This window comes from Lissotriton vulgaris, chromosome 9 (genome assembly GCF_964263255.1).
Source record: "Lissotriton vulgaris chromosome 9, aLisVul1.2, whole genome shotgun sequence".
In the NCBI taxonomy this organism is placed as follows: Eukaryota; Metazoa; Chordata; class Amphibia; order Caudata; family Salamandridae; genus Lissotriton; species Lissotriton vulgaris.
Genome location: NC_141697.1, coordinates 207,974,932 through 208,047,020, shown reverse-complemented (window position 1 = coordinate 208,047,020; position 72,089 = coordinate 207,974,932).

The window sequence follows — 72,089 nt, the reverse complement described above, 5'->3', positions numbered from 1 at the left end:
CTTGTGGGACCCCCTGAGCAGGCCTTGGGGGTCAGGGTTATTCAACCCTGCCCCCTTTGCGCCTTTTGCGCACTTGTTTTTCAATTTACTTGTGCCTCAGTTCTACCGAGGCACAAGATGGCTGCCAACAATTCCTGGTTTGGAGTGTTAACAGACAGTTTACAGCCAATTAGCATACAGCTTGTGCTCGTATTGGTACGCGTATAATACTCAGACGGTACGCGTACAGTACAACTTCGCAAATATATCTATGATTTTACTTTTGATTTTCTCAGGAACTACTGAACGGATTTACACAATTTAACAAAAAGCACAATCTATGAATCAAATCCTACCTTTTTGCCAAATTTGGTGTAATTCCGTTCAGCAGTTCAGGCTGTAGCCATGTCTAATAGTCCCTATGGCAAAATGCATGGGGAAAACACATTTTGGGACCCCCCTTTTTTTCCGTCCCCCACTTCACGAATCACCCCAAAACTTTCAGGGAAGGAGCGGAGGGCCCCATCTTCTTTGATAATTTTGCGAAGATTCGTCAACTGGCACCAAAGTTATTCCAAATAGAATGTTGTGGATTTCCTATGGAAACTAGGTCCTAACTATAACTACCTACTGGCGACCGCCCGTAGGTAATATATATACATATATATATATCTCCTCCAGTTTGCACCAAATCACACGCACTCTCGGGACGGGTACTTCCGCGGGCGGTGCCTCCCACAATGTATTAATGCTCCCTCTCACCTCGTTTTCTGAAGTAAGGAAAGCACTCAAGAGTGCGAGTTCAAAGATTTATTACGAACTCACAGTTACCAGTTACCAGACGCGTTTCGGCGTTTTGCCTTCTTCGATGGTACATAAACGGACATTTTAATTTTCATCACAATTCGGCCGACATACAACATATAGAGAGGACTGCGTTTTTTTCATGGGTGCCATCTTAACATGTGCTTGTCTTATTACAAATAATGTTTTTACACATTCCCCACTTATATCGGGTTAGCGCATCAAATTTTGTCAGATCGACATGGAAGATACCACTACTACATTTATGGCACTTTTACAAACTCTCATAACGCCCTGGATGGGCATAGTCTCTCTCATTATGTAAGGTATAAACATTCAATACAATCCTGTATGAATACTTTCTAATATACCATTGCTCAGTTCCATAGTTCAATAATAACAATCACAGCACATAATTCATACTTAGTTAATGTACAACATTTTTTCACATGTAGCACATCGTACACAGTATACTGCCTGATCGGTCTATGTGGACTGCAATACATTGGGAGTACCATTCACGAAACTAAAAAGAGTATATGTCTGTATCAGTCTGTCAGTTGGTGTGTAAGCAGCTGCATGGGTTGGTGAGCAGCTACATGAGTGTCTATATGGGTTATTGATTTGTTGTCTGAGTTTCTGTATGAGTGCATGTGTATCTGTGTGGGTGGTGGGGGGTATGACTCTGTTCATAGATGTGTGAGTGGGTAATTTACTGTGTGTATGGGTTCATGAGTGCATCTGTGAAGGGCTGTATGGGTGGGTGAGTGTGTGTATAGGTATGTTGGTGAGTGAATGGATATCTCAGTGGTACATGTGTGAGTAACTACATATGTGAAAGGCAGTATATGTGAGTGATGGAGTATATAAATCACTATATGTGAGAGTGAGTAATTGTGAGAGTGGCTGTATGGATGAGTGTGTGCTCATATCAGAGATTTTACATTGTAAAACAGAGTAAGTATGTGTTAGTATCTATATGAATAAGTGAGCTGGTGTGTGTATAAATGTATAGGTGAGGAAATGGGATTGTGACTGATTCTTTGCATGATTGACTAGGTGTGTGAGTAATTGTTTTTTTTTACAGAGTTTTATAAAGAGCGAACTTGACCCGAATCAGGGATCAGAGCGCCTTATATAGCACCAGTTTCATTACATGGGGACACATTCATTTTTGTTTGGCATGGGGAGATTAAGTGATTGCCCAGAATCACAGGATGTTCAGGGGAGATTAAGTGATTTGCCCAGAATCACAGGATGTTAAGCATCATTGCCGAGACTCAAAATTCAGATCCCCAGATTTGAGGTAGACCAACCTAGCCATTAGGCCAACTCCTGCCCCCGTCCTCTATGAATGAATGGCAATGTGTTAGTGTCTTTATAGGTGTATGAGTGCAAATAATAGTGCTGTATTGATAAGTGACTGCATGTATGAATGACTGTATGGGGGCCACAGAAGCACTCACCACGCCTGCCGTGACGGGAACGGCTCAGGGAGAGTGAAACCCTACCTTGGCAGCACTTGAATTGCGCCGTGAGAGAAACGGCTAGCTCCTTCACCGCCATCCACCGGATGCAGCTGCAGCTGGAAAACTACATCACCCAGCTGCCCCGGGGGTGGACGTGGCGGTTGTGACGCCTGACACGCACCCAGAGGCGCCTTATTAGCAGGGAGCGCTGAAGCGCTCTGGGGGCCACAGAAGCGCTCACCACGCCTGCCGTGACGGGAACGGCTCAGGGAGAGTGAAACCCTACCTTGGGAGCACCTGAATCGCGCCGTGAGGGAAACGGCTATCTCCTTCACCGCCATCCACCCGGGGCAGCTGCAGCTGGGAAACTACATCACCCAGCTGCCCCGGGGTGGACGCGGCGGTTGTGACGCCTGACACACGCACGGAGGCGCCTTATTAGCAGAGAACGCCTCTCCCCCGTGAGTCGTGCGCGGAGGCGCCTGGGAGAAGCCCGGGCAAAGGGCGGGCCGTCTGTGGCCGTCCGGGGATGACAAGGGACAGGATGGGCAACCCCCCTTGACTGGTGCCACACTACCCCCGAGTAAGCTATTTTAACTATATATTTTTAACGTTTAAGACACCAGGGTGATGTACGCCTTGTGCTGAGATTAATTAACGAGCCTTGAGTCTATCGCTTGTACCTTTTCTCTGTTATCAATCGGAGAACTTTAACAATGTCCAAAAAGAAATCCACTATGGACAATTATCTTGTCAAAGTTGTAAGTAAAATTAACAATGATTGAAAGAAGTCGTTGGGCCTGGAAAGCCCGCCGGCACTAACCCTTATGCCCCCTGTTGCTAGTACTGTACCGTCTCTGGACACCCCTTGCTTAACTGATGTTAAGCAGAGGATTTAATGGTAGTACTGGCCCCAGTCCAGGATGTACCAACCGAGGATCTGCCTGATGTCCCTTCTGATACTTCAGCACAGAGTTCTCCAGTTAAGAGAGCTGTAAGGACCTGCAGAAATTTACAGACCAAGCGTGGGGGAACTTTCCATAAGAAAAGACATGAAATTGTACCTAAGAGTTTGGCTCGACATAAGGAGACTATGACTACGGCTAGTAATACTGGAGCTAATATAAACTCAGAACAATTTGATTTATTAACTAACATGATAGAGGCTAAGTTCGAAATGGTTGTTAACGCCTCTAGTAGATAAGATAGAACTACTGACAGTTGAAGTGTCCAGATTAGGTGGCCTATTGGGTACCCTTACCGGCAATAATGAGAGCCTTAGGTTGATAGAGAGGGGTGTATCATCTGGCAGCGTTGTACAGAAGCAGTCCGAGGGAGGGTCTAGTATTCGCGAATCTGGTGGATCGGACTCACTGGGTGGACAGCCAAGGCCAAAGTGGTCCCAGCAGCTACGGTGGTGGGGGGACAGCTCCACCCCCACCCCCAGTCCCAGCCCCTGGTTCAGTTCTACCACCCAGAAGAACTTGTTCTACTAACCTCCCACCAGACGGTGTACCTTATGCTGTTGTCCTCTCTAAAGTCCCGCCTCTGGACCCTAACTCTATCTATTCCCCCCAGGAATCACACGATTCTCTTAAAAATAAAACGGTCTCTTAGTTGAACAGGAATTGCGGGTTCCCTACAACCTACTCCGACCAAATACTTACAACCAGAAGGGTACCCTGGATAGGAAATGCCAGGAAAACTTGTAGGGGTGATTGCGTCATTGTTAATTTTAAGCACCCTCAACATGTCGCAACCGTGTTACTCAGAGCAGCCTCTTTAACACCAGGGGATAATGGTGTACGTGTGCACCCTTTGGGTTATTTTTATAACCATCTTAGTAAGGGGCCTCATTCTATGAACCAAAGTGGGGTCTCCAATACCAATAACTGTACACCGCTTGAAATCCCAAGTCAGAATAGATACCAGGTCCTGGGTACATCAAGTATTCCAACTTTTGAAATCCCAACCCAGAATAGATATCAGGTTTTGGGTACACCAAGTATACTGGATCTAAATGACTGACTGCCAAAGGGTGGTAGGCCTTGTCTGTGTTTAACGGTAAATATCCAGGCTGGTAACTTAACCGGAACAAGTTTAGAACCTGAGCAGCCACGAACAGCGAATTGTGACCTGCATTTTTGCAACGGGGTTGAGCCTGTATTTGTTGTAAAGAGTATGGCAAATGTTCAATCATTAGAATGTATTGAGGTTACTAATGTTGGACCAGCTGTGGCTGTACCCCATCCAGATGCTGATAATCATGGTAATGTTCTGGATCAACCCATAAGTTGTTATATTGAGGGTACATCTATCATTAGCTGGAACATAGCCGGTTGGGTCTCTAAAGGTGAAAGGTTGGGTTGGCTGGACTCGATCAGGTCATATGATATATTATGCTTCCAAGAGACCTGGTGCACCACTAAACCTAGCTTAGATGGCTATGTGTGTTATAGCTTAGAGGCTTTGGAGTCACGGTATGGTCGGGCAAAGGGTGGTTTGCTCCTACTATTATCTGTGGACTTATTGTTGACTGTCGTTAAACACATAACCGTAGGAAGCCATTCTCAAATTTTATGGGTACATCAAAAATAAGGCTTAGATCTGCTTTTTATTAATTTTTACAACAACATTTTTGATAACTCACGGCACAAGGTCATCGAGGAACTGGGTAATACCCTCATGAAGCTTGTAAATTAAGCCAAATGCATTTTTACCTACATCTGGTTAGGTGATTTTTAATTCACCGACCAGCCCACTATCGTTCACCAGGGCTTGTGGGATGCTAAATAATAGTGGTGAAAATACATATCACTTCCCACACAATATCTATGGGGCGGCCATTAACAATATTATGGCGACCTTTGATTTAGAGCTACTAGAGCCAGTGTTGAACAATAGTGGCCACATCATACCTACCTTTAGAAGGAATTCTAATTCTAATATAGACCATGTCATGGTCTCTCAAATCTTATACCACATTGTAGTACCCTGGTGATTGAGGATTCTAGTTTAAGTGACCATAATTGCATTGTATTGAGAGTTGAATCTTTTCAGAGCAGAAGACAGGATGCACAAAGAACCCTAGCTAGCATTGAGCCGTGCAGATCAAATGGGATAAGGTTGAGATGGAGAGATCGGCAGGGGAAATTGGGTGGGTTTTGGAACGAGGTCAGATGCAAGGGTTGGGTCAGGTGGTGGAGTAGGAGCAGATGTTCAGGAAGCACTGTTGTCAGAGGATCCACTACCAGAGACAGTACAGTACCTCTCTGTGTGGCATAAAGGACACAGCACATGTTCACTAGGATGCCGGTGATTTGAGCCAGTTGCTGACTGATCCGCTGGATAACACACTCCAATGTTGTCTGCCCTACGCTGTGTGTAGGGCCTTACAACTGCATTAAACAAATTCTGCTCTGAGAAATTTGCATCTGGAATAATGAATATTATGGGTAAGTGTCCAAATATTCCGTAACGTGATAAAACTGTTTTCCTGTTTGTCTGATGGGACATTCTTAGTCTGTCCAGGCCATCATGCATGCCGACCTGGTGCACAGGATGGACCACACCACCCTTTGCATATGTGTTACTTTCACAGATAAATGCACTGCTACTCTATAACTAAATTATGATAATGAGCTTATGTTAGAGCTGGCATCTTTTGGCGTGTTTCCCCTGTCTTTTTTCTTTCCGACCTCCTGTTTTTAATGGTATGCTGGATTTTGCTGTGCTGGTTTAGTACCTCTGCCCACTTTTTCACTGCTATTCAGTGCTAAAGTGCAAGGGCTCCAACTGTAAATGATGTTATACTTGGTTTTTCATGATTGGTATAATTGATTTACTGGTAAGTCCCTAGTACAGTGCACTGCGTGTGCTTAGCTCCTGTAAATCAAATGCTACTAGTGGGTCTGCAGTACTGGTTTTGCCATTCACACAGCCTTTTGAAGATGTTTCAAACCTGCCACTGCAGTGTCTTTGTGCAGTTTTCACTGCCAAGACAACCTGTCAAATGCACCCACTTGCTTACATGTAAGTCATCCCTAAGGTAGGCCCAAGGTAGTCCCCTGGGCAGAGTGCAGTGTATTTGAAAGATAGGACTTGCAGTAGTGTGTCCTGATAGTGAAATACTGTGCATTTCATTTTTCAGTATTGAAACGCCGTCTGTCTGGTCTGATAGGTTAACATTGCAGTTGCTTTGTAACATCTTATAAGTGTAACTCTTCACTGGCACAAGATAGTTTATACTCCCTGAGCTCTGAATTTAATAACACATTGTTTAGTAAAGGTGTTTTTTAAATTGTTTGTTTGAAAATGTCACTTTTAGTAAGTAGGCATTTTCTTGCTTAACAATCCTGTGTGCCTCAGCTTGTTGGAGTATTCATCATCTGGTTTTGCAGAGACAGGAGCTGGGATACTATAGACATTCAAAAGGGGGGGTTGAGGTGTGTCCTGCCTTTCTTGGTTGACTCATAGCCAGGCTGAATAGACCATTCTGCATTTAGAGTGGTGGGAGGAGTTTTCACCAGCACCAGAATGAGCTGTGTCAGCACTGCACAATGCTGTCTCCACCTCCTGTAGTGAAGCTGGACTAGAGAGGGCAGAACTGGTTTCCACTGAGCTCAGAGACTGTCTTCCTAAAACTTCAAAGGTAAAAGTACCCCAGAACCTTACAACTCGTTTGGACTAAGGGAACTGTCAAGCGCTGGAGAAGCTGTGAGGAGGAACTACTACTTTGCTATGTGCGTTGGTGTATTGGCCTGCAGTGACTGCTTCTGTCTTGGGCAGTGAAAGGACTGGACAATCTGCAACTTATTTTCCTTAGCTTGGGATAGAGCTTGCCTCCTGTTCAAGAAGTCTCAGGAACAACAAAGACTTCAAGTTAATCTGCTACTCGTATTGGAAACAGTGTGTTTTGTGCTGCAACAGAAGAAAAAGCAACCACACTCCGTCAATGATGACACTGCCTGCTCCATGACCTATTGGCCCCGCTTCACACTGCAACCCGTGTCTCTCTGCCGACGGCCACTGCCACCGAGCTGCTGCTTGCACTATGACTTGAGGGCACTGCACATAGCACCGCCTCACTTCACATTGCCGCCCTGGTATTCCCCATGATGACACTCCACACTGACATTGGCACCGTTGCCTGCACCATGACCTTGGGGCACTGCTGGTAAGTTACTTGATGCACCGCCCCATCCCCATCCCACACGCAGCCTTGGCCCACCATCACTGGTACCATCGATTCCAGATCATCTATTGATGGCAGCAATTCAAGACAATGACACTGCTGCTGGCACCGTAACCTGCAAGCACCAAAACGAGCACCGCCGCACATTGCATCGCAGCCCTGGTCACACCAGCACCCCTGAATGCCCCCACCAAACTGATGCCTGCACCGCGACCTAAGGGCACAGCACACAGCACCACTGCACTTCGCACCACAGCCATGATACTTGCTGGCACCAGCGCTCCTGACTTCAGCCTCACTGAGTTCGATCTGCACTGCATTTGACTTCACAGGCCCAACAACTCCTGCACTGACCTCCGCACTGAAACCTACCGATGCCGCCTCTGCAGAGCTCATTGCAAGGTCCACAATGCCCTGCATTTCCAAGGTACTGTCTGTGGGTCTACCCTACATCGTAGATGGCCCGGGACTCCTCTGTCGTCCTAGTCTGTTGGATTTGTTTGTTGACAGCACTGTGATAGCCCAGAATGGAGCTCGCGACTTCAAGGAACTGTATATAAAGTCTATTTTTGCAATATTCATATTTTGATTACTGTATGTTGGATTTATATAATTTTCGTCTTGTTTTACACAGATAGATGGCTATTTTTCTAAAACTGGTGTGGTGTCCTTTTGCAGTGTTTTTACTGTATTGCTGTGTGTTACGCGCAAATGTTTCACACTTTGTCTCTGAGATAAACCTGACTGCTCATGCCAACTTACCTAGGGGGTGAGCAGGGGTTGATAGAAGTGTAATCCCTACACTGACTAGAGGCAAGGGTCCCAACTTTGACGAGGTGCATACCTCTGCCAACTAGAGACCCCAATGTCTAACAGCTTAATTTTCAAATATTTTCAAATAGGTTAGCTTTAAGGAGGGTCCAAAAATACTGCACAGTCAGATTGCTAGGTGAGGATATTTGCGTGTGAGCACCGTAAGAGTTTGGGGGCGAAGTGAAATACTTAAGAAACAACAATTTATATAATATCGCCAACCAGTATTTTTTGAAGCATGACAAGTGTTGGATGGTTCACCAAGACTTGTAACAATAAGTGCAAACAAAATTGTAAGCTTTATATACCCACCCTCGACTTTTGAAATAGCTAGCACATGGAACTCAAGATGCCGGTTTAGAAAAGCATGACAGAGAGCATTAACTCGTACAACTGACGGGATTCATTAATTGTAAAGGAATGCCTGTACCTAAGAGTACAACATGGCACTCGGCGGAGTGAAGGGGGACACCTTTAATTTACACATTCAACAATATTTAATAAAATAGATAATGTTATATTTGAAATTTTACCAAAAATCAAACACAAAAGAACAATTTTCAAATTTAAATCTTTTAAATGCTAACTGTAATGTTTCCTTTATTGTTTTTAAACCTGTACTACATCACAACGGTCATGTCTATCTTTCTCAAATTCATTTTGTTCTCTCACTGTAATTCATTCATATTTGCAGATTTTCAGAGGCATTCCTTCTTTCAGACATGCCCGATAAACTAAGACCTGGAGCTTTTCCAAACTCAAAGAACATGTAAGACCTAGGGGGAGTGTAGCATGTATACCCATACAGACACTACTGGCAAATGAACTAAAACCCATTTTTTATAACCTAATCAATGAAAGGTAACCCTACATTGATATTACGCACATGTGAAACTTTTTAACAGATTACTACGTACATTGTTTACTATACCTTATATCACTAAGGGACTATTAGCGACAAGGTATGCACTAGTACGAAGGTGTTAACAACAGAGCAAATGTGTGGGATGCTATATTAGATAAGCGATACATATTGAACCATTCATTATTTCCCTCAGCCTACAGGGGCTGCCCTATAAGATCCACAGGGAATCACTGAGTAGTTTGAATTGTCTGCTCTCTTTCAATGGTTGAGGACTTCCTTTGCTAGAGAGTTCATTCTTTTTGTGGTATTGAATTCCACTTGGGAAAAAAAGCAATAACCTATTAATTTAATATTATCCTAACAGTGAGCTTTTTATTTTCATTCGGATTTAAACTGAGCTGAATTCTGATTAGAATAGTCAAACGTGCAGGGTGAAAAGAGGCCATCTTCAAAACCATCTCTCCACTGTTTTGGCATATTTCACAGGATATAAATCATGTTTGATGTGTATTCTGCCATTTAGTCAATGGCGGACAAAATGGATTACACCTCATGTACCTGAAATATAAAAATGCAGTTTAATGGATGCATTATAGCACACTTTAAGCTGACCCCTGAAAGATATCTCAGGAAGTTCAGGTTTAAACCTGAAAAGACTCGAGGGTCACGGAAAGATGTTGTGGTTGTCTCATTAATCTCCCTGGAGGGTTGGTGAAGAATAGCAAAGTATCAATTTATGATGTGATTTATCAATTGATTATGATATAAATGATATAAATGTTGAGTCATTTATTTAGACAGTTCCACAAATATCTATAGGACTCCCAATTCACTGACACCAAAAAGCTCCGTACCAGGATATTTAGGAAGACCCGAGTGGATGCACTCGTGAAGATAGTGTTGGGTCATTAACAAAGAAAGAAAGGGGGAGCAAAAAAGCAATTATTGAAAGGTCAAAGAAAGGACTGAGAAAGAGTGGAGACAGACGTTTCTCCAAGTAAGAAAAGATTGCTACAAGGAGAAGTGTTCTTTGATGTCAATAAGAAGGGACCCTTCTTTAACAATCACCTGCCATGATAAGAGACCTAACAAAGAACTGGAAGAAGAGATCATGGCTGATGTGTGCCTAATCATATGGGTGAAATCCCCACTTCTAATGTCAACAGAGAATCAAAAAATATTTGGCATGTATTCTGTATGGCTAACATTAGGCTGCGCTCTAAGTAAGATATAGAAAACATACTGACAACTGTCACCACACCAGACCATATAAATCCATTGTAAGAGAATGCAAAATTTGTATACATTTTTTTCTAGTAATTAGGCAAAACATAGTTCAAAAAAGCAAAGGCTCCACATACCACAGCCACTTGAGTCCTATTGTTACGGTGCCTTTGCAGTAATTGTTTACTAGCACTTGCACGTAATTATACAAAAGGGCATACTTTGGGGAATGTCTTGTAACAAGCATAATACAAAATTCCTGGGGCCTCATTTATGAAGAGTGACGCATCGATGCGTGAAAACAGCGATGCGTCACTGTTCACTGCGCACTCCTTGCGACACCAATGATGCATCATATTTAATGTATGACGCATCATGTCGCAAGGACTTCAGTATTTCTGATGCATCTGTAAGCGCAAAAGTAACGCATTGCTGGAGTGTGTCACAAAAGTGACGCAACCCCAGCAATGGGTCCTTTCACATGGGGAAAGCCCCATGTGAAAGGGCTTGCGTCAGTCTTACGCCTGCTGTGAGGCAGGCGCAAGATTTTGACACAACAGCATCCTTAAAGTGACGCAGTGAAATCTCATAGATTTCACTGCGTCACTATTAAGAGGCTTTTTGCGGGGGAACGCCCCCTCTGCATACATTATACCTGATGTGGTATTAATGTGGCGCAGGGGTTTAAAAAGTGATGCATCTACCTAGATGTGTCACTTTTTAAATATGGCGCAACAAGGTGCATTTTGTACGCCGCTGGTGCGTCACAAAAAGTGACGCACCGGCGGCGCAAAACTGACGCAAGGCCTCATAAATAAGGGCCCAGAATTTATGTTAATTTCTCAAGCCAAATTTAAATTTTGCCTTGGCCTACCCAAATCTTCTTTTCAGTAAACTCAGCAAAAACCATAAGGGTAAGATTCTCCACTGTCTAGAAAAAATATGAAAAAAGAAAATTATTGGTGTTACAAATTAGCATTGGTTTTGCTCAAATGCCTCCCTTGCTTCTTAAACAGCAAACCAGTCAGCTAACCTATTCATGGTGGCTCTTCATCTTAGAGACTATAAATTGATCTGTAAAATTCATCACCATTGTTACCTCCTTGCAATTATTATGGTATACTTGAGTATTTCTGCGATCTTCTTCTATGTGTTATTTATGCACTTCATGGAAGTAGAATTGGTCTGGTGCCTGAAGTGTAACTTAAACGTATATAGATTAAACTATTTTCTAACGCACATGATTGTAGCACATCTTTTCTATATGCCTTCTATTTCTTTTCTCTGTTGTTCTGTTAGAAGGTCTCAATGCACACTGATGAAAGAAACTGAGAGGGTAATTTAGACCCTCTGGGGCTTCATGCTGACCCTTAAGATCATTTGAACTGGAGTTTCGTCGGACAGTAATTGACCATATTTGGGGTTCGCCCCAGACAGGTGGAGATCTCTGTGTCTTCAGAAGAGCTGCTAGTAACCCTGTTGCTTTCCAGGGTATGCCATTTGACCAATACTCACCATGCCTGTTGTGCCCACTTGGCAATTTAATATGTAATCTAGAAAGTACCCCATCCTCCAAACCCCCCAGCCTCAAACATCGATATTTGTTGATGGAAAACAAAACACGAAGGGGCTTTATCTCCGCTTTTCAGGCTTTGAAAGCCAAAGAAGTGGAGATAAAAATATTGCCCTTTCAACAACAGGGTGCTAACATGCAAAATCGCATGTTAGCACCCTTTTTCACTATGCTTCCCTTTGCATCTCTGATGAGATGCAAAGTGGGCATTCCAAAGCAAAATAATAGGAGAAATGACGCTAAGCGACATTTCTCCTATTATCAAGCTTCACGCCAACCCTGTTAGAGTAAAAAAAAGCAGGTCGTACACTGTCTCCATTTAAAAGCGAACACTACCCCCACCCAACACCAGACAAGAGGCCTCATACAGCGCTATCCACCCGGAGGTCCGAGCCTCCCTGTTCCAACCAATTTACAAATGGTCCCCAAATATCCAGAGATCTCGATCTGCAAAAAGTCCCAATAAGTGGACAATTGGTCTTTGCAATAAATAACTCCATGTATCCACCCTGCAATAGTTGACGGGTGAGATTTTTTCCAGTGTGTTGCTATCTGACATTTTTAGAGCAAAAGCAGCATAGATTTTAGTTCACGAGAACCTTTCGGAACCTTTAATGAGAAATCCAGGAGTGCTCCCAGTGGGGTAGTCTGAGGTTGACTGCCGGTAATGCTGCCGATGTGCTCAAGGATCGTCGACCAGTAGTGTGTAATTGGGCTGCAAAACCATGCTCAGTGTACAAATGTTGCGTCCTGGGCCCCACATCTACAGCATTCGTGTCAGATTCTATGCCCATGCGATGTAACTGTAGTGTTGTACGATAAACTCTGTGCAAAAAATTAAAATGTATGAGACTTAACCTATAGCTAGGTGAGAGGTGCTCTAACTGTGAACAGCAAAAAAAACATTTTTTTTCCGTAATGGAGAGACCAGATTCTAGTTCCTGGCCTGCTTTAGATGCACTGTCACTTATAAGGGATGTCTCCTGAGTAATGGTGTAGATTTTCCAATGCTGGTAATAGGGAGGGTTCAAAAGGGGGTGGTGATGGACGGAGCATCTGAACTAATCAAACACTCACACCCAGTACACAGATCTGGGTTTAATCCATCACAGTTCTTTAGCCCACTCTGCCACCCCAGTTCAGACATTGCCATATGTAAATCAGTCTGACCCTGTGCCTCATGGGAACAGTCCAGCCCGAACTGCCAAGTCATGCTTTCCCTGGACCGGAAACAAGCTTTCGAGGACCGGTATCTGGCATTTCAGCTGTCTTCAGCCCGGCTTGCTTGAACCCAGTGGCAAAGTGAGCAAGGGACTCACGTCTGAGCATACCCTGCCAACTTATGGCGAACAAAGTGGTAAAAAAGGGGTTGGTGATGGACGGAGCATCTGAACCAATCAAACACTCACACCCAGTCAACAGATCTGGGTTTAATCGATCACCGTTCTTTAGCCCACTCTGCCACACCAGTTCAGACATGGACATATGCAAATCAGTCTGACCCTGTGCCTCATGGGAATAGTCCATCCCGAACTGCCAAGCCATGCCTTCATTGGACCGGAAACAAGCTTCTGATGACCGGTTTCTGGCATTTCAGCCGTCTTCAGCCCGGCTTGCTTGAATCCAGTGGCAAAGTGAGCAAGGGACTCACGTCTGAGGATACCCTGCCACCTTATGGCGAACAAAGTGGTACAAAAGGGGGTGGTGATGGACGGAGCATCTGAACCAATCAAACACTCACATCCAGTCAACAGATCTGGGTTTAATCCATCACCGTTCTTTAGCCCACTCTGCCACCCAGTTCAGACATGGCCATATGCAAATCAGTCTGACCCTGTGCCTCATGGGAACAGTCCAGCCCGAACTGCCAAGCCATGCCTTCACTGGACCGGAAACAAGCTTCCGAGGACCGGTTTCAGGCATTTCAGCCGTCTTCAGCCCGGCTTGCTTGAATCCAGTGGCAAAGTGAGCAAGGGACTCACGTCTGAGTATACCCTGCCAACTTATGGCGAACAAAGTGGTACAAAAAGGGGTGGTGATGGACAGAGCATCTGAACCAATCAAACACTCAAACCCAGTCAAGAGATCAGGGTTTAATCCATCACCGTTCTTTAGCCCACTCTGCCACCCCAGTTCAGACATGGCCATATGCAAATCAGTCTGAACCTGCGCCTCATGAGAACAGTCCACCCCGAACTGCCAAGCCATGCCTTCCTTGAACCGGAAACAAGCTTCTGAGGACCGGTATCTGGCATTTCAAACGTCTTCAGCTCTGCTTGCTTGAATCCAGTGGCAAAGTGAGCAAGGGACTCACGTCTGAGCATACCATGCCAACTTATGGCGAACAAAGTGGTACAAAAGGGTGTGCTGATGGACAGAGCATCTGAACTAATCAAACACTGACGCCCAGTCAACAGATCTGGGTTTAATCCACCACAGTTCTTTAGCTCACTTTGCCAATAAAGTTCAGACATAGCCATATGCAAATCAGTCTGACCCTGTGCCTCATGGGAACAGTCCAGCCTGAACGGCCAAGCCATGCCTTTCCTGGACCGGAAACAAGCTTCCGAGGACCGGTTTCTGGCATTTCAGCCATCTTCAGCCCGGCCTGCTTGAATCCAGTGGCAAAGTGAGCAAGGGAATCACGTCTGAGCATACCCTACCAACTAATGGCGAACAAAGTGGTACAAAAAGGGGTGGTGATGGACGGAGCATCTGAACCAATCAAACACTCACACCCAGTCTACAGATCTGGGTTTAATCCATCACTGTTCTTTAGCCCACTCTGCCACCCCATTTCAGACATGGCCATATGCAAATCAGTCTGACCCTGTGCCTCATGGGAACAGTCCAGCCCGAACTGCCAAGCCATGCTTTCCCTGGACTGAAAACAAGCTTCTGAGGACCGGTTCCTGGCATTTCTGCCGTCTTCAGCCCGGCTTGCTTGAATCCAGTGGCAAAGTGAGCAAGGGACTCACGTCTGAGCATACCCTGCCAACTAATGGCGAACAAAGTGGTACAAAAAGGGGTGGTGATGGACGGAGCATCTGAACCAATCAAACACTCACACCCAGTCAACAGATCTGGGTTTAATCCATCACTGTTCTTTAGCCCACTCTGCCACCCCATTTCAGACATGGACATATGCAAATCAGTCTGACCCTGTGCCTCATGGGAACAGTCCAGCCCGAACTGCCAAGCCATGCTTTCCCTGGACCAGAAACAAGCTTCCGAGGACCGGTTCCTGGCATTTCTGCCGTCTTCAGCCCGGCTTGCTTGAATCCAGTGGCCAAGTGAGCAAGGGACTCACGTCTGAGCATACCCTGCCAACTTATGGTGAACAAAGTGGTACAAAAGGGGGTGGTGGTGGACGGAGCATCTGAACCAATCAAACACTCACACCCAGTCAACAGATCTGGGTTTAATTCACCACCATAATAGGGAGGGAGCACTCGGGAATTCAGTGTACCTTGCCTTGCATGCCGCCCTCAATTGGTAATATAAAAGCAAATCTGAGGCTGTTAGTGGCTGCAAGTCACATAGTTGCTGAAGGGATAGGAAAGTGTTATCAGGATATAGATCCTTACCAATTATAAGATTATGATCTCACGCCTGCTTTGCCGTAGCCTTATCCATAAAGGGGCCTATAAGAGCGTTTCCTCCCAATGGCATAGATTGTGCGAACAATTCTTTGTGACCCACCCTCTTCGTTTTATTCCTCCATGCCCATGGTGTTGCTTCTACAGTGTTTATTTCCAAGTGGGACCGTTTATAGGGATGGTACACCATCGCATTAAGCGGGGTAGGTGCAGCTATATCTGTCTCAATCGATGCATGGAGTTGGCATCGGGTGTTGCCGAAAAATTGTACCTGTGCCCTGTAAGCATAAAGCTCAAAGTCAGGAGCGCCCAGGCCCCCCGGGAGAACAGAAGGGCCAGGAGCTTCCATTCTACAGGTGGGTGTTTACCTGCCCAAATTAATTCAAGGAAGCTTTTGCGGATATGTTTAAAGAAATGTGTTTTAAGTGGCATAGGAATATTCACAAATAGATATATAAATTTCAGAAGTATTACCATTTTCGTTATTGCGATACGTCCTGTCAGGGAAAGTGGGGATTGGTTCCACCTTTGAACCTTGCTTTCAATCCAGCCTACCACTTTCCCATAGTTGGCCAGCCTTAATTCCTGTATGGACCTGCTTATCCAAATACCTGAAGACCGTGACTCTCCAGACACCCACTGAATGTGGAATTCCATTTTGCAGTGAGCGGTCTCGTCAGTGAGGGGGAGTATCACAGATTTATTCCAGTTGATCTGCACGCCTGTCAGACCCCCGTATCTAATCAATTCTCTCATTACTACGTCAAAGTTATCCTTAGGATTTACTAAATATATCGTCATATCGTCAGCATACACCGATATTAGGAGCCCACTGGATGTAAACCCAATGCTAGTTGCGTATGATGTTGCTGAAACCTTGCTTGCAATGGTTCTGTAGCAATCGCAAATAATAACAGCAACAGAGGACTCCCTGTCTCGTTCCCCTTGTAATGGGAAATGATTCCGAGATCTGCCCCTTTACTTTTACTCTGGCCAGCGGGTTGGTGTATATTACTTAAATTTGTTTTTCGAACATGGGGCTGAGTCCCATCGGGTCAGCAGGGCAAAAATAAATTTCTACTCCAGAGAGTCAAATGCTTTTGTAGCATCTAACAGTGCTGCAACCACCTGGACATGCAATAGACCCAATAACACTCTGAGATTGTGTGCAGTAGATCTGCCTGGAATGAACCCAGATTGATCCGGTAGCGTGATTTGTGGACGCATGGGCTGTAATCTATTAGCCAAAAGTTAAGCATATATTTTAGCGTCCAAATTAATCAATGACAGTGGTCTATAAGAATCTGGTTCGGTGGGGTCTTTACCAGGTTTCAATAAAGTTATTATTGTGGCTTCTCTAAGAGGAGTACATCTGTTTCCATCGCCTCTATAAACACATGTAGGAGCTGGAGTCACCCCTGTCTATGTATTCTTTGTAAAATGCCGCTGTGAGGTGAGCCTATCCGCTCCAGGAGCTTTGTCAGCTGGCATGCTACTTATCACTTGTCTAATGTCATCCACTGTGATAGTCAGTTCAATATATTCTCTGGCACCATTGTTGAACCATGCCAGCGCCACAGTGTCTAAGTAGTCTGCAAAGTCCAATTGCATAGGGTTAATGTGAGAGGTGTACAGTGTTTGATAAAACTGAGCCATAGTATGGCCTATGTCCTGCGGTGTTTTCGCTACCTCCCCAGTATCCATGTGTAGCTCTGTGATGTATTCAGAACCCCTCGGAGATTGGAGCAGGCCCGCTAGCGTTTTCACCACCCTGTCTCCCTCCCCATAGTGCCTGGCTTGTGCGTATTAATGCAAGTACGCTGTTTCTCTCTCCGCCTCTTCCTGAAATGCTGTCAATTTGGTCCGGAGTTGAGCAGTAGCTGCTGGAGAAGGGGTGTCTCGGATTTCCTTTTCTGAACGCTGGATGTCATGTTCTAATTGTTGTAATGTGTTGCGTATGGCCCTTAGAACACCTGTTTTCAGCGCCATGCAATGACCATTCGTGACCACTTTGAATGCCTCCCAAAGCGTCCTTGGCAAATCTACTGTGTTTTCATTGAACATGAAATACTCAACTAATTTTCCCCTCACAGAAAAACTGATCCAACAATGCTGCAGACGGGAAGCAACAGCTAAATGGCACTCTGTATGGCAGTGGAGTTTGTAGTTTTATCTGAGTCAGCGCATGGTCAGAAAAAGTATGCGGTGGTGTGTCGCCTCTGTAACCCAAGTATGTATATCCCTAGAGACCAACCAGTAGTCCAACCTAGACCAGGCACTTCGAGGCTGCGTGACACATGTACCCTCCCTAGCCATTGGGGGAAGAGTCCTCCAGGTGTCTATTAATTGTAGGTCTTCTACTATACCCAATAACATTTCTGCCACCCTTGAGTTGTGTTCACGCGACGCTCCCCGTCTATCCACTGCAGGTGACATAACAACATTAAAATCTCCCCCCCACAATATGGCCACTTCACCCAAAGCCTGGATTTTCTGCCAAATAAGGTGAAAGAAGGACGGGCTGTCCGTGTTGGGACCATATGTATTAACTATGACCGCCGGGGAGTTGTATAATGTACCCTGAAGTAGGATATATCTACCATTGCTGTCTATCATCGAGTGGTGTGTTTTCCATTGCAAACCCCTGCATATAAGTATCGCCACACCCCTTGAATAATTTGAGTAGTTCGCTTCTACCACCTCCCCACATCTATTATGTCTAAGTGCGTTAATGGACGTAGGCGCTAGGTGTGTCTCCTGTTGCAAACATATATCTACCCCGTGCCTGACTAAATATGAGTGGATCAGCCTAGTCTTCTTCCTATTGTTGAGCCGCCGTACATTTCAGGAAAGACATGTGATGCTTGACATCAACGGTGTACGTGGTAGACGCATCGTGCCAGCGGCAGTGTGCCATATGGGTATATACTGTTTCCTATGACAATGATAGTGTTTAGTGTAACATCGAACGGCAGACATGCACAAAAACAATTCGAGAATATTAGACAATCAAAACCTGAAATGTGACATGGCAGGCGAGTTGAACAAAAAACATTCTCCCCCCAACACCAACACCAACACCCCAAATAGGTTGTGAATCACCCTCCCTCTCCCTCCCAAACTGCAAACTAATGGTCCACAGTCTTGAATGCAAGGGAATCATCCTGTGGGGGTATGTGAGGTCACCGGCAATACATCCCTGCACGCTTGGTAGAGTGGCCGAGCAAACAAAACATTACCATAGGCCATGACAGTTACCCCGTTGTGAAGACCTGTAACAACCATTGGAGCCCCCCCCATTTAACCACTTTTTTGGCGGAGCATTCAATCATGATCTGCAATGTGACCCTAGGTACCGCGAACCGACAACTAACTAGCTGGCATTTCACTCATAACAGTCAGTACACGTCCTGTCCTATCAATCGTTATCACTCAAAATCCTTTCAGTTTGCCAGTCGCTCGCCATTGCATGTTATTTCTGATCTTTTGCCATCTGCTTGGCGTTTGCAATCTTAGCATCTGTAAAGAAGGTAGGCTTCCCATGGCCTTGAACCCTCAGTTTGGCTGGGTAGATCAGAGCATATTTGGTCCCAATCTGTTGAAATATTTTCTTTGAGGGATGAATTCTCGCCGGGCCGCCTGCACCTGTAATGGGAAATCTGGAAATCTGGATATAGGGCTATGTTATTGCCCTTGTATTGAATATTGCCTTTTTCACGTGCGAGTCGAAGAATCGTGTCTCTATCCCTATATTTAAGTACTCTGGCTAGAATTGGTCTTGCCAGCACTCCTAGTCTCGGTCACGGTCCCAACGTACAGTGTGCTTGTTCAATGAGGAACATGGTGGACAGTTCCGGCCCAAAAAGATCCCTCATCATCGACTCAATGTATTTCTCCATATTTTGGATGTACGTTGTCTCCGCTATTCCTGTAATTTGTATGTTATTCCTTTGTGATCTGGCTTCCAAATCCTCATTCTTTTGTTTTATTAGCAGTAGTACTCCATCCATCCCTCAAAATTTCTTGTCCGTTGACCTTCCTCCGTTTCTGTCACCCTCGTCTCCAGGACACTCTATCAACCCTCCTGTTTCTCCATGCGTTGCGTTATTCTCTCTATCCTCTCAGCCAAGTAGTCCATATTTGAGTCTATGCCCTGAAGACTGGATTTCAGGTCTTTGAACATCTCCCGGATATCATCTTCAGGTGGGAAGGCCCCTGAAATGTCCCCGGGCTGATCCTGTTATCCAGCATCACTGTCCGCTGCTTTAATGACTTTCTTGTTAAAGGTTATTTTCGGCTGGAGCGTTTCTGGTTTCCCCATGATGACACTTTTGCCTGTTGGTCAGCCTGTATGAGAACAATGTCCCAGCCACAAACATCGTATGCACTCTTCCTACAGCCGGTATCTTCCTACAGCCCGTCAATCCTACAGCCGGTATCGCCTCTCCTCCATCAAAATGCTGCAATGGCAATTAAAGTTGCTACCCGGGACCACACTGCACCGGCATTTGTCATCTGCGATACCATCGATCCCACTTATAATTTCGGTCTGCAAGACTCGGCTCAGAAAGGTCAAAAAGAGGCCGACACATCGTCGACAGGAAAATTAGTGCAGCATCAGCTACACCTGTGCTCACATCTCGGGCCCAGTGCACTGCCCAAAGTTTTTGGGCATCTCCATGTTCGATGATTAGCGACTATAAACTCCTCACCACATAGTCAATGCTTGGCACCGTCTGCTGCCTGCACTACTGATTCCTTTAAAGGGCACAATGACGCCCCTGCCGCCAAACTATTTCCTCCAGTGCACAGAGAGAGTGTACAGCACTTGAAGCCCTGTAGTCCACACTGTGTGTACCCTCTAGCCAGCTCAGTGTTTCTCTGTGTCAACTAGTGGTGTGTCTCTCCTCGTCAGTTTCAGACACTTGAAGTCGGAATCAATTTAACCTTTGCAAATCGAGTCATCCACAACGTCGCAATCTGGCTTTTCCCGATATCACCATGCACTTGCGCTGTATTTATCAATCAGGCCAATGCAAGTTAGAAACTTCATAACCTCATTTCAGCATGCAGCATCCTCGCCTCTGCTCTTACCCCTGAGCAGACCGCCGCATGGTTAATCTCCTGGCCTCCTCTACATAGAACTTTCGACAGCCCTGCTCAAAATGGCGGCCACCCGTGTGAAGGCTGACTCATGTGCCAATACCTAGTAAGGGGAACAGTGGCACAATATGTTTTCCACGCTGCACAGGGCAGGAAAAAGTCAGGGCCGTCGGCAATGGTATGCACCAGCTCTTATCCCGGGTCCACCAGCTCCCACGCATATCCCCCTGCGATCTGATTACCGCGGTCGAGGCTCGCCCCGTCATCCCTCAGCCCCGCCATTATTAAATTACTGCAGCCGTGAGGGAATAATGGCTCATTCTACGACTTGCTACATGCAGTGTGAATCCAGGGCCCAGGCGTCCACCGACCCGTGTACCTTTGTTACGCTGGTGGTTCCACAGATCACCATCCGGCTCCACAGCACCGCCCGCCGGGGCCAAGCTGCACTTTAGTCCCCAGCTCCTCACTATAGGCCTCCACCTCGCGAGGCCACCCAACTCGCCCACGCCGCGTCTCTGCCATCATCAGAAGGCTCTCTAGGCAGGGGCTCTACCTGTACACGCTGTCCTGTTGCTGAACCTAGGTCTGTCGTCCCATTTACAGATTTATTACATATTTTGCTGCCTCATCCGTTGGAGCCGCTCTAGCAAGTGGCCATTCCACAGCTCAGCCATGCCCCCTCCAGGCCTAGACATTTTAGTTGTAATAAGGTGCATGACTTAAGTAAATTATTCTTAATTAGAACCAAAAGACCCCCAATTCCCCTCCCAAAGTACTCAGGGGTTTAGTTTCTACACTATATGTTGGGAACCCATTGATAAAAACTTTTTTCAGTGGCCTAGGTCTCTTGGAACATACAGACACTGTGTTCACCAATATACAATAACCAATCGGGGACATCCAATTAGATGGAATTCCTGCAAGTTTACAAAATTAAAGACTGATGCCAGCTTGTGTATGATTGACCACAGGATCAGCAGCTAATGGAGAATATATAAAGTAGCAACTACTGGTGTAAAAGTTGTGTCATCAACCATTCTACCGCGATCAGATCTATGACTGTCGGAGATTTGGTTTGGACAACTTAAACTTGAAAAGACATCTGGTGACATTTTTCCCCAACCTCTAGCCCCTTTTAACTTAGGAATCGCACACTTTCTAGTTACCTCCATCCCTGAATTTCTACTCCCAGCATTAAGGGGATCAATAAAATCACCAATTGGGTCAGTTATCATGATTTATGATACTTCAGCGGACCAATAATTTGACACTGTGTCTCACCAAAGTCCTGGAATGGATGACCTCTTCTTTTTTAAAGTTAAATGGGGCCAAAACGGACATTATGCTTTTGGGCTACAAAGCCCCAATCAACTTGGACCCCTGGTGGCCGCATTGTCTGGGACCCCCCCCCCCAGTGCCTAAGACCCAAATAAAAAGCTTGGGGGTCTGGCTGGACTCCTCTTTAGGATTCCAATACCAGGCCAAGAAGGTGGCCGCAACTTGTTACGGATTGCTGAGAGTCCTTAAGAAAGTCCTAGATCTTCTTCCATTCGAAGGCAGACGCATGCTGGTCCAGTCGTTGATTCTTTCGCGGCTGAACTATGCAAATGCTGTCTATATGGGGGCCCCAGCAGGTCCCATAAAAACTCTGCAATCTGTGCAGAACTGTGCAGCTCGTCTGCTCATGAAAGTCCCTAAACGATGTTCGGCTAAGGCCTCACTTCAGTCGCTTTTTTGGCTACCAGTTCAGGAAAGGATTATGTTTAAAACCTTGTGTTTGGCGCATAAGTCCATCCATAATGTTGGGCCTACCATTCTCGATCCCCTGTTTCGCCGCCATCAATCGGTGAGGTCTCTTAGATCTAACCAGCGAAATTTGCTGGTAGTACCCAGGGTGAAGCTGGCTCTGATGGGCCGCCGCCAGCTTTCTTTCCAAGCAGCCAAAGGATGGGACAAACTCCCAGATAACTTCAGGCATGAAACCAACCACCTGGCTTTCAGGAAGCGACTAAAGACATTCTTGTTTCAATAATGTCTTCCTCACGTCCTCTGGTCTTACAGCGCTGGGATGCTCGAGGGTAGCCATGCCCATTACAAGAAAGTATTCATTCATTCATTCATTCACCAGGAAATTTACAGGTAGTCAGTACAGGCTGAGTACTCAGTCAATCGATTGCATTCAACTTTGAGACAAGAGCTGTGGGGATAGTCTGTGCAGTTAGAAAGAAAGATTGCACATTTAAACCTTAAGAAATTCTGTTAGTTGGAGGAGATAATTTCAACCTAATTCTCAGTGCGTTGTTTCCCAAGAGATGGCAAGTGCGAAGTTCAAAATTAATAAGATTCTTGACCAACTGATTGGCACATGATGTAACTTGAATGTATTCAAAGACTGGAGTGTCAGAAGAGCACCGCCTAGCACACAGAATCAAAGAAAGACTCTTGCGTTTTTTTCTTAGCCAAAAGATTACTTTGTTGATTAGTGAGTCAGTGTCTTCATAGGCTCTGTGCTTTAATTTGGGCACTCCTGTCACATAGATTAAGTGGCTAGAATATCAATGTGGTCTTCATTGAGCATGCACAAATGGAGTTTTCAGGGAATTATCCTGATGAGAATAAAGAGTAGTTCTATTTGGGATACACGGATGAGAAGGGAAAATTGCATTGATACTGTCCACTGTTCCCTTATCCGACTCAACATAATATGGTCGTGTAGCGGTACTATTGGATGTAAATTGATTTGAGGTCCTTGGAGGTTGTGCAGGGAACTTTATAGAGGGGGCCCCTGAAAATAGAATGCTTGCAGATACCTTTTTAACCATTTGATCAGAGCTTGAATTTGCAGTAAGACTTAAGGTCCGCTTTGTTCATTTAGGTCCACTGGTGCAATAAACAAATTCCGGTCTGCTTGAGGATTCAAGGGTGGTCCAGCTGGGGCTGCCAGTCATCCTTGGTTGCACCTGCAGGAAGAGCTTTTTTGTTGTAGCATGGAGACTCAGTCCGATAAGGAGACAATCAAACTACTAAGTCCAGTTTTGAAATTGGTGTCAATAGAGTCACTATCTCTTTGGACCCCCCTGTGTCTTGATGTAGCCCTTCATCAGTTTGATCGACACAGTTTTTCCCAGTTTGTTCCTGTAGTTCGTGTGTCCCCCCGGCACCCTCAGGGGATTGTGGGGGGACAAATCGATTCAGTCAGGGAACGTTAGAAGCAACAATGATTTCAGGCAGTAAAGGGCATGGAATTGGAATGAATGGTTTCATAAATGCTGCTTCCTTGGGCTTAGAAGATAAGGGGCCCATACCCACAGTGGGCTTTGCAGGTACAGAGGTCTCACACAAATAGTCCAGGGCAGCAGGACTTGTTAGTCGTTCGGTAGCCGGCTGCTGCAATTTTTTGCGTTTTGCATTTTTAAATATGTCAGGGACACTTGGGGCATTGCCCTTCTCTTTCTGGGAATGTCATGGTTTAAATAGAGGATCTACCTCTTCGATTAGTAAATTGACATCAGCCAGTGTATTAGCATTAGAGTGCAAGTCAGTTACATGCTTTTTGTGACCTGGTTTCAGTGTTTTTTAGCATTAGTTTCAGGCCTGATAAAATCACCAGATTTTCTTTTACCCATAACGAAGTACGGTATTCGACTGCACATAACGCAGTCCAGAAACTGAGAAAGAAAAAAGAGATGCAACTCACTCAGGCTCAGATGAAAGGTAATTTGAGGTCCGACTTGCTACTTCAGGATCTTTTCTAGGAGCAGACAGCTCCTGTCACAGCATCTTCACGGCACGATTGGTACCTTTATAGATGGAGAACAAATGTGAGTCTCTGTAGGGTATTACTGAGGATGTTAGAGCGGGGGCCCAGCCCGGTCTCCTCTGGTCAGAGGCCTGACAATTCCCTATATGTTCTTCTGGGCACCGGGGATGGCGGAAAGAGTAGTGGAGGAGCCTGGGGGCTTTAATCCGTGCCCCGGCTTGGTTCAGGATCGCAAAAATTATCATTTTGCTCAAAAAATCTACTCTAATTGTGATTTGACTGTAGTCCTTTGTGCATGGAGTCCTATTTTTAAGTGGAAGGAAGTGCACCTGAGTCTCCAACTTCCTGTTACTGTCCAGCAGGCTCCTCCCAGTGCTTTGTCCATGTGCTGTTCGCTTTCATTTGGATTTGGAGCTGGAAGGATCAGTTTTTGTGCCTGTCTGCTGCATCATATCATTGGATTGTATTTCAGGTATTTTGGATTTGAGATTTTACAAGTAAGTTGGAGAATTGTTGTACTTGTTTGTTTGATTGGAGCTTGTTTCTAGTGTACCTGGTACCTACATTGTTTTGGGATTTTCATTGTTTTTGGGTGGCCTGTAGTTTCAGTCGGGACCTAGTTGTTTTTATTTGACATTTCAACCAGTAGGTCCAGATGTACCCATGGGTGCATGTTACTGTGGTGTCTGTTGAACCTATACATCATGCAGGGCATGGATGGCATCAGATTGTATTGCTAAATGTGGTTTTGGGGTGTATTTCACTTTTTGGGTGTGTGTGTTAATAAATAGTTACCTTTTTGGATGTGTGTGCTTGCTGTGTAACTAACTTTCCAACTTTTTGGTAGCCCTGTTGATTTTCATTTTTGCATTTTTGTTTTAAAGCTGTGTTGTTTAGCAGGCCTCCTTTCTCTGGTCCTATTTATATATAGGGCTCATGGGCCTGCTTGAGATCAGTGTTTTCCATGTCCCGTTGTGACTGTGAGTGACCATGTGGCTTAGGGCCATTTTGTGGTGGTAGTTTAGTAGTGTGCTGCTTTTTCCATATAGGCCTGCATGTCTTTTCTTTGTTCCCCTTGGCTTATGTTTTTTGTTGTTTTAGCCTGGCCATGTGGGTGGCGCCCATTTTGTGAAGACAGGCAGTGTGCTTTTGCCATAGGCTTACATTGTCTATTTTCCATTTCTTTTTGTTGTGGGTGGCTAGCGGCCATTTTGTGGAGCCATCCAGACAAGTTCCTTTTGCCATAGGCCTGCATTGTCTGTCTTCTCTGTCTTGTTATTGTGTGTGGCCTGGTCATGTGGGTGGCGGCCATTTTGTGAAGCAAGGCAGTGTGCTTTCTTTTGCCATAGCCTTCCAAGCTTGTGGCCTAGTCTGCGAGTAGGCATAGAAGTAGTCATTCATGGCCAGGGTGCATGAAACAACTGTTTCTGCGTTGTCTGTTGAATTTTAACATAATGGAAGGCTTTGGATTGAATTGCAAAATGTGGTTTTTGGGGTGGTTTTTTTGTGTTTTGGTGTGTGTTAAATAAATAGGCCTTTTCAGCCAGTAGATAACCCTGGGCGTTCATCTTGCCGTGTTTTGGCAACTCCGCACTGCGCTACAACGCAGACTTACACGTTTTTTCTTCCTTGCGCACTCAATATGCGTTTTCGCACGTGCGATAACGGGTTTTTATGAACTTTGCAATGCCGAGCATTCATATTTTGCAATCTGGCGAAGAATATCTCTTGAGCAGCGTAAACCTTCTTGAAAATGATGGTTTTGTTCATTTTGCACAAAAAACACCTCAGGTTGTCATTTGCCTGTAGTTTATTTAGCAAGGTTTTTATGTTTTTTTTTACAATTTTTTTTAAAGAGGGAGGAAGTTCTCCAGAGTCTCCATTTCTGGTCGTGGTAGCGGCCATTTTGTGGGACAGCCACTGTGCTTTTGCCATCGGCTTCCAAGCTTGTGGCCTAGTCTGCCCGTATGCCCAGAGGTACTCATCAATCATCATGGGTGCATAAAACAAATGTTTTTATGTTGTCTGTTGAATTTAAACATCCTTTAGGGCATGGATGGCAGTGAACTGAATTGCAAAATGTGGGTTTTTTTGGGGGGTGTATTTCAGTATTTGGGTGTGTTAAATAAATGACTTTTTTTGGATGTTTGTTTTATTATTGTTGTTGTTGTGTAACTTTCCAACCTGTTTTTAGCCATGTGGATTTTCATTTTTACATGAAAACTGTGTTGTTTAACAGGCATCCTTTGTCTGGCCATATAGGCCTGCTTGAGTTCATTCTTTGCCTTTCCCATGCCTTGTGCCTGTGAGTGACCATGTGGCAGGGGCCATTTTGTGGTGGTAGTTAGTAGTGTGCTATTTTTACCACATAGGCCTGCGTGTATTTCCATTGTTTCTCTTGGCTTACTGCTTCCCAATCCATCCCCATTGCCAGCTGCAGCTCCCTGATGCTACATCCATTATCCATCCCATGTGATGCACAAATGTAGGCCAAACAGGCGCCACTACATTTTTGTTTTTGTTCTTTGCTATTCTTATTCTTGCTGAGTGTACACAGGAAAGCCCTGGCCTTGTCAACGTCTCATAAATGGCTACACTGTTGTTGTTCTGTTCACTGAGTTACTAAAATGTACTAATTGTGACCACCACACACTAAGTTATATAATATATTAGTTCAATTGCACTATCTTTTGACTGATGTTCTCCTAGCTTTCTCGCTTTTAGGTGCACAAAAGCCTGAGGAGGAGGTGTGTCATCATCGCCTGTTGTGCTGCCAGACAGACAATCTGCTGCTGTACACAACGTGACTTGTGACCTGACCAGACATCTCTGCAACTTGTGCATCTGAGTGCTGCTGCTGACATCTGAAGAAGATGGGCCCAAAGAAAGCAGGTACCATGTCCTCCAAGACCAAGAAAGTTGCTGAGAAGAAGGAACAAAAGAAGAAAGTGACACTTAAGTCTGGTGTCCCCCCAACACCTTTTTTGGGAAAACAAAAATTACGCCTGCAGCAGCAGTGTCTGGGGGGCAAGCTCGTGGCAGCAACTCGGCAACAGTAGGCCCAACCCACCAACCCAAGCCCAAGCACATTAGTGAAAAAGAGGTAGCCAGCCTAATGGTGGAAAGTAGTGATACTGATCTTGATATAAATTTATCGCTATCTCAAAGTAGTACCAAATCACCGCAGGAGGAAGCACAACAGATAAGTGGTCAACAACAGCCATAACCACCGCCCGCAATAGTAGTTGTTGTTCGTCCTGAAGTAGGGGCAGTTCAGGAAATTGAGCTTCATGCAGAGGAAGAAGAAGAGGAAGCCACTCATTCAGAAGATCCATTGTCATCCAAATCTCCAGCAAGGAAAAGGAGGGTTAGTCCATAAAGTTCTTCGCCAAGCCCCCCTTCTGATGATCTAAATGCCACTCACTTGGAAGGCACAAACTGAGTCTAGGAGGGAGACACGTCCCAAGACCAGGCTAGGGAAAAGGAAGGTTCCAGAAAGCCTTACACTTATGGAGGTTGATGTAGAACAGCAGGATGATGATGATGAGCAAGTCATCATGAACATCACTCCCGGCCCAAGGAGATGGAGACCAACATTATTAACCTATCCAAAATCACTGTGAGGTATGTAGCATGCATATCTCCAACACAGGTAGCACCAACACGACCTACAGCTTCATATTTGCATTAGCAAAGGCCCAGCAACAACCTATATCCAGCACAACCACCACCTCAGTAGAGGCAGGTAGTGGTACAGCACAGAGTCAAATTCAATGCACACACTCCAGTTCCTGTGGCATTGGAAGTTGCACCTCCAGCAGGAGGCAAAAGTTAGGCTCCCCAGTTTGGGACTTCTTTACGGTTAGCGAAAAGGAGGAGAACATTGCTAAATGCTCCATTTGTAATACCTCTGTTAGTCGGGGTAAGCTTGGTACAAACTATGGTACAGGAGGCCAAATAACCCATCTGAAAAAACACCACTTTATTGACTGGGAGGACCACCTTCGCGGCATAAGAGCTGCAACCATTTGTTTAGGTGGGGATAAACAAGTAGAAGATCCGATCACGGTGGAAGAGGAAGGACAGGGAGACATTCTCTCTGGTAGTGGTACACAAAGTAGGGGGAGGGGCAGTATGAACGCAACCACCCAATAGCACGCTTGTACAATGCAAAGCTGGTTAAACTGTTAGCACTGGACCTTCTCCCTTTTTCTTTTGTTGAAGGGGCGGGAATTTGTGACAGCCATCTGCCCAAAATGGCAGGTTCCCAGCCGCTACTATTTGCCTGAGTTGCTGTTGCAGCACTACATCACGACGTGCTGGAATTGTGCTCTGTCCATCACCAGCCCCTTTTGTACCGCTTTTGGCCGCCATAAGTGTGGCAGGGTATGCTCAGACGTGAGTCCCTTGCTCACTTTGCGACTGGATTCAAGCAAGCCGGGCTGAAGACGGCTGGAATGCCAGAAACCGGTCCTCGGAAGCTTGTTTCCAGTCCAGGGAAGACATGGCTTGGCTGTTCAGGCTGGGCTGTTCCCATGAGGCAGAGGGTCAGACTTATTTGCATATGGCCATGTCTGAACTGGGGTGGCAGTGGATGTGAATTCCCGGGAAATTTAAACGGGTATGCCAAAATTAGAGACATAGGGATCCCTCCAGATAAAAGAAAACATGGTGGGGATAAAACAGTTGCACCGCTGGTCCGGGGACTTTTGTCCTTACATTCAGTCATGTTAAAATGTGCATGTACTCAATTTTGTTGACCCACCTTTCCAAGAAGTATTTTTGCATGACCAAAGTATTCCCTCAGAGTCCTGAAAAATTATCCCTACTGCTGTTCTCTTTCTTTGAAGTTCATCAGTATATGTTGTTCCTCTATCTTCTAGTTTTTTTCTTTCAGGAATCGTAAATCCGTTGTTAAATGCAGGACAGTACCTTCCAAGTGCAGCTGTAATGATTGCAGTATATGCCATTTAACACACCAATCCAAAACACTTAACTTGGAACCTGGCAAAATCTGGAAACAGCTACAACATACAAACTGTAATTCTAGCAATGTCGTTTACCTAATCACATGCCCATGTGGCCTCTGCTACGTGGGCATGAAGACACGCAATGTCAGGACCTGTATAGTCAAGCATCGCAGCACAATAAGGTCCAAGAAAAACATCAGTCGCCTTACAGATCAATACCTGCAACTAGGTTACACACCTAATGACATGTCGTGGACAGTGATCAAACAGTTTGAATTCAATCACCAGAACAATGATAAGATCCTAAACAGTAAGGAACAATGATAGCTCTACAGTCTATCAACCCAACAACAGGCCTTAAATTATTCCATCCTGTCGTTTAATCTAAAGGTCTGAATGAATCCTCATTGTAATCAGGCCTGATCATAGAGGATACATTACTTTCCGCCCAAGATAGCGATTCAACTCTGAGAGCTCTTTTTTAACCTACACACTGATGACCCAAAAATATGCATGACTGTTGCCACCTTCCCTCATCTCAAGTATATATGTGCAAACCTCTCCACCATACTGTCTGGCATTTGGGCTCATAAACAATATGACTCTTTAACCTAAACGAGTCAGTTTAAACTTACTAGTGCATCAGGGCTTAATTTAAGTACATATGTGCACACCCATCTAGAAGAATGCCCATCACACTGCCTGGCATCTGGGCTCATAAGCAAGATTACTTTTTTCACCCAAAATGAGTCAGGTTGCACTTACTAGCTCTTCGGGGCTAACCGCATACATAGTCAAGTCAAGTCAAGTCAATTAGTCTTTATTTCGAATGAAGAATTCATAAAAGACACAGATAAAAACAACAATTCCATATAACAACAATATACAAAGAACCCCCATTACAATGAATTTGATATAAAACATTAAAAATTGATAAAACAGTTTACAGATTCTTTGCACGGATAAGCCACATCCAACCCAAAAATTTGGCTACACAAATCACAGATTTAGTAGAGCGTAGATCTCTTAGTTTAAGAAGGGCTGTGTGGCTGTCCCCACAATTTAGAGTTTTACAAATTGGTCTCAACCATTTTAGTCTGGGCTGTCGATATACGGGGCATGCAAAAAATACATGGCCCAGACTTTCTGCATGAACGGGGCAAAAGGGGCATTTATCGCTAGAATTCAGTGCCCACTTAGCAGTAAAGGACTTGATCGGTAAGGTTCCCACTCGGAACTGATGGTACAGCTTGCGATCAAGCGTCTTACCGATCAAGTCCCAATATGGTTCCAAGAAAGGGGTTAATTTGTGCATCAGAAACTGACCTGTTAGGTTGTTAGCAGCTGAGAGGGAGACCAAGGCAGATTTTTTAGCAGCCCAGTAGAGCTCTTTGAATTCAACTTTTGAAGGGAAGTTTGAGCATTCTGGGTGTAGCCATAGTTCTGGGAGGCCCATCTGATATAAAATACGCTTTACCTCCCTCAGCCAAGGAATTTTTTGGGCACCCCACAGTGCTCTAACTTCACCAAGCTCACAAGAAAATAAGCTTAGTTCTTCAGTCGTCCAAAGTCGACGCCAAAGGGCAACAAGACGGTACTGGGCCATCTCACCCAGCGGTTTACATCCTAAATCTAAAAGCAAGGGAGTAATGGGGGAAGATTGGGGGACACCCACTAGCATCCTGAGAAATTTGTTCTGGGCGTTGGTGAGTGCAGACAAACCTATGTACCCCCAAATGTCCGCACCATACAATGTAGCTGCATTCACTTTGGCATCATGTATTTTTAGGGCAGGTGTGATACGCTTTGTTAGTGATTGTTTCTGTTCCTTTAACAGGCATCCAGAAAGGCGATTGAACTTAAGGGCCGTCCCTTCCAACTGGGGTTTCCATGTCAGTTGGTGGTCCAAGGTTACACCCAGATAGGACATCACTGTGACTTGTTCAATCGGAACGCCCTCTAGAGAGAATGAGCTGGTGATGGGCTTGTTTTTGTTAAAAATCATAAATTTCGTTTTATCTGTATTGATTTGGAGGTCGTTTTGTGTGCAGAACTCAGAAAATCTGTTTAAGGCCGCCTGCAGGCCGCTGCGGGTCCTGGAGAGGAGCAGGGTATCGTCCGCAAATATTAGCAGAGGATATTTAGTGTTTCCCAGGGTGGGAGCATCAGTGTAAATTTCGTTAAAAAAAGCAACCACCCGGTTGATGAACAAGAGGAACAATGTAGGGGCTAGCACGCAGCCCTGCCGGACTCCTCGTTCAACAGGGAAGTTGGGAGTCACCTGACCCTGATTACCCCATCTTACACGCGCGAAGTTTTCCTCATGGAGGCGTTTCACCAGATCTAAAAGGTCTGGAGGGAAGTCCATGCTTTTAAGGGCGTCCCAAAGTTTGGCCCGGGGAACCATATCAAATGCCGACCGCAGGTCGACAAAGGCCGCATATATGACCCCCCCGCCCAATAAAACCACCTTCCAATATAGCATGGTTAGCCGAAAGACCTGGTCTAGAGTGCTAGTGCCTGCCCTAAACCCAGCTTGCAGGGGGGAGAGTATGTTGTTCTGCTCAATCCACCCCTGTATTCTTGCTAGGGCCATTCGTGCTACCACTTTTTGGATTGTGTCAATCAGGCTAATTGGACGGTAGTTTTTTGGTAAGGATCGATCCCCCTTTTTAAAAACCGGTATTATTTCGGCCCCTTTCCAAGACTGTGGTATTTTTTCCCCGGCTGCTATTGAATTAGCTAAGATAGTAATGTAGGGGACCCACAGATCTAAATTTAGCTTGAAAAGGTCTGCTGGTACAGCGTCAATGCCTGGGGCTTTCCCAGACTGGATAGATCCTAAAGCGTGTTTGGTGTCAGTACAGCTAAAAACGAGTCTGTTCTCATGTAATACAGATTGGTTTTCTGGTGAGTGCACCTCAGCCAGCTGGGGAGGATTCTGGATGGAAAATTGAGCAGAATAGAATTCCACCCATTCTACGGCTGGAACATGATTTTCAGGGGATGATGTATCCAAACCCCTACCTCGCCTAACTATCTCCCAGAATCTGATTTGGTTGGAAGACTCACATGCACGAAGAAGATCATGCCAGTATGAGTCATCCCAGTCCCTTTTAGCTTCCCAAATGGTACGCTTATAGATTTGTCTCGCTATTCTAATGGCCGGGGAATTCCTAGACTTGACTGCAGCAATAAGTGTGGCATGGGCTTCCCTGCAGATTTTATTATACCAGCCCTTGCTTTGCTTAACTTTTGATTTCCGGTGTGGTCTAGTGAGAAGATCTTTAATTGCCTCAAAACATGCCTCGTGTAGATCGACATTATTTGTCATGGGCAGGTCGCTGGAGGGGGGTGTCAACATCTTGTCTATGGTGTTAAAAACCAAATCTTCAATCTGGTTGACAAGCTCAGGGTCAGATATCACCTTGGACCATTTGACCCGTCTTCTATTGTCACATAAGACGAGGTCGGATGTGATACAATCTGTTTCCTCTTGAGGTGGTGCTATCCCAGGGACCTTGAGTACTAAAGAGAGGGGGTTGTGGTCACTCTCCGGCCTACTGTCTACAATCATGTCAGCCATAGATACCCAAGATTCGATATTGATGAGTATGTAGTCAATGCGACTAGTACAAGACCCATTATCGAAGGTTGGCATCCCCTCCTTATCAGATGAGCTGCGGCCATTTACGGCACGTAGTCCCCATTCCAGGCACAGCCCAAGCCAATGGAGAGCGGCCTCCGTTCCCCTGACTGCCTTAGTAATCGCTAACGGGGGGATATTCCATGCGGAATCCTCGTCTAAACCAACATCTTCGGCAAGGTTCATGATGGGCTCAAATGAGCAGTTTAAGTCCCCTGCCACTATGGTGAGTTGGTCGCATTTATGCTCATGCAAGAGGGCTTCCAGATCGTTAAGGATTGGTTGCTTCTTGCCACCTTGGCACCCTCTGGCATAGATGTTAATGAGGAGTATTTCTTTGCAGTTTGCCTTCCTTAATGAGATGCAAAGTATATCGGGATTTATCCCTACTATTTCTCTGATAATAAAACCCAGACTAGTTTTTATCCAAATACAGAGACCACCTGACGCCCTACCCTTCGTGCCCTGTATAGCCGGTTTATAGAAGTTAAGATAACCTAGTCTATGAAGGGGGGTTACTGACCAAGTTTCTTGGAACATGATGACATCGTGGGCGGAGATGTATTCAACCCAGTCATCATTATCCAAGCGACCCCTAAGACCCGCGATGTTCCAAGATATTATTTTAAGTTGGCTACCTGGGCTATCGGTACAAGGGGTGCCAGGGTCGGCCAGAGTTTCTATATCTGTTTGTTGGGAACAGTGGTCAGTGAAGACACAAATTGGGTCAGGTGAAGTCGACGTTTGGCAGCCTGTGCTAACATCCTTTGTGGTGTTCATACTAACAACTGTCAGTTCCCCATTAATAATGATGTCCCCCCCGAGTCAGTCGACCTCCTCCAGACAGCCAAACATGTTAGACGTGGGAACTTCCTGCCACCAACTACTCTGGCTAGGTCCAGCATACCTGTAACCCCTGTTTCTAGACTTTTGGATTGTAGACCAACTCCCTCCTGCCCTATCCGGATTCCCAGGGGGATAGAAAAAAGTGAGGGGTCTGACGACAACCGACTGGTCACTAATACAAGAGGACCATGAGCAGAGGTAGTGTGCTGTATTGGGGTCAGCAAATGTCACCACTATGCAATCACCCATAATGGACTTATGGCTCGGTCCAATCCAAGGAACCCTTCGGACCATTAGAACCCGGCTTCTTAGATGGCTAGGGAGCTGTCTGTATGTGTTTAGCCAATGTATGACCTTGTTTTTGAGAGACCAATGGTCCTCTTTTGTAAACGGATCAAGGGTCGGTACACCGGCTAAGACAGCAACATAGGGACTAGCTTCTGGGGGTAGATCTATATAACCCCCCCGGAAGTTTGGTCTACTAGGTTCGAAGGGTTGTTGGGCAATGGGGGCTGGCTGAATAGTTTCCCGATCTGTTGGAGGTTTAGGTTTTGATCCTACAGTGTTAGATTCGGCCACTGCTCGAGGCGCACTAGGCTTGGGGTTGGCAGCAGGCTTGGGTTTGGGTTTGGGCGGTGCAGGGGGCACCTTGGTGGGGCCCGCTTTTGCACTTGGAATGTTGGGGATGCTATTCCCTATTATTGTGCGTGGTTTGGGTACAGGTTTGGGTCGTTCATTAAGCGAAGCAGATGCATTTACTTCTAGACATTGTGTTGGTAAACACCCTCCCAGTGAGAGTCTGGACTCCATTTGCTTGAGGCTAAGACTAGCAAGTGTTACTATCGTCTTATCCATTTCAAGCAGATGGTTTTCTATTTTAGTAAGTTTAAGCTCCAAGGGGGTGAGCAATTTCTTAAGAGTGACCCAGACCGTATGTATGAATGCCTCATCATCCCCATTGTCCCCCTCCGCCCCACCCGAACTTCCCCCCATTGACCCCTCATCATGTAAACCAGTGGAAGCTGCCACCATAGTGACGGACGAGGCTCCACCTGGAGCATGGGTGGTAGCACAAGCAGTGCTGTCAGTGTGGATGCCATCGTTTGGTTCACCATGAGCTGAGGCGGACAAAGGGCGTCGGCAATTAAAGAACTGGGCTCTCGCGATTTTTGCCTTCTTGCGAGCAAAGGCAGATCTAGCCAAGCTCTTTTTTTGCTGCAGCGCCCTTTTGTTCGCAATGGTATTGGCCCTAGTAGCAGCCCTAGGTGATTTGCTCTTCCCTTTTGAGCTAGTGCTGGCTACAGATGTTACTGGCACTGCGTCCTCCACCAGAGTAGATGGAGGTTCCCAGACCGGATCTCTTAAGGGCTGAGAGGGGCAGTGATGTATATCAGCTGTGGCCAGCAAGGGGCGAGGGCCAGTTGTCCTCTCAGGGGTAAGTGCTTGAGCAAGGTTCCCAAGTGACGATTTTTTTGAAGAAGCAATATTAAGGGACAATTTGCGGGCAGCATCAAGTTCAAGAGAGACCCTATGTTGCATTTTGTTAATTTCATGGTCAATCGCCAAATTAGTCTTAAATAAAAAGTCATCCAATGTCCCACTAGAGCCACCAAGTCCCCTAGCGGTTTTACTTCGTGTGGTTCTTGTGCACATGATGGTTGGTAGGTGGCTAGGCGTAAAAGAATGGTGACAGACTCACGTGCAATGGCTGTTCGTAGGGCCAAATAACGTGGCCCAGCCCAGGCCTCTCAGGCCTAGAACGGCCTAAAACGGTCCCGCCCTTGTCCCGGGCTTCTCCCGGCGCCCTCCCGCGCGCTCCCGCGCAGCGGGGATGATCCTCCTCTTTTGTTTCTGACTGGGTAGACTCTAGGGGCGGAGCCGGCAGGGAGAGCAGCCCAGGTGACCACGGGCGCGCGGGGGCTCCTGGAAGTTGGAGTCCCCCGCTGTGGCTCGCAGCCCTGCCGGTTGAACAAATATCCCACCTCCTTGCCTTTGAGGGCGCTCCTGGCCGCGATGCGGGACCCGCGAAGCGGGTCCGGCGAGGGACAGCGGCAGGAGCAGGCGGCAGGCAGAAACAGGCAGCAACGACCGCCCTCAGCTCCTTCCTGGTCACTGGAGCAGTAGGTCCGTGATTTGCCAAAAGGAATCCATAGTCACAATGATGACCGGCCTACGCCCGTGCGTAACTATATGCATGCCCCCTCAATGCTAAATTATTGCAGCTTTTAACCAATGGTTCCCATGACTACTGGTGTAAACACGCCTCTACGTCACAGCGCGTACAAGGTATTTTTCCAAGTCTTCTTTCCCACAGACGCTATTCCCAGCATCCGAGGCATGGGGAACACCTGAACATCCTGCACTGGGTATTTAAACACCGCATGAACCCGGGCTCATTATCAACGGCGATCTGCTGCTGAACAACAGGTTTCACAAGGGTCCTGATCAACGAAGCAGTGAGTAGATCGAAAAGAGCCACTGACCCGGTAAGACCTTCCTTTACAGCCCTTACAGGGCTGACATTCCCCTGTCTCTCTCTCCACAGAATCAGAACCCCTGCCGGAATCTCAAGGGGCATTTGCTGCAAATCGCTAGCTTGAGAATAATTTAGAGTTTCTTTTTCTTTTACCGTATGTGTGATTTTCCGATATAGCCCACCACATTCAATAGCGCATATACCGGTACTCACCAAACCATACCACTACTACTGTCTCACATTTGCTGCATTCTTTCTGCCATTTTGCACAAATCTAATGGCAAATATCTATTGATGTCATTATGCTAAACCATGCTAAAACTCTTTACTGTATGTTTGTTTGTCATGCATGTTTTATGTACAGTAATGCTTGGAGAGGGAATCCCCCTCCCACAAGTAGGGCACCTTAGCAAATGCAACACATTTAAGGTCATACATTCACTTTTAGTGTAGATCACACATTCACATAATTGAAGTCCTGAGGAAAGCCATTTATTAATGAAAGGCCTGGCTGAAACATGTAGACTACCCACCGGATGTAGGAGTTCCTAACTATTACTTCACCTACATCCACCGCCTTGTTTTTATCACTACCAGAGCCCATATATTAAAAGAAAACCCCTTGGGTACTGGGACAACTGGATAGTTTTTAAATTTCACTTTCACTTCACTATCACTGCACACTCAGCAAAATACCCGCTCCGCTGTAATACAGGCGTAGCACACCCGGGACACATTCGGTGTCCCTGGGTGGGCCCGATGATGAAGCATGCCCCCAACTAGGTTGGTGGGCGAGGGCTTTATAATGAAACCAAAAGGTTTTCCTGTCTTCCCCTCCCATACAGCCCTGAGTCCTGTATCACACATAAATAAACTAGTCCGCGTTGATGAAATATAATAATCCGGGGGATACGGATTAGCCTTCTAGTCCTTGCTCTCTTTTTGACATTTCAACGTGTATAGGTCTTAACATCCTTTGCCTGGATTGGCAAATGATCAGTGTCAGTTATTTTAAAAAACATGTATGTATTTCTCTCATCTTAAATCTTGAGAACAGACACATCGACATTTCCACAATGCATCTTTAGGATGCTCAAACTTATCCTGCATGACAGAACATTAGAAATTCTAACTTGGGAAAAGATGAACTGGACATCACCACCTCGCTAGCAGCATTTGTATAGTACTACAGATTTTTCTTACAATTATTATTTATTTAAATAATATCAAGTTGCTTTGTTCTTTCTTTGTCATTTGCACCTGAGTGAAAAACGATATTGTATGGTCACGTGATTTCCACTCACAGTTTTTACACCCCATTCCGAATTTTCCCATTGGGAATGGGGAATAACAGCTGGCACTGGTAAGAGACAACCAGTAAAACTGCTCAGCATATTTCCGTATTGCTTTGGCTGCTCAAATTCCTCCAGGTAACATTTAAACGAAATTGCATTGCGGAAATCACAACTCGTGCTTCACTTATATTCATTTGTGTCTAATTTCAACATTACTGGACACTGTTCTGAAGGAGGGTCCTCTTTGAGTTTGTGCATGCTCCTTAATGGTGAAATGCACATGAGAACAGGGGTTTGCCTGTTTTGCATGGATCACAATAAACAATATAAATCAATACGCAATCTTACATCTGCACGCGTAAGTGGTAATTAGGCACACATATCTTTGATTTTACAGAAAGTTCAAGGTGCAAATGTTAAATTCTGCATTGAGGTATGTTATAGAATCGTCCTGAGTAGTTTCAATACGTTTTCTATGAAGTACATTCAGGAGAAATTGCAATTAAGAAAACTAGAAACTCTGTTTGCCTTTATCGGTCCTTTGTCTGTTCCCCTCCCTTGCTCTCCCTTATCATTATAAATCTGCGGCCTTCTGCTCTCCCACCATCACTCCAATCTTTCTGTATCCATTTTCCCTTCTACACTCTTTACTGTGCAGCTAACGTCCTCTCAATCCTTTTTCTATAGTTAAAATTAACAAAGGTACATTTTTCAAGGGTAGACTGAGCATGTGTAGATGTATGCCTCTGACTGTGTGTAGTTATAAGCTTAATAAAAAATTGCAAAATAACCAACACAAAACTGTGAGACCTGTCTGCTTCTGAGGATCCTCTCACAACTATGATTTATTTTGCCCCCTTTGGCCTCTGAGTGTTATTATTCTTTTTTTTTTATGTCCACCCAGATTTTTGGTTGTTAGCATTGACTGTGGGGATATGTGTTCCTTGAGTAGGACGTTTTGCCTTACCCCTGAGGCCTAGTCATCCACATGAAAATTTAGTGAGATCCAAGAAACCTATAATGGAGTCCACCAACTGTCATAACGGTCATCCCAACCAAGCTGACCCATTGACTTGCATTAGAAAGGTTCTAGAACCCACCAGCACCTTCTAACAGCCAGGACCCAGCCTATATAAGGTCAAGACCAGGGTGGCCATTTTAGGTGTGAACTGACCGGAAGAAGAGCAAGGTGGACCAGGGCAGGAGGGAGGCAGACTTGTGAGGAGGATAGCGCTTTCATCAGTGAAGATGGTCCTGTGGGTCGGCTGAATACTTGTATTGACGCTACCCCTCTGAGACTGACCAATCCTTGTCTTCAAAGTGAATTTCTACTCCTAAAGCAAGACCCCACACCTTTTACGGAAGTCGGGTGTCTGGAGAAGTAAATCAAGGTCTGCTTGTCAAATCACGGTACAAGTTCCCCTCAAAACCCTGTGGTGAAGATTGCCCAAGGAATAACAGGGTGGCAACGTGTGTGGAGCTTCCGCACTAACTGCGAAGAGAAGTTGGCGCTTCATTAGCATACCGGCGGTGTGGGGAGCCCATCTCCTCAGGCTCATGGACGCCGGCGGTGTATGCGGAGGCGTGGCTAAGCCCAGAGTGACGAAGGCGCCTGGGCGGAAGGAGGAGGTCTGAAGTGACGGAAGGAGGAAGACGGGCGGAGACAGAGCCCCGGCCTAGAGTGCCGGCAGTGACGCGTCAAGCAGCTGAGCCCAGAGCGTCGGAGGCGAGGCGGAGGAGGAGCCAACCCTCGGAAGTCTGCGGGGAGAAGCAACCGCTGTGGACGCATCGCCTGATTAACGCTGCAGAGGAAGATCGGAAGTGCCCACAGGTCCCAGGGTGAAGAAAGCCTTCTCCGGTGACCGAGCGAGGGAGCGCCGCTCGTAAGAGACTTCCGCGGTGAGGGCTTAGCACCGCTAAAAGTAAGCTGGGGGAGTGACTGGGAGAGGGAGGCGGTGCATTATCAGAGTGAAACAACCACCGGGCAGTGGTGACACACAGGAACAGCCTGTCAGTAGAACTCCATCCTTCGACGGCTGGCACCGACTTAAAAAGAGAGTTAAGGGACACTGAGGCAGGTGAAAAGGGGAGACGTGGCCAAAGTTAACTAATCGTGTGGTAGGCTAACTCGGTGGGGTTATTTCAAAAGCCTCAGGGAAGTTGCTGAATGATCCATCAACGTGAAGGGGGTTATTGAGGAACTAGAACACCACTGAGGAGAGTTGAGAAATATTGTGAATGTTCCAATAATGCCTGTCTTCTCTTAAAGTTCTAGTTGGTGGTGGCATTGTTCAGGATAACTGTGGGGGAGGTCTGATATTCAACTGAGGCCTTATGCTAATGCTGAGACTGCGTACCAAGGGTAACGTACCATACAGATTAAACGTTGAGGTGCATTTACGTAGTTTGTAGCCTGTGTCACCTGCTCATTTACTGTTAGGAAAAGTCACTGCTGTTACTTCAGATGATCTATATATGATATATGAAAGAAAAGTATTGAAGAACTCTGTAATAAGAATGTAAATGAATGCTGCTTAATTTCACTGAACAATTCTGCTTGTAATCAAATGTGAACATCTATCTGATTCAAAGGAAAAGAAAAAGATACAAAGAGAAACTTTTATAAAAGGTACTGGTATTTTTCTATATTGGTGTGGTGTCCTTTATTTTTAGTGGTAAGGCCTAGAGTTACTGTGAGTGAATTGTAAGCATCACATGCAAGCCTTGGGGTTTTAGCAACGCCCGCTCTGTGTCAGGCTACCCTATGTAGTCTAGGATTTCCTAGGTCTAACATAATCTAAATTATACAAAAAAGAGAGGAAAGAAAACTAGCATAGTGGAAAATACACAATGAAAAACAGAAAAAGAAGAAAATGCCCAGATACTATTTGAGTACAGGATATCCATGTACAAACTGTTCAATTCTATGTGGCCCTAATTGAAGAGGAAGCATTCTTAGCTATGTGTTGTTTCTGTTTTGTCCTGAACCCTGCCTTTGTATATTTTTCCTCAGATACTTTGTTTGACTACACATTGTATCATTTGTACTTCCAGTAATGTTTGTGCAATCCCATGAGCGCCATTAATGTCTTACTGTCTTGTAATTGTTTTTTTGGTTATGTTGGGTAATAAATGTTCTACTTAAATGAAACAGTTTGTACATGGGTATCCTGTGCCTAAATAGTATCTGAGCATGTTCTTCTTTTTCTGTTTTTCATTGTGTATTTTCCACTATGCTAATTTTCTTTACTCTTTGTAATTATTTATTATTTTTAAAAATTTACTTGCACCCTCATTCGTATTCCAGTGTTTAGTTTGCCCCGGGTTCAGGTCTTAAAGCTGCCCCTTTTGTTCATAACTAGTTGTAAGCTTAGACATAGTTCCCCAAAAACCTAGCATAGTCTTTAGCCCACCCCCTCTTAACCATCCTAATGACAGTGTGGGAACATGTATAACACAAAATATGACCATAAAATATACTGCTACTTATACTAGAGTCTTATTTTAAGCATAACTCTACTTGAGAGGAGTAAGTACGTTCTTAGAATATCCCGCATAGAACTGCAAATATCGAATAATAGGGATTTAGGTAACTCCTGAGCACAGTCACACACTGGGCAAGAATTCAAAATAATTGCCTAGTCAGTTGACACTGCCCTCTTTCTCAAGAATGGTGCAATGTTGTGGAGCCAGAGACCTGCAACAGCTTTCAGGATGCAGCCATTCTGAACCAAGGGAAGGAGAATGTTTGCTGTGGATGATACAAAGATCACAGTAATCTTTTCAGTTGACCACTTTAGGAAACTTAATTGTCAGCCTCCACACTCTCCCTGAGGAAGAGGGGAGCCGCGTTCGGGGGCACAAGGATATTACGATTGCTGTAATTTGAGCCATTGGGCCAGAGCGACCCCCAACTTTGTGGAGGCTCATGAGGCATTGTCCCTAGAACAAGAAGCTACTTGCATATTGGCGTAACTTCATTCAGTTTGTAGGAAATTATAGTACTACAACTTCACTTTTTTATGTATAATACACTTTTTGTTAAATAAACGTGAGTAAGGAGGGGTGTGGTGCACCCTGTCCTGAGGAAGGAGTTGATCTCCGAAACATGTCAACGCACCCATAGAGGTACTGTCCTTAATATCACATTATTACCTCATTCTGCACCCATTTTAATAGTACCAGCCCGGGGGCTCATTAAAATTAGTTCTGACCTACCCCACGAGCCAGGCACTTTTGAAACATTTACTTACTCACATTTCCTCACCATATACTCACACCCAACCCCCACATACACCACGCATTGTCAAATTATCAGTGCTTCCGCGTAGTCGTAGGTCGCAGCATGCCGCATCCCGTAGAGGGGTGCGAAGACCCCAATGATGAAGCATGACACCAAGGGTCCTTTTCGTGTGTGAGGGGTATTTTAAAAACACTGTGTGCTCCCCACCAGGGAAGGGAACACATCACCTAATCAGGTAGATTCTTGTTGTTTAGTTATACTGTCTGGGAGAAGGAATCCACCCCTATCTTCGCAAAATGGTGCTGGAAACTCAGAGAGTCTGAAATAGGTACACTAAACAACCTATGTTGGCTGGAGATCAAGAAACAATACAATGAAAACGAACCAAACACCTGGGGCTCTTACCTGAGAACTTCTATCGAAGTATTAAACATCGAAGAAATTTGGAACAGCCAGTTGGAACGAAGATCGTTTAACAAAATTTGTAAATTAAATGCAAAGTCTCTATCTCTGGTAGAGGATAAAAGAACCTTGGCCAACCGCCGTCACGCCTGGACAGTAATTAATTCTTATAAAAGACTAAAACCACAACTTTATTTAGAAGCTCACTTCAGGCTATAGTTAAAAAAGAAATTCATGGCATATAGACTGGGCGATCTCTGCTCCATGGACCTAATTCCAACCTGGAAAGTAAAACAGCAAGAAATGACATGCCGCCTCTGTGGGTACCGAACAGAAAGTTTATGTCATCTACTGTGCACCTGTGAGACCGTAAAAGTGGAAAGAAGAATTTGGCTGAAATCCACTCTAAATGCTTTAGGATTCCGCACCTGTAGGCAGGCGGTCACAGGCTGGTTGGGTGCATCTTCGATCGTCCTAATATGCCGTGGAGTAAAACTTATGACTCTTGTAGAGACTTTGATACCAAAACCCCGGACAGATCAAATTTTGAATCCGGAAAGCGATTGCGTTTTATAAACTGTAAACTCTTAGCCAAACCAGTAATTTTATCTTGCTTTTAAACTATTGGTTACTTTTATGTACACTTTATGGTTGTGAAAAACCAAATAAAGTTAAATTTTTGTACTCTTGTACCCTATCTCTCTATCTCTCCCCCTCTTGATTTTTATAACGAAGAGGGAAGCTGCCCATATTGCGGATTGCCACATTTAGAATCCATGCTTTGGGGAGTAAAGGTTTTCATCTACTGGACATTAAGAAAATGGCACTATGAGAGGAGGTGGGTGAAGAATCCATTTGCCAAGATTGTGGCAAGGTCTCTGCTTAGTGTTCAACCACGGTTGTGCATCTGCCTACCCCCACCAGGGGCAGACTCTATTGACAATGCAACTAGCCTGCCTGATTTCTGGAACTACAATTTCAGTCCATGTATACGCAACACACATCCACATTTAACATATCCCCTGACTTCCAACTTATGTTACTCTGTCCACAAACCGCAGACTTATACACCTATGCAAAAGACTTGCATCCCACACGCCCTGTCCTGTCTTGCACATGTACAAATAATATCAGAAGTCGGTATGGTGACCTTTCCAACCTTAGATTCATACCATCCCTTTGTTTGCTGCATTGCAAGTAAAAGCAGCAGCAACTCCTCGACATATGGTGGGCCCACTAGCAGGACTACTACCACTACACATTACTGACACCCAGCCAGATATATCACTGCCATGAATGTCACAACCGTCAACCTATGATATGTGCAATATATACTGTTTTACCTTATCACAGCCTAATCGTATCTAGTCTGCATGTTCAGATACACTTTTTGAACCACGTAGATCAGGTGTCAATGAAAGGGCTTAATAAATGTATACTATCATCAGTTAATTGACACTGTGCAGCCTCTGTGTTTCCAGACATCCCAGCTAACTGACACCACTTCCACTGCTGCAGTTCTGCCTTAACTGTTGTGCTGACTAGCTTCTCAGACAAGAAGGATAAGGGAAATCAACGCCCACACCGATCTGTACTTTCAATGTATTTCTCCTTCACACATTTCACAACAGTAATAATGTCAATCAGCCCCTAGAAACCATAGTATGGTAAGTATTTGTCAGCCGTATATGTCATGCATGACCAAACATATCTAATGTCTATGGGGCAGATTTTAATGGTGGTGAGTCTGAATCACTGACAGAATTCCGATTTCACAAAAATCGACCTACTATAACATCGAGTCTCAAACATCGATATCACTAATATCGACACCCTATACTTAACATGAAAACTACAAAATTATCGATCAAAAAATATCGATGCACAAAAATATTGACTACACAAATATCGCTAACATTATTTTCGACTACCATAATATTGACACTCAATACTACATATAGCACACTACAAAAATATCGATAACTAAAATATCGATAGCATTATTGTCGTCTATATAAATATATCGATAGCTTAAAAATACTCTTTTTTTTATATATAACACCAATGCGTCTATTCTCTTAGTAATACACACATTTGAAAATTCTTCACTAATTTATTTAACTATTATTAAGTAACATTTACTTTTAATAAATTTATTTTTATCTCGCTAACGATATTTTTATATACACTCATTGTAAACATACATTTGTTTATAGATTGTACTCATTTTTTTATAACATAAATACATCATTTCTCTTCCTCTATATAACCAATATAATCTGATATATCATAATTTATTTACTTAAAAAAATTCAAACTAACCAATAGTAACTCGTCTTAACATATGTGACCAATCAGGAAGCAAACCTAATTACACATACCCTATATAAACCAGTCACAAACAGTAATACAAGTTGCAGGGAATATTCTTCGTGACCACATACTGCCAATTTTGGGAGCAACATCTATATTCTTCTGTGCCAGAAATTTCGTCCTAATACTACAAGTAAGTAATCATATAGCTCTGTTAATAATTTCTAATGTTTTATTAACTATTACTTATATACCAAGATTTTTAAACTAAAATGTTGTTTCTCTATGTACTTTTCCTTAAAACAGAGTCTACAGCAACATTTATTTCTACTTGTAAATGTGTGTAAATGTGTAGGCATTTATATAGCGCACTACTTACCCGTAGGGTCCCTAGGCGCTTCGACCGATGCGAAACCCTTCCTGGTTTCCCTGAGAGATGGTCCCTTAATGGGTATCTCCAGGGTGAGACCAGGCATCCCCGGCGGTCTGGTGGGGCCGTTAGTGAAGATGAGGCAAGCTAATGCCCAGAGTTGCCGAGTGTGATTGCTGATCAGAGTGGGCACCGAGGCGAGAGAATTATCGAGTCCGCTGACCCTGGTCCAGAAACCTGCCGCGCCGGGAATCGAACCCTGGTCCCGGGCCGTCCTCTGCTCTCGGGTCTGCCGCCTCTAACCAGTGAGCCACACTACTTCAAGATATTCGACACTTTGACTATAAAAAAGGTATCTACATATTTTAATTATTTACTTACAGTAATTAAACAAGTAACTTCCTAAAATCATGCTCTCTAATGTGTTTCTTGTGCTGTAACTCATAATACATATTGTGATCCCCGGTTTTTTAGGACGAAATAAGTTAGAATGCTTTATTAAAAATGGTCTATTCATGTTCTTAAATATGTTTCTTCTGCTTTAACTCATAATACATGTGTCATCCCAGGTTCTTTTCACCAAATAAGTAACAATGTTTTATAACAAGTGTCTATGCTTTATGCAACATATAAACTCCTTGGTAATTTTCTTAAACATTCTCTCTAAACAGACCTCAAAGCAACTGCAAACAGATAATTCACATCAAAGAACAAACATTCTGCTACAAGTCTAAATCTCTTGGTAAGTACAAAAATCAAACATAACAAGTCTTTATAAACTCTATAGAATATACTGTAACAAAAATTGTCTCTTTTTATGCTTCTGTTACTATTAATTTGCAAATGTCTCTTTTAAAATCCAAATAAAGTAAAGTATTTTTAGTAACATTAGAAACTACCAAAACTGTAACGAAAATACACATTTAAACATATCCTATAACATACTTCACTTTTTTTCAACAGACCGTGGCAATAGGACTACAACATCTGACTGAAACTACACCTACTTTCAATACATACAACTTTACTGCTGGTAAGTAAAATACTAGAAATAGTACCTGCTTAATTGATAATGTTTTTTAAATTACACATCTTCATGATATTTTTATATTAACTTTTCTAGATACCAGAACTCAAGAATGACTGATGATGCAAGATTTATTACATCTCAGAAAGGCAAATTTTTGTTATGCTATATGGGCTACACTTATACCCAGGAGAAACAAAAAGACCTTAAAGTGAATTGGAAATGTACGAAATATTACTCCAATAAATGCTATGGGCGAGCTACAACCAGGGAAACAAGTGTTATTAATACTACTGAACATAATCACCCACCTAACATTTCAGAAATCGAAGTGAGATCCACTCTGGAGAATATCAAAAATTTAAGTAGCACATCAGACCTACCTAGCAGCGTAATTTTGAAAGAATTACTACCTAAAGTTCCCAGAGATGCAAGAAGTCAGTTACCATCTATTGCTTCCATTAAAAGAACAATAGCAAGGACAAAGAAAGCAAGTAGACCCAATATACCAATTCCCCAAACTTTTGAGGAAGTCATAATTCCACCTGACCTTGTAATCACTCATAATGACGAACCATTTATTTTTTATGATAATCATAGCAAAGACAAAAGAATAATCATGTTTGCAACAAATAACATTAAAAAATTGCAAGAAAGTGCTACTTGGATAATGGATGGAACTTTTTCTATATGCCCAAAACCTTTCTACCAATTATACACAATTCATGGGCAATATCATAATACCTGTATCCCATTAATATACTGTTTATAACCGAATAAACAAGCCACAACGTATACAGAAATTTTGCAAAAAATAAAAGAACAAACTTCTGACTACTTCCCAATGAAAATAATCATAGACTTCGAACAAGCTATGATTAATTCTATTTTGAAAACTTACCCACACACATCCATTCAAGGATGTTATTTTCATTTCAATCAATGTCTCTGGAGACATTTACAAAAATCTTCCCTTAGTGTTGAGTATGCAACAAATATAACTTTTGCATACCAAATTAAACATCTCATTGCTCTGGCATATGTACCAGTAACTGATGTGGCAGAACATTACAATCTATTAGTTGAAAGTCCTTTCTACACCCAAAATGAGCAAAGACTTGCCCCACTTTTAGATTACTTTGAGGACAACTGGGTAGGGAGACTACATAGGTCAGGCCACAGACGCAAGCCTAAATTTTTAATTCCCTGGTGGAATGTATATCTTTCAACGCTGAACCAAGAGGCTAAAACGAACAATGCTGTTGAAGGTTGGCACAATGCCTTCCTCTCTTCTACTGGACGTACAACACCCACATTGCACAAGCTACTCACAAGTATACAAAAAGAGCAAAGCTTTCAGGAACTACGTATGGAGCAATCTGTCATACAACTAAAACCAAAACTCTCTAGACAAACTGCTCAAATGTATCTATATCTTCAACAGCAAGTCCAACTCTATCCTACAACAAGAGGACTGGAATATCTAAAAATGATAGCCAAAACATTAAACTAGTTGTAATAAGTATACTGTTTCCATCCAAATAAAATAATATAAATGAATAACTTACCTTGAAATACAACATCATAAAGATTAATCCTTTACCGACAATATACTGTCTAAATCTGAAAGACCTAATACAACAAATCATGAAATATTTTTCAATTAACTTTGCTAAAAGTATCCATCATCCAAATAAAACGACTCTTGAAATGCCATTGAAAATGACGACTATAATCTTAAACTGTGATAAAGATTTCAGAGAACTCAAAAAATTACGAGAGAATGTTATACATCTCCGTTCTAACAACTGAAACACACTTCCTTTCCCCAAAAAAAAATAGTAATCGGAAACGGAAATAGCAGTTTCAAAATACGAGAAAAAAAAAATCAAAACAATCCCACCGACATAACACTAACGAATATAGCATAATATCTAAACATAACAATCCTATTATTTTAATTTGTAATTAAATCATACAACAGACTCATTAACTCCAACTACTTTAAATGCTACAAAAACTCGATAACGGAAATACGTATTGAGTCCACTCCATTATATGTAAATAGTGATACTTTAATTACCAACCCCTAAATATCAAAGAACTACCTTTAATTTTTAGTTACAATACTTTAAAATGTTAAAACTAGAATCGTACCTACTCAAACGTGAACCTGCTTCCAACCGCGACTTTCCCTTTCCCAAAATAACGCAAAAAGACAAAGAGTGGTTACAAAATAAAAGAACTAAATTATGTCTGACTGTGAAAAGTACTACTATAAATGTCCATTATAGTTATATATATGGTTAGAAATTATGTATAATGTACTAAAAATTGTATACTACATTGTGAGTTAAAAATACTTTTTTTCTAAATATTATTAATATTTTACATACTTTTAATAAAAATGTTGAAATATTTAATGTAATATGTATTAAAATTATAATATCGCTAAATGTGTAATATTGTATTTGTTTTTCTGATTAACTTTTTTACAATATGACTAATATGTGAAAATTATTATTATTAAAAGTTATTTATTAATAATAATAATTATACATAACAATATTGTATTCTTAAAACAATCATTGATGATGATCTAAATGTTCTAATCAATATCTTAATATTATATTATACTTTTAAAAATGTTCATATGTTAATATCATCATCTGTATAACACTATATTTAATTTAAATTAATGATTTATGTTTTTCATTACACATGTTTTATGTTTAATTAATAAACAATATTTTTATTATGTATGTATAGTATCATACATTGCATAATGTTAACTAACCATATTTTCTCTACAAATGAAAATTACTTTTCAAGAAAACTACTCAAAAATGTGATCATTGAAATAACATTGTCCTTCTATTTCTTCATAATGATACGAAATATAGCTTGATAAAATGTATATCTGATCGTATTTTTCAAATGTTGAATAAATAAAATTGTTTAAAAAAAAAATTGTCTAATATTTTTATATAACCGATTACAAAATCATGTTTATGTCTTTTTGCAAATTTAATATAAATGTAATGTTCTATCTATTTCTATATACCAAAAACGAAAAACTAACCCTTAACCTTAAAAATACCCCATTACCCAAAAACTAAAAACTGACTCTGAACCCTAAAAAGACCCATTTACCTAAAAACTAAAAACTGACTCTGAACCCTAAAAAGACCCATTTACCTAAAAACTAAAAACTGATCCTGAACCCAAAAAATACCCCTTTACCCAAAAACTAAAAACTGACCCTGAACCCTAAAAATACCCCTTTACTCAAAAACTCAAAACTGACCCTGAACCCTAAAAATACCCCTTTACCCAAAAACTAAAAACTGACCCTGAACCCCAAAAATACCCCTTTACCCAAAAACTAAAAACTGACCCTGAACCCTAAAAATACCCCTTTACCCAAAAACTAAAAACTGACCCTGAAACCTAAAAATACCCCTTTACCCAAAAACTAAAAACTGACCCTGAACCCCAAAAATACCCCTTTACCCAAAAACTAAAAACTGACCCTGAACCCTAAAAATACCCCTTTCCCCAAAAACTAAAAACTGACCCTGAACCCCAGAAATACCCCTTTACCCAAAAACTAAAAACTGACCTGAACCCTCAAAATACCCCTTTACCCAAAAACTAAAAACTGACCCTAAACCCTAAAAATACCCCTTTACCCAAAAACTAAAAACTGACCCTGAAACCTACAAATACACCTTTACCCAAAAACTAAAAACTGACCCTGAAACCTAAAAATACCCCTTTACCCCAAACATATAACATTTACAATCTAATTATATACTTAGCAATACTTACATTGTAATGGAATGCGTTGTAAAGGTACCTGCGTTGTTAAAAAATACGTTGTAAATACATGCATTGTAAAAGTTTTAGCGTAGTAAAAGTTGCGTTGTAATGGTAGTTACTTGTAAAAGTTGCGTTGTAAAGGTTGTATACCTTGCTGGACACAAAACCTATGTAATTTAATATTCGAACTCCAATAACCATTTAATTAGGGTAAGTGCTGGACACAGAACGTATTTAATTTACTATTCCAACTACAATCACCAATTAATTAGAGTAAGTGCTGGACACAGAACCTATTTAATGAACTATTCCAACTCGAATCACCATTTTATTACAGTAAGTGCTAGAGAGTCAACCTTAATAAATGAGTATACCAACTGCACTCACCATTTAATTAAAGCATTAAACCATAATCCATAAATTGCTATACAATTTCACTAATTACTAATAATTCGTAGCAAAGTCGATTATTGGAAATTTAGATTTTAAATAGAATTATTTCAATCTATAATTACACTATACTTTTTTAAAACACTACCCACCCTTATCCACTATAAACTGTACATCCCGGTCCTAAAATTAATATACATTTATTTATTAAAAATCTAAAAATAAATATAATAATAATACTTTTTACTACATACACAAAAGCACAAATAAAATAATAAACAATATAACATAATGTTCTATAAAATTTCGCCTTTTACAAATATTTATTACAATTTTCGAAATTTAGAATTTTTAATTAAAATTCGAAATTTATTATTCTCTAATTACAGTATACTTATTTTAAACACTACCCACCCTTATCCCCTATAAACTCTACATCCCGCTCCTAAAATTATTATACAATTATTTCAAAAATATTTAATAATAAATATATATTTACAATACTTTTTACTACATACACAAAAGCAAAGTACAAAAAATTTAACAATACTCCATAAATTTCTATAAAATTTCGCCTTTTACAAAAATGTATTTCAAAATTCGAAATTTTGAAATTTTAATTAAAATTCGAAATTTATTATTCTCTAATTACACTATACTTTTTTAATACACTACCCACCCTTATCCTCTATAAACTCTACATCCCGCTCCTAAAATTATTATATAATTATTACAAATATATTTAATAAAAAATATATATCTACAATACTTTTTACTACATACACAAAAGCAAAGTACCAAAAAATTAACAATACTCCATACATTTCTATAACATTTCGCATTTGACAAATATTTATTTCAATTTTCGAAATGTTGAAATTTTATTTGAAATTCGAAATTTATTATTCTCTAATTACACTATACTTTTTTAAAACACTACCCACCCTTATCCCCTATAAACTCTACATCCCGCTCCCACAGTTATAACTAAAATTATTGAAATTATATCTATAAATTACCTTATATATAGACAACTTTTTGCTATATCATTACTTAACATACTTTAAAATATCACTTTTAAATGTCGATATTTTAGCCTGTCGATATTTTAAGCTTCGATATTACATATGTCGAAATTAATGTCTTCGATAATTTTGACACACACATAAATCGATATTTTGTACGACGATATTTTGGTTGTCGATATTTCTTACCATCGACTTTTAGGACTCGATAATATTGTACATCGATATTATCAACTCGATATTTTGACTGTCAACCCTTGTCAGAACATGTTGAAGAATGCCATGGTACTTTTGTGATTGTTGATGCTAATCAAAATAACGTAAATACTGAGTGAGTAATTAAATGAATGTCTCTTGATCAGAGAGTGGTATGTTTAAAACCATGGTAAATACCACTTTATCATGACACATTGAATTGTGCCTCATATTGCCACTGTACCTGTTACAAATATGACAACATTCTGCAGGTTTCCAAACCCACAAATCAATGCATCTTGTTAAATTTGCCACATAATTTGTCATCCTGTTTACAACTTTGAGCAGGCTGAATGACTGTGATACATATCATGGCACATGTCTGTCTCTTCATAGCTTAGTAACCTAAAGTCTCGAAGTGACTGCTGTACAGCCCAACAACCAGCCCTCCTCAGGAGACATCCTTAGCACAACTCAATAACACGCTTGTTAGCGGAACCACATTTATGTGTAATGTTTATGCTGTTTGTGTCTGAACAATATACAAACTCCTTCTTTAACAATTGTCATCATCATGAAGACCTATCACATTTTCCACATGTATACTGCCGTGAATTACCTGTCTCTCGTCCACATGTTGCATTAGCTTTCATATATTCACAGTCCCATTCATCAGCAGCTGATGTCAGAAGGTTCACAGAGGCAGGGTTTGTCAGTGCCATTGGCAGGTAAAACACAATCTGATTTTCTTGTGCCCATTATAAGGAGCAGATACTCATGCCTATAAATGTTATATCCTATTATATATATTATATCGAAGTGTTGTGCATACCATCAAAGTGGCATCACATCATGTAAGGTTGTTTGAGTTAGTATTGCGCCTGGGGACGATGCGTATGACGATTATGTCTTTCCATTTACCAGTCCTCTGTTTCACCCTCGACCAAGGTGCAACTAAGGTCTTCTCTCTCTTATGAAGAAAAAATACAAAGTGAAGCATCAGATTCGTCCATTTAAAAATCTCCAAACTGTATCCTCCAAGGTGTTGAAACTTGTTAGACCTGTCAGACATGTACGGTGGTCTTCCCCCAAACGTTTTGTCTACCTATCTTTAACTTTTGCTTGATTTCGGTGGTGTTGTTAGCCATAGGACTCTGTGCACTTTACCACTGCTAACCAGTGCTAAAGTGCTTGTGCTCACTCCCATAAACATGGTTTATTTGCCATGTACCTAATTTACATTCATTCATTCATTTCGAAACTTTATTCGATTCAATGCAAAGAATCATAAAAGTAGAAATACATTTACAACACACAGTAAAAATTCATTATAAAAGGCAGTTTTACAGTTTATGGCACTATGAAAATTCATTGGCAGGTAAAGTCACATAACCATATTATTACGTTAAATTAATCATCTCTGGGTAGTACATAATTCATCGAGCAAGGGTATTTTTAGGAACAAGTAAAAAAGAACCACGGTGCAGGAATATAAAGTGTACATATCAAGTGGTCTGATTCTTGGGGCAAAATTTTAGCCATACCGTTTCCTAATCTGAAGTGATACGCGTATGAAGTTCAACATTGCACAACAGACTGTAGGGGATGACAGAGATATTAAGAAATCATAACCCTCTTTGTGATGGCGTATTTGTTTTTCCTTGAGAATCGGTTTGAGAAACCTGGTTCTCGGGTCTTTATATAAGGAACAAAAAAGAACAAGATGCATTGTGTTTTGGCTATCTTTGTTATTACAGTTGCAAGGGGGGAGTTCCTCACACCAGCCCCTCTGTATAGGGAATGCAAAAAGAAAATGCAAAGTATGTAGCCTAAATCTTGTCAAGTAAAAACGCCATTGTACATGGTTTGTGAAGGTCAGATAAAACTGGTGCTGTAAGGCAGCCTTGGGGGCATAGGGGCTGTCCATGCAATTTACAATCGAAGATTTCCAGTAATTCGATTTAATTACATTTTTAATATCTCCCTGTATATTTTCAGGATTGTCAAAGGTATCACCCAAGCCTATTTTATGAAACATTTCATTTACGTAGGATAGCCAGGGGATTTGATTCATATTTGACAATTTTAAACAGTCCTGGATGATATCCTTAGTGAGCTGTAAATCCTCCGATAACCATATTTTGCCCCATAACAATAGAGGCGAAAGACGAATAATGTCACTTACATAATTTAAACCTAGTTCATTATGGGCGAATTTGTTTGAGGAGCCTGATGGGATGGCCAAGACACGTTTTAAAAATTTGTTTTCCATAATCTGTACCGTGTCGGGGCTATCTGTCCCCCAGACCCCTGCCCCGTAGGTGGCAATCGACAGACATTTGGCTTTATACAGAGTTTTTAAATGTGTAATGGGTTTTTGGCCTAATTTGCCACAGAAGCGGAACAATCCCTCTATTGAGCGACTAGCACTCTGGACTCGTGTCTTCATTAACGGTGCCCAACTTAATTTGTGATTAAAAAGGTTTCCCAAGTAATTAAAATTTTCAACCTTGTCAATGACGGAGGTACTCACTGCAAACTTTCTGCTCTTGGTGCCCTTCGGGCCACAGACCATGATAAAAGACTTAGCAAAATTCACTTTAAGATCTAGGTCCAACATAAATTTGTGAAAGGCATCAAGGCAGTGCTGCATACTATTTGCAGTAAGTGTCATGAGTACCGTATCGTCGGCATAGGAAAGCATTGGAATGCTTCTGCCATTGACTTTTGGGAAATCATGGCAATGGTCCAACAAGTATTTTTCCAGGCCATTAGTATATACAAGGAATAAAAAAGGAGCTAATATGCATCCTTGTCGGACACCCTCGGTCGAGGGAATGGACTTGGTTTTCTCTCCCCCTGGCCCAAACCTTATGGCCACCGTAGTAGATTCATGAAGTCTGCGAAGAAGAGTGACCAGGGGTTCCTCGAAACCCATTTCCTCCATCATTTGCCACAACTTACTACGACACACAGTGTCAAATGCACTTGATAGGTCCATAAAGGCAAGATGAATTGAAGATTTTCTTGCCTTTGTGTATTTCCCAATAATTAGGGCCAAATTAAGGCACTGTTCAACAGTGCCTTTGCCTTTTCTAAATCCATATTGGGAATTTACAATGAGACCCACCGAATCCGCCCATGATTCTAATCGTGCTAAAATAACCCTGCCCAAAATCTTACATGATGCGTCAATTAAAGAGATTGGGCGATAGCATCGGGGATCTGATCTATCGCCCTTCTTAAAAATTGGCACCACCACTGCCTCCTTCCAGGATGCCGGGATATGGCTAGTGACAACTGCTTTAAAAACATTCAACAACACAGGTGCCCAGACTTTGACATTGTGCTTAAAAAAGTCCAAAGGTACTCGGTCGGGGCCAGGTGCTTTTAATGATGTGCCTTTTAATAACGCATCCTCCACTTCTTGCAGAGTCAACGATAAACTCAGGGAAAGGGAAGATTGGGGAACCACAGATACCCTTACATCTCCTGACGATATCACGCTTGGTTGGATTTTATGAGGATTAAAAATGTTCCCAAAGTGAGTTTCCCATGAATCACAGTCAATCTCCATCACAATATTATCCATATCATTATTTGCAAAGAGGGGGCGATTGATGACTTCCCAGAAAAGTCTGCTATCCTTCAATTCTGTTGACTTTTCTAAGTCTTCCCAGGCTTGATTTTTTAAACCCAACTTCCTTGATTTAATAGCTTCTTTATAAGCTAATCTAGCTGCTCTAACCGATTCTATATCCCTAGGTTTTTGTTTTAATGCTGCTTTCAGCGATCTCTGTGTTGCTGAACATGCAGCATCAAACCATCTGGGGCCTAACTTTTTATTTTTACCTATTGGTTTTATTAGGCGCTCAGCTACATGCTCACATAGGGATTCAAAATTACCTATAACCTCTTCTGGACTGGTTGTAGGTATGAGGCAGGCCTCATATTCAGCACTATATCCATTTAGGATCTCTGCCTCAAGACCCACCGCGTCTATTTTGCCCCATTTAAGGGTGATACCTTGATTTTTACTATACTTTACCGGTTGCTCCCAGATAGAATGTTTGGGTTTAACCGGACAAAACAAGGTTAGAATTAAAGGATTGTGGTCACTGGCAGCATTAGGTATTACTTCCAACTTATCGACATAGGAAAGGTGCCCACTAGAGACAATTACAAAGTCGATGAAACTCATAGTGCCCCTAGTTCCCTGAAACGTCGGTATAGGCACAGAGTTTGGGCCAACCCAGGGCTCCAATATGCATAAATCATTTAAAATAATGATATTATTTAACGCATCCCCCTGAGGTGGGTGTTTGAAATGTGACAGCGGTTGATCATGTGAGTCTGTCAAACCACACACCTTTGAATCACCATGGGCACATAATGAGCAGTTAAAATCTCCCAACCAGATAACAAATAGTTGGGGTTGTTCTTGACGTACCCCAGCTATGGCCCTTTCTAGTTCTGAAATTACAGTTGTCTCGTTGTTGTCAAAGATATTGTAGTACCAATTGATCAACAACAATGGTTCAGGGAACAAATTAACCAGCATCAACACTTGAAACCAAGGTGAATCAACTATTATAGAGGCCGCAAGTTTACATAATTTTAAGGAGGTTGCTGACATTAAACCACCTTTTGCCCTGCCCATTTGAGAGGGTATTGCTAAGGTGTTAAAAGCTTGAAAACCCTCCATACTCTGGGCAGTTCTACTCCATGTTTCCTGCAGGCACAGGATGTCACAGTCCCCCACAAAGTCCAGCCATGCCTCGTCCTCAAGTCTTGATGCAAGTCCAGCAATATTCCACAAGATTAGGCCCATCTTTTGATCATTTTTGTGTCTCATGTCTGGTTCTGTTACTACTTCTAGATTGTTCCCAAAAAGGATTGGACTTGAATCACATTCTCTGGCAGAAGATACCTTAAGAGCTTGAGCATCGGAAATTTAGTCATCATCGGTGGGAGCAATCTCCAGTGAGTTGTCATTGCCACTTTCCCCCTTCTCCCACAAGCTAGGTTCTCCTATTGCTGGATTATCCATAATCCTAGGAGGATCTTGTGATGGTCAATCGATCTCTTCCATACCTACAAGTGGGTTAAAGCGATTTCTCAAGGGGACATTATTTGGGGGCCATCCTACATAGTCCTCTCCCTGATACCTTGGTCTTAAGTTGTTATGCCAAGCTTGCAGGGGGTAATTGTTATTACTATGGATTGGGCCCCAGGAGAAGGCATCACTCTGTTGGGAGAGTCCCCAGTTGTTCTGGCTTGGCCATATAGCCCTGTTTCTGTGGGTCCACATAGGATACATTTCATTGTTAAATACCTGCCTAGCATTCTTGTAAGGGAGGGTTTGAGGTACAAAATTCAGACTTGGGTAGAAATACTCCAGACCTATACACTGGATATCCCCAACTCTAGCAAATCTCGGTTTACTACAGATGATATCTTTTACCCAGGTGTTACTAAAATTGATCAGGATACAATCCCCCTCGAGATCCTTCTCACTCGGGCCCACCCAGGGGACTCTACGTACACTAAGTATATTTGTTTTAGAGTCAGAGGGGAGTGGTCTGTTAATGTTAAGCCAATGTGTTATTTTGTTTCTTAGTTCCTGGGTAGATTCTGTTTTATTAGGAAGGAGTGGGGGTACTCCGGTAAGTATTACCATAAAAGGGGCTGAGTCTGGTGGCAAGTTCAAGGGTGGTGGTTTCTTTCTATATACTGTCTCACTATCAATACTTTTTGTATTTTTTACGGAACCCTGTAAACCTGTTTGTTTTCGCCCTTGGGTACTTCCCTGTTTGGGGGTCGCGGCTTCCGTCGTTGATGCCACATTGCCCTTTTTTTGACCAGATGTCCCTACAACATCCACCAAAGCAGGTTTAGAGCGGGGTTGTGGTATAGGTTTTGTTCGAACTAGAGGGACCGGTACCACCTTAGGGTTAGCAGTTATGGGTGTTTTAGCGTTTTTGTTCATATTTTTATTCTCACTCCCCTTTTTTGGGTCACTATTGTTGACATTACAATTTTTATTCTTGTTGCTTATACCCCCCTCTTCAGGCAATTTATTCTTACTTGCTAGAGTTTCAAGAGAATTAGTATTAAGAGAAGTAATGTGTTCCAGTTGATCTAACTTCAGATTAACAATCTGAATTTTCTCTAAAACAGGTAACAAGAGCATCTGGACTAGTTTCTCAATTTCCCCCAGAAGGCGGTCATTGTTGTTGGTAATAAAGGAGAAAGTTTTCTGTCCCATGTCAGCTAATTGGGGACCCTTTTGCTTAGTAGGGATTGTTAGGGTTTTAGATGGTACTGACTTCGCTAACTTTGGTTTTGCCCCTTTCCTGTGAGTGCCACCTCTCTTACGTTTATTTGGGTTATGGGGTTCCTGCTGAGATACCACTGTCTGATCTTGTGTAAGGGTAGGCCCATTATTACTTAAATTACTCGGGTTGCTATCTATTACATTTACCCCCGTAATATCTGGTGAAATGGGTATGGGAGTAAGTGTAGATGCTTCAACTTGGGAATCCCCTGGGTCTGCTATCAGGACTGTCTGTGACTCAGGGATTATCTCTAGATTTGGGCTAGCCTCCAAATTACTATCAGAACAAAGTAAACTTTGCTCAGGAGTAGGTAGCTTAGTAGGGGTAATTTTCAATGCAATATTCCCCAGGGACGAGCGTTTTCCTGTAATCAGGTCAAGTGATAGACGCTTTTCTGTGAGGGCAATTTCCTTTTCTAAAATTCCAGTTGCCCGGCTTATAAAATCATCCAATGTTCCAGTGGCTTTACCATTGTTTGTTTTAACGGTAATCTGTCTGCCCTTCCCTGAGCGTGTGGACATCATGAGAGTTAAGAAAAAGGCACAATTTGTAGTGCCAAGATTTATAAAAGAATAGTTAAAAAATTGATAATGGAACAATCTGGGATCGATAGTAAAAAAGAAAGGGAGGTAGCCCCGACCCGACCTTGTACGTCCTTGGACGGCCTTAGACGGCCCCGCCCTTGTCCCGGGCTTCTCCCGGTCGCTCCCGCTCGCTCCCGCAAAGCGGAGGTACTACACTCTTGATATACTACAGCTATGTTTCCAATTGGTGATAGGCGGGGGCGTGGCCAGCGGGGAGAGCAGCCCAGGTGTTACTGGTTGGGCGCGCAGGGGCTCCTGGTCACTGGAGTCCCCTGCCTTGCTCGCAGCCCCGCCGGTTCACTTGCCTGACCCCCGCGCTCCTCCTCAGCTCCCGGTGCAGCCCTCTGATGAAACGACACGCTGCGGGACCCGCGAAGCGGGTCCGGCGAGTCGTGAGGTCAAGAAGAGGAGGGATAAATCCACAGGGCAGCTGGTCCGCCGCAATCCTCCAGCAGGCAAACAGCAGGTCGCTACAATCCGTTTAAAGTGTCCCACAGGCGTTGGTGTGGAAGCAGCTTTTGTCTCCGTTGGCGGGGGGCGTGGCCAGCGGGGAGAGCAGCCCAGGTGTTACTGGTTGGGCGCGCAGGGGCTCCTGGTCACTGGAGTCCCCTGCCTTGCTCGCAGCCCCGCCGGTTCACTTGCCTGACCCCCGCGCTCCTCCTCAGCTCCCGGTGCAGCCCTCTGATGAAACGACGCGCTGCGGGACCCGCGAAGCGGGTCCGGCGAGTCGTGAGGTCAAGAAGAGGAGGGATAAATCCACAGGGCAGCTGGTCCGCCGCAATCCTCCAGCAGGCAAACAGCAGGTCGCCTAATTTACATATTTAATTTACTTATAGGTTCATCATATAGAGTGGTATAACCAGTGGTGGCTCGCCGAGGGAATGCTGCGGGGCGGGGTGGGGGGGGGGGTAGGGCAGGGTGGGGGGTAGTAAACTCCGGCATACGGAGGTACGGAGTTAAGTACGTAAATAAATACATAAAACAATTTACATTACGCGTGCTGCATCGCCCAACATTGTATTGTTGGGCACTCACAGAGAGTATATATGTTTCCATTTCTTCTCTATGTGTGTTTTGTGTCAGTTGCCAACTGATGTTTTAGCGCAATTTTCAAAAGTTTTTCAGGTTGTTTTTCGTCAGTGCGACCTCTCTCTCCTGTACTGTAACTCTACCTGGCGACACCTCTTCATGCTCTCATTGAAATTTTTTTATCAAGGAGGTAGATGTTACTTTTCTACAGACAGGGCTTTAAATAGTGAATCTAATTTATTTAGCAAGCTTTTCTCAATGCCAGATGTTTGTATGACCTACTTCTATTGTTTGTATCTAACCCAGCTCACATTTAATTATTTTATTTTCCGAACGGATGTACCATGTTACAACGCATACCGTTACAACTACCTACCATTACAACGCGACCATTACAACGCATACCATTACAACGCATAGCGCTTTGGGGTGCTGGATAGTGGTAAGTATAATTTACTATTCTAACTCCAGTCCCCGTGGACCCTAGGGAAGGTGTTGGATAGTAAATTATACTTATTCCCTATCCTATAGCGCCCCCCAGCGCAATGCGTTGTAATGGTATGCGTTGTAAAAGTCGCATTGTAATGGTAGTGCGGAGTAACGAATGCGTTGTAACAGGTGCATACCTTGAGAATGCGGTCTGTTCCAGTCTCGGCCTGGTCGGTGTCTATATTTGGGGCTAATGTTGGCCTCGCAAATGTTTTTATGTGAGTGTCATATCATTTTTCCTTTTGGAGATTTTCAATGATTTTTGCAGTTTTTTCTTTTGTTTTCTGGAGAGCTGCTCTGCAATGTTTGCTCTGTTAATCAAGGAGAGAGAGAGGAACTAGAGTAGCTAGTTCGTTTCCCCTAGGATACAGTGGTTAATCAAAGAGAACTAGCTATGTCTGTGTGCTATGTGTCTACATGGGAAACCATTTGGTTTAGTATGAAGGCCCTCACCCACCAACCTAGTTGGTTGCATGCTTCATCATTGGGCCCGGGTGGGCCCAATGTTTGCTGTCATTTCTTTTAAATCTTTTGTTTTGCTTAGGTGTACCTTTTCCATGCTTGTTGCGGGGCTGCCACTTTCGCCTGCTTGCATGTTACTAGTTACTTCTATAATGCCAATTGTTTCTCCTGTTTCCGTAATTTTTTGGTCTGCGGGGCTGTTCATCATTTTCAATAATGTTCCTGTTTTGTATGTTGTTTATCCGGGCTTCCCTACATTGGTTTATTAGAGTGGATAGCTGGTCTGGCAGTGTGGTTAGCTTCACATTTGTGACTTGCAGAACTTACAGTAGCTCCCAAACCTTTTTCTTTAATGGCCCACTGGTAAACTTTGGTATTTAGCATGTTCTCCGTTTTATCGATTGTCAAGACGCTTTGTGCCCGCATATGTATTAATTCAACTTGTATTTCTAATTTGTGGGATTGCCACATAAGTGTCTTTACTGCTTCCAGCAAAGAGGAATTAATCGAATTTAGAATGTAGTCCGGATCCTCCGTATAGAGGGATCTGGGCTTAGGGGCAGTATCCAGGATGTGGGCCCTATGTTGCTCTTTTAAATTCATCCGCCCTTAGTTGTGAGTCACTGTAAGTTACCAACATTGTGTTTTCAACTGATGGATGCCTGGAGCCTTCCGTCATCTCTAGAGTGTTGGGTTCTAGTTTTAGAATGCTGAGATCGCTGCTTGGGCCCTTCCTGGTTTATTTGCTGGGAAAGAGCAGTTCTATCTAGTTTTCCAAACACAAGGTTTTGTAGAGTCATTCAAGGTGTCATATTGCTGGTTATTTGGGTGATGAACGGGGCCTCTGTTTCAAATAAATAAATGTTTTGGGTAGTTTCCGACTTTATTTGACCCTGCATTTTTCCAAGTATTTTGGCTTCATTTGTTGTCGGTGAGATCTCAATGATCCCTGATTGCTCTGTTTGTTTCCCTGGCATGCTATGGCTAGACAGGTTGTCGATGGGGTTTTGAGCACTGATGCTGGTCCCTGCTGTGTCTCCAAGTCTCTCCATCTTTGCAATTAGTGTTTCTTTAAAGCAGTGTCGAACTGTGCAGTCAGTGGTGTTGGTGGATGCCTCTTTCTGTGTCATTACTTCTTGGCTGCTGGAGATGGGCCTTTCTTAATTTCTGCTAATACCTCAGTCTCCCCCATTCAGTCCCCTGATATTTCCACCTCCAGTCTTGTGAAATACTGATGTATTGAGATGGTTGTTATGGCTAGGTTGAGGGTTGGGCAACTGTTGCCTGTGTCCTTTCTGTGATGTTATGGGGATGAACCCCCATCATATGTCGGCCAGACAGGTTTTTCTGTCCTCCATGTGGCACCCCTTGAGTACCTACCCTTTTTTCTTTGGTTCCTTGTTCCACCGGGAGCGTCTTCTACCCGCTCTCCCTACTGTTCTAGAACCTGCAATGTTCCTGTGTGCCTTGAAGACCATAGGTGAGTGTTTCCAATTGGTATAAAATGTAGACACCTGCTGTCTGAATGTGTGCACCCACTCTCTTGGCCTCGATTGCCTGATTTGCCTAATTTATGTGGCTGTGGGTGCTTGTACAATTTGTGCCGCCAAAGACGTTAGGCTCATGGTCAAGCTAGTGGATTTTATTGTTGGGTTGAGTGACATATGGGCCTTTTGCTGTCTCAATTTTATTGCATTTTGTTGAATTTGTTGGAGTTGATTGGGAGCCCGACAAGTACCTTGCCTTGATTGATTGTGCCTGTGTCCTGTTTTAGGCTGTGCCAGTTGTAGATCTGTCCTGAAGTGAAGTCCAGTCCATGCCTGAGTGCTAATGCCATATGCCAGTCGCTCACCATATGTACTCCTGTTCACCTGCTGTTCGTCTGCAGTTCTTTATGGTTGCTGCACTGCTCAGCCTTCTCCAACTGCTTTGGCTACTCCCTTGATTACGGTCTATCCACCTTAATTGACTTTAACCTCTTTCACCTTGTAGCTGCCTCGTATGACGTGCTATGCTGCTCAGTGCATAGGCTAGGCTACAGGCTGCAGGCTGTAGTCTACCTGAAGCTGGGGCTTGCATAGTAATTTGTGCTGGTAGTTAAGGCTGTAGGTAAGCTGTGTCTGAGCTGTGTCTATAGGGTTTGAGGCAGGTTGGCTGACACAGGGGACTAATGCTGGGGATGACTGAGAGCTGCCTTGGCGTAAAGGCCCCTCCTTCAGCTACCTCCCTGTCTATGACAGCTTAGCAGTAAAGCTATAGGGATGTAAGACTTCAGGTGGTGACTATGTTGTGTGCCTCATCCCCTTGTCACTGTTAAGGTCTTGAACTGAGGCGAGGCCTCATAGCAGGGCTGAGCTTCAGGGTTGTTGTGAGCGTTAAAGAGGAGAGAGGAAGGGGAGATGCAATGAGCTGAAGCTCGGCCCAGCAAGGCGGCGGTAGCCTCAATGTGTGGTTGCCTCCCCCCAAACTACCTCTGCTCTGGGTTGATCCATGTCTCTACTGCAACTCAACGTGGCCCATGCACTCCCACCGGTCCTCGGCAGGTCCTTGGCTCTTGTGGCCCAGCAGCTTTCCGAGCCTCCGAGTCTCTCTGCCGAATCAATCCGCTGTTACTCCGCTCCATTGTAGATCTGCTCCACTTTTGCGTGATGCATATGCTACGCTAGCTTCCATTTCCGAGGATCCGAGAGTAAGTGCATGCAGGTCTAACAGTATGTGTATGCCAGTCTTGGTTACCTGTTAAGTAACTTCAGGTCATCACATGCACATCCCTCAATATGCACACTCACCCAGGATAGAAATTCCAAGAAGAGGAGACAAATTGACCTATAAGGTAGGAAATCATGCATGGGTAAGCGGTATGTCAATGAAGAGTTTTCAGGGAGAAATCTATCTACTCTGTTAAAAGTAGAAACAAGAAAAAACACTCAAGCAGCCAGAAGGGAAATGTCCCAACTGAATTCCAGATGTTCCAAAACCTTTAAGCATTATAACTTACAGTGTGAGAAGACAGAGCAGTGGCGGTGGACTATCAGGGGCTGACAACAAATTTGATGGGTAAGAATGCCTCTCCACACTCAGAAAACCCAGCCATCTACCCCTCTCGACTCCCGCATGTCCTTTCACCAGAGAGCATCAGTCCCCAAAGACCCTAAATCCCAGCTGGATGTCAACCCCCCTCTCAAACAAATCACAGAGACCCAAAATAACAACCGCCAAAATGCCACCAAGTGAAGTGATGGCTCTTGCCGTCTCCTAAGACACTCATAATTCTGTCACCCCAGAATCCAAGATCATGGTCATCACGGGACTCAGGAGAGACACACAAGACTCCCTTCTTTCCTCACCAATATTCTCAGGGATCCCCTAATCAAGAAACACAACAATGTGGAGACCTTAACCAAATGCATGCTCATCAACTGCAGCTCAGCCACCAAAGATGCAACTGAGCTGGCAGAAACAATCCTCACCCATGACATAGACATCACCTTCATCACGGAAACCTGGCTAAACAAATTCTCGTCCCCAAGCCAGGACATGCTTGTGCCCACGGTATATGCACTTATCTACAAAGACAGAAAGGATCAACGAAGAGGGGGCATAGCAATCCTGCACAAGGTCATCATCGACGTGACAGAAACAGACACCTTCAAATACAACACATTTGAATGCCTAACCATCAACTTTAAGACAAAAGACAACAAATCTCTTCTCAGCCACCTCATCTACCATCCACCTGGCAACACCACAGCATATGGGGAACACCTGTTAGATCTGATCACCTACTGCTCTTTTCGAGACTCAAACTATTTAATCCTAGGTGAACTCAACCTTCAATGGAACGAAGAAAACAACCCACTAATCCAATCCCTAAATGATCTTCTAATCAATAACAGCCTTATCCAACACTGCAGTGAAGAAACATATGACAAAGGATCTATCCTGGATGCCATTATTGATCAACACGACATAATCTGTATCGATCGCATCTTTCCCGTTAACTGGTCGGATCACCACCTCATCTTATTCTGCATCAGCCAGCCAATCCTATGTAAATCCCCTACGCTGGAACCACCCCAAATGGACAAGAAATCTAAATCAGATCTCCCTAGCTACCCTAGAGAAAAAGATGAGATCTCTCCTTCCTAGCTCCATGGATGAGCTCTCCACAACAGAACTCACCTCTCACTATAAAGCAAATATGACTTCATTTGTGGACCAGCTAGCCCCCCTGAAACTAAAAAGAGCCAGAAACATTCCGTCCGGATCCTGGTTCAACACAGACATAAACTCTGAAAGGAGACATCTCAGGGCCACGGAAAGATGCTGGTAGAACAATCTAACCTCAATCCTCTACAAACAACTCAAATCAACTCGCAGGAAGTACAAAAAAACACATAATTAACAAAAAAAACTCCTTCTTCTGCTCTGCTCTTGACAATACAAAAAACAGGCCTGGGGAACTCTTCAACCTCATCAGACAACAGATTTCCAAGCCCCTCCTCGCCTTGATGTTGGCATCCAAATACTGGTGCAATAACTTTGCCAACTTCTTCAATGACAAAATCACCAAGATCAAACTCTCTTTGGATGTCAACCGCAGTATCACTCACATGAGCCTGTCCCCAAGGACTACAAGCGCTACGAGGCCTCCGGGTAGTCTGCGCTTAATAAAACCCATTTAATAATAATAATAATATAATATCGTACCTAACCACCCTCCAATACTCTGGAAAACCATTAACCCCATCTCTGAATCGATGATAGTTTTACAAATCTCCACCTCCAAATACTCTTCCCACGCCCTCAATCCTATACCCACTCAACTGGCTAAAAAACTTTAACTCTCCTTAGCCCCGCTCTAGAGCAAAATCATAAACAGCTCCCTGAGAACCGGAACCATTCCAGACTGCCTCAAAGTTGGCCAAGTAACACCACTTCTAAACAGGCTTGGACACTAATGACTTGATTACATCGGACCTGTTTCCAATCTTCCTCTCCTATCCAAAATCCTGGAAAGATGTGTTCTCCTACAATTGACCCAACACATGGACAACATCAACCTCCTGGACCCCACCAATAGGGCTTCCGACAAGGCTGCAGTACTGAGACAGCATTCATCAACATCATAGATGACATCCACAAGTCACTAGACAGAGACCAAAGCTGTCTACTCATACTCCTAGACCTATCGGCAACCTTTGACACGGTTGACCACAAGCTACTTTTCAAAGAACTCCAAAATAGGCTAGGTGCAGAAGAGGAGGTCCTACAGTGTCTCCTCCTTTCTCACGAATCGCACTCCAAGAATAAAAATAAAAACCTTCTTGTCAGGCCTACACCCCGTCAGCAGAGGTGTCCCCCAAGGATCAGTTCTTTCCCCTCAACTTTTTAACATCAACATGGAACCACTCACCACTAAACTCAAAAACACCAAAATCCCCTTCCACCTATATGCAGATGACACCCAGATCTATCTCGAAGCCTCCTCCATCGAGGACACCCAAAGACTTAACAACAGTCCAAAATTGGCTATCCCTTAGTCATTTGAAACTCAACCAAGACAAACAAGACAAAACAGAATTCTTCCTCATCTCTAACAAAACAGAGAACCCCCAAATCACGGATTGGCTGAAAGCCATTGACGCCCTCAACGGCAATATCACCCTGGCTGACTCTGTAAAATCGCCTGGAATCACCCTCAATCCAAAACTAGACATGGCAAACCACATCAAAATCTCTGCAAAAAGCGCATTCCTCAACTTGAAACTGCTCAACAAAATAAAACCCTTTATCCTGCCTAAGGACTTCAAGCAAGCTACTCAAGCATGAGTGCTATCCAGACTAGACTACGGCAATGTAGCCCTCACAGGTAGAGCTAAATGCCACTTAGCTCCCCTCAGAATGACACTCAATGCAGAAGCCAGAATGATCACAGGAGCAAAGAAATACGATCACATATCGCCTGCACTCAAAGAGCTAAAATGGCTCCCAGTCGAAATGTGTTTGGTACCCTTTTGTAACTTGCACACGTCACTTTTCTCTTGTAACACACTGTTTGCTACCTCTCACATTTTGTTTGCTTTAGATACTTGCACAAGTGCCACCAAAGCCTACGTAACGTTTGTTCTTGTGCTGGAGTGTCTGCCATTTATTGCAGTATTATACCTCTACTTGTACTTTGTATGTTTTTGTAACCTGCACACATCACTTTTTCCTCCTGTAATGTACCGATTGCTACCTCTTGTATTTTGGTTGCTCACTATTGTCACTTTTGTCTCATGTAACGTAATGTTTGCTTTTGTAATTTGTTCACTTGTAATTTTCTCCTCATGTATCATTCCTGTTCCTATAAATAAATAAAATAAATAAATAAATGCACAAATCTCTGTACAACGGGAAACCAGCCTACCTGGCCTCCAAACTTAAGAAGGCCGGCCAGACTAGGACCCTCAGGAGCTCCAATATGCTTCTCATCCTGCCGAAAACCCGTAAACAAAAAACCGCAGCCCGCTCCTTTTTTGCTCATTTAAAATGTAGATCAAATACCTCTGTCTCAATCGTCCGCCCATGTATCGATAGCTGCATTTGAAGCACACTAGCCGAAACCGGACAGATGCCAGATTCTCTGCATCAAGTCATCTACCTCTGCCAAGCCATGGGAAACCTACCTCAATCCCACACCCATAAAGGGGGTTGGCTTGAGCCAACGTTCACATCTCTATGACTCCATCTGACCTCCGTGCTTCAAGTCGGTACAGCATACCCATACTTAAACGAAGCGCCAGGATCCATTATACCATTATGTTTACTACTATGTTTTCCTTAAGACTATTGCATTTATGTGATTTCCTGACACATATGTTGTAAAGAGCTCCGATACCCTTGGGTCTGGCCAGCGTTATATTCAACTCTTAAATAAATAAATAACAGGATGAAAAACCAAGAGGTCAGTAAGCAGGCCAGTTTCCAGCACTGTCCAGCTTGGGGATCCTAAATGGCTTAGAGCCCAGACACAATGTGTCAATTCTATGCTCAAGTCCGTGCAAAATATCTTGCTACCAAGAGTGACTTTCTACTTGCATTTCCTTCCGAGACAGCTGTTCATAGAACACAGAAATTGAGACATATGATGGTTCATTGATGTTAAAGAGAAAGTACAATATCAGCCACTGGTATTCTGTATGGACATTCTAAAGAAAGGTAGCCTCACATTGATGGTAGTGGCAGTTGTATCATGCCTCAAAGGTAGAGGGGGCTTTTCTTCTCATTATTCTGCCTGTTCTTAATCAGGAAAAGACCAGTAATACGACTTCTCCTGTTATTTGGTGTCAGAGTCTCTCTGTGTCTGACCTTGTCCATCAATTTCAGTGCTCATTCTACTTATTGTTTGGAAATGGCTGTGTTTGTGTTCTTTGGAAATGTAATTTGTCATGATGTGTCTTGGAGTATATGCAGAGTTGAGTAACGTCTGATGTGTCATGTGTATTTCTATAAATCATTAAATCACCATGTGTTTATAATATTCTAATTATGCACACTTATTACAACATCTGTGCAGTAACTTTTTTGACGTTTTTATTTTAAAATATATGTATTTTTTTAATTAAAAATGTTTAGAATGACCATCCACAATTTCTAGAGTTATCAAACTGTTTTATATTTGCTTTTTGTCTTTTCAAATATAATCACAATATGCAGGTTTTTTGCGATGTGTATGATTATTTAACTTTTTAGTTGTGCTTAGTGCTGCTAGTGTTCCTCTCTGCCTGGATTAATTTCACTGTGATTTCCTTTAAGTACCTGTGTGTGGCCATGTATATTGTATGACATACTTTAAGGTGTGGGTAGAGTAGTTTGAGCCTGTTTGTGATATACATTTTCTGAAGAGGACTATGCACATGGGAGATAGGATAACCATAAAATGACCATATCTTTGTAAATTGCATTTCTGAGTACATGAGGGAGTTCGACTACACATAATCATAAACGCTTTTATGAATTTTCCTCTTCATTTCGGAGCTTGATTTTTAGTGTCATTTTTAATGGGAGCTAATACACAGAAAATATGTTATTATTAAATTCGTATGCAACATTACCGCATTTGACTGTTTTTATGCATTCGCTTATATCAGGAGAGGAAATGTACTCATTACACTTAAGCCTAAAGTGACACATTTGCAGCTTTGTACTGTGCTGACCTCCAAATAAGGACGTTATTCAAGTAACAAGCAACATAAACTCTATTAATGTACATATCAATGTAGCATAGGCCAGATTGTAGCAGTAAATGGAGCAAAACAAGCTTTCCCCAATGACATTTGTCAGGCACGCCCGTTATCCTACATTTTGATAAGATTGGTAAAATGTTGGAAGAGGCAAAATAATTGAAACCTGATACATTTTAGAAACATGGAGAGTCGCCGATTTAACACGAGTTATTTTCTATCTTTTCTGGTACATACGATTAATACGATTAATGCGTGTGACCAAAAAGGGTTAATTTTATTTCACTCCCTTAGCAGTGAAAAATCAAAAACTGAGGATGGTAACTGTGAATAGCAACTGACTTCAGACACTTGCCTTCAGGGAAAGAAAACCTCTTATAGCTTTCAATCTTACCCTTTCAAAGCAAGACGTAGATGATTTCTGTAGACGTCTTCAGCTAAAAGGAGGAAGCAATTAACACATTTGCTTCTACCTAGAGAATAGTGCACAGACTAAGCTATTTAAAGATACTTTTGTTATTCAAATTTCCCATCTTTGTGGAGCTCTTAAAAAGGGTTTTAATCCATAACACAGCATTTCTGTTGGTCTCCCCTTTTATCTCTTGAGTCTGCACAATATTTTGCCTTTCCAACTCCACTGGGTTTTAATTAGCGAGCATGGGAACTCCGATAGTGTTCGGCTGCCCTGTATTACATCAAAAGTAACAAGATTTCGTTACACTTCTCCCAATCTGAATAATTCATAATGCTCTTTAGGGTACACGTGGAATCTTTGGGGTATTGTGTAAAATATTTTATTAGCATTAGGAAAAAGTGTTCTGCTGGATAAGAACACGAGGAAAGGACGAGATTCACAAAGTGAAATTCTCATATGCCAGTACAGCATGGAAAACATACCTTACAGCTGCTTTTCTCACTGTGTCTTGTTCATGTCACATCTCTATAACATATCTCTGTGCCTTTGTGTGCATAACATCTCGCTATACTTCTCCCACTCCTCCCTCACGTTTGCACCACTTGTACCTGTTCTATGGCCAAGCACCATGAAACCAACTAGGTCAGCTGTAGAACCTTAGTAATCCGTATTTTATTTATCATGTTGTAGTGAAATAAAATATTTGATCTAAAGCAGTGCCTCTCGATTCCGCAGCCAGAGCTCTATGTAAATAATGTAGGGGCATATTACCAACAACTAGCGATAATTATCGCTATGTTGGTGCTGCAGCGATTTTTATCGCTTAGGAGCCTTGCTAGTATCAAGGTTTATCTCCTAAGCGATAAAAACCGGCCGAAATGCATGAATATCGCTGTAAAGTCAGCGATATTCATGCATTACCGAGCTAATGCTCTTAGCCATGTTATCCACCTCCCATTGGATATTATGGCTAAGAACTTCTCAGGGCAGGTGTTAGCTTTTGGAAATATTCGCGCTTAGCGCGAATATCTCCAAAAGTTGGTAATAGGAGATAGCGATGTTAGTGACTGTTTCCAGTCGCTAACATCTTGGCACGCCCACTTTGCATGTCATTAGTGATAAATATCACTGACATGCAAAGCGGGGCCCAAGATGGTCGCAATCTCCTACTAGCTGTCGCTAACTGGTGTTAGCGACAGCTAGGTAATAGGGAGATAATTTTATCTCTGCTTTCTTGGCTTTTAAAGCCAAAAAAGCGGAGATAAACCCACTTGATAATATGCCCCAATGTAGCATCTCCCCAGGGAGCATGCAAAGCAATACACCAAACAAGGAGTTATGGATAGTGCATCTTTATTCCTCATCATACAATCACACACTGGACTCTCATTAGATCATAACCATTAATAAAGACACCTTAACTCCTCCCAGTAAGTTATGTAATCCCTTGTTGAACTCGCCCAGAATCGCAAGGTTCCTAGCGCCCATAGTCTAATGACACTACATCTCCACCTTGTTACATAAAAAGTACAAACAATAATCACATTATATTTCTTCAATAAGGTGTTGAGGCCAGATAAAGTGGTATGAGATTGTAGAGATGCACTCTGATTGTGCACCAATGGCAGAGGTTCTGAGGCTTGATCTGGACAGTCAAACATGTTCGCCTCATTCATGATTGCAGAAGCTGATGACCTCTGAGGTCGGGCCTTAAAGAGTAATGAGTCTCATGTGATGGATATTCTCGGATGAGGCACAGTCACCATAAGTTCGTTGCATGACACAACCCTCAGAGGATCACCATCAAATGAAGTGTCTGTTTTCCACTTTCGTTTCTGCTATCTGAAAGACCCATTCACCTTCATCAAAGGCTATTTCCATATATATATATTTCATCTGGTACTTCGGAGAGAAGTGTCCAAGGTGCAAGCCTTATCAGCATTCAAGGATCAGTCTGCTTGCCACTATGGTAGTTTTGTTCCAATAGCTCTCCAAAATAGCAAGGAGGCAGGACTCTCATCAGTTGTGGAGCGAGGAGTTGAATGATAGGCACGGAGGGCTTCACACAACACCTGGTTCATCTTTATTCCCTCCGTCAGTGCTCATTGAATTATCCACTTGATGGTCAAATACTGATTTCACAACAGCATTAGCTTCGAGCCACAAAGGTATGTTCTTTTGAGGCTTGACATTCAGTCTGACCAGAAATTCCCTGAATTTTTTGCTACTGTATAACAGACAATTGTCTGATTTGAGAAGGGTGGGAATACCCCACGCTGCTAGAAAGTCATCCAGACCCTCGATTACCTTGTCATGAGCAGCAGCGATAACTCCTCTACTAACAGAAATACTCACCAACAACTACTGTGAGATGCTGTTGATTTTATTAAGGTCCAAAGAAACAACTGCAATTCTTTCTCACGCATGTGCAGGAAGGTCAGACATTGTCAATGGATGCTGCTTCTCTTTAGGAGAAAGGCAGTACACAGAGGCCATTCTCTTAGTTCCCTCTCCACTCGTCCATCTAGGCACAGCAACTACAATGTCCTTCATGGGCTAGCTCAATTACTTGCTGTCTTTGGCACTCAGGTATGAGGATTCATGAGTCTCTCAATACAACACTCTCCTTGTTAATGGACAGATCACCCTATACATTCTCGATTTTTTTGTATTCAACTTCATTAGTCAAAGTTTAAGCATGCTTCTTCCACAGTTAGTTGGAATGATTCATTTGAGGATAAGCAAGTTGTGGTAAAGGAAGTACAGGAGTCCGCTGTAGTTATAGGTTCCTTTATTGTAAGTTCCTTCCAAGATATTAAAGCACAGAAGTAGATAAGTAGAATAGGAGAAGAACCCCACCAGGAGCTAGCTCTCATCAGCTCAGCCTGAGTAGATCAACTGACACTAAGAGCCAGAGAGTCACCCCAGGCATTCCATGATGTCATCAACATTCCACAAGCAGAGCACCACAGAGAAGTAGTTTACTACACATCCTCTCTCCTTAGTGAATGAGGAAAGGAAGAAAAAAACACAGACAAAGATACCTCAAGTGTGACATTTGCATAAAAGTACAAAAGTGAAGTACGCAAATAAATAAAGTACAACAAGTACTGCATGAGGTATGATTAGCATGAATAG